Source organism: Pseudophryne corroboree, unplaced genomic scaffold (genome assembly GCF_028390025.1).
Source record: "Pseudophryne corroboree isolate aPseCor3 unplaced genomic scaffold, aPseCor3.hap2 scaffold_150, whole genome shotgun sequence".
Classification (NCBI taxonomy): domain Eukaryota; kingdom Metazoa; phylum Chordata; class Amphibia; order Anura; family Myobatrachidae; genus Pseudophryne; species Pseudophryne corroboree.
In genome coordinates this window covers 591,490-657,986 of record NW_026968131.1, presented here as the reverse complement: position 1 = coordinate 657,986, position 66,497 = coordinate 591,490, and the positions used below count along the sequence as shown (strand labels likewise).

The window sequence follows — 66,497 nt, the reverse complement described above, 5'->3', positions numbered from 1 at the left end:
ATTTAAGGGTGAAGATGTTTCTCACAAAATCGTTGCCCCAATGCATCATTGAAATTCAAGCTGGAAAGATGATTTTAATATATCACTTGTACATTTTGTATTGCTCTTCTGGTGACAATGTAGTTTGCTTTTGTCAATTACCATTTTAATAATCGGGTAAAGAAAATTAATTGGATTTTTGAAAGAAAACAATACTGTCAATATACTATTAAAACAAATTAAAATGGTAAAAGTTATTGTACTTTAAGTAAAAATAAAAGAGCAAAAATATCAATCCCAGTTTTGGATTACTTTAATTAACAAAAAAAAAATGCATATAGCAGAGGATAGTTTCAATCTGCCTACCTCTGGGTTATGAACCCAGCATGCTTCCATTACAGTACTCTGCTGCACATGTAAGTGCAAGAGATCCTGAAGCACTCACTCATCATGGGAAAGTACCAATGTGTTTCTTCATTGGTTGATGGAAGAAACATCATACAAAAACTCTCCACATTATTGACTTTTTAAAATGTTTCTAGGAATCGTTCTAGATGAATGCTTATTAGCCTTTGTCAGTACGTACTTTTGCAAAGTGTCGCTGTGGCGCAATCAGTTAGTGTGTAAGGCTATTAACCAAAAGGTTGGTGGTTCAATCCCACCCAGGGACTTAATTGACCTTGTTGTCAGATTTTGGTGATCTTTAAGTAGACAAGTCAAAATTTCAAACCCCCTGTTATGGTGTAGGGTACCTGGCCTTCTCTGATGTAATCAGAGTTAGATTTGATTCAGTGATTTTATAAAAACAGCTAGGAAGCACAATTTAGCAGTGGGTTGCAGAGAAAAAGAAATATGCTGGCAGAAAAATCCAATTGAGTGATTAAACAGCTCTTCATTTTCTGGCTTTATTTTTATGCTAACTAATTTGTTCTCTGAAAAGTGTCCACAAAGCCAAGTATCTGATTAACATATTTGTAGGGATGGTTTTTCACCTATTACTAAATTAAACTTGCTTCATTGGAAAGGCAGCAAGATGCATCCTCATTTCAATATCTACTGAAATAATACAGGTTGACACCAGGAAACATTAACGCCACTGCATCCTTGCTGCTTTCTCATGTGGAAGTCTGTTTAATGTGAAAACAAGGTGATATCTAATTAGCACACAGGTAAGGAATTAAGAAAATCTTTATTTAAGGGTGAAGATGTTTCTCACAAAATCGTTGCCCCAATGCATCATTGAAATTCAAGCTGGAAAGATGATTTTAATATATCACTTGTACATTTTGTATTGCTCTTCTGGTGACAATGTAGTTTGTTTTTGTCAATTACCATTTTAATAATCGGGTAAAGAAAATTAATTGGATTTTTGAAAGAAAACAATACTGTCAATATACTATTAAAACAAATTAAAATGGTAAAAGTTATTGTACTTTAAGTAAAAATAAAAGAGCAAAAATATCAATCCCAGTTTTGGATTACTTTAATTAACAAAAAAAAATGCATATAGCAGAGGATAGTTTCAATCTGCCTACCTCTGGGTTATGGACCCAGCATGCTTCCATTACAGTACTCTGCTGCACATGTAAGTGCAAGAGATCCTGAAGCACTCACTCATCATGGGAAAGTACCAATGTGTTTCTTCATTGGTTGATGGAAGAAACATCTTACAAAAACTCTCCAGATTATTGACTATTTAAAGTTTTTCTAGGAAACGTTCTAGATGAATGCTTATTAGTCTTTGTCAGTATGTACTTTTTGCAAAGTGTCTCTGTGGCGCAATCGGTTAGTGTGTTCAGCTATTAATCAAAAGGTTGGTGGTTCAATCCCACCCAGGGACGTAATTGACCTTGTAATCAGATGTTGGTGATATTTAAGTAGACAAGTCAAAATTTCGAAAACCCCTGTTATGGTGTAGGGTACCTGGCCTTCTCTGATGTAATCAGAGTTAGATTTGATTCAGTGATTTTATAAAAACAGCTAGGAAGCACAATTTAGCAGTGGGTTGCAGAGAAAAAGAAATATGCTGGCAAAAAAATCCAATTGACTGATTAAACAGCTCTTCATTTTCTGGCTTTATTTTTATGCTAACAAATTTGTTCTCTGAAAAGTGTCCACAAAGCCAAGTATCTGATTAACATCTTTGTAGGGATGGTTTTTCACCTATTACTAAATTAAACTTGCTTCATTGGAAAGGCAGCAAGATGCATCCTCATTTCAATATCTACTGAAATAATACAGGTTGACACCAGGAAACATTAACGCCACTGCATCCTTGCTGCTTTCTCATGTGGAAGTCTGTTTAATGTGAAAACAAGGTGATATCTAATTAGCACACAGGTAAGGAATTAAGAAAATCTTTATTTAAGGGTGAAGATGTTTCTCACAAAATCGTTGCCCCAATGCATCATTGAAATTCAAGCTGGAAAGATGATTTTAATATATCACTTGTACATTTTGTATTGCTCTTCTGGTGACAATGTAGTTTGCTTTTGTCAATTACCATTTTAATAATCGGGTAAAGAAAATTAATTGGATTTTTGAAAGAAAACAATACTGTCAATATACTATTAAAACAAATTAAAATGGTAAAAGTTATTGTACTTTAAGTAAAAATAAAAGAGCAAAAATATCAATCCCAGTTTTGGATTACTTTAATTAACAAAAAAAAAATGCATATAGCAGAGGATAGTTTCAATCTGCCTACCTCTGGGTTATGGACCCAGCATGCTTCCATTACAGTACTCTGCTGCACATGTAAGTGCAAGAGATCCTGAAGCACTCACTCATCATGGGAAAGTACCAATGTGTTTCTTCATTGGTTGATGGAAGAAACATCATACAAAAACTCTCCACATTATTGACTTTTTAAAATGTTTCTAGGAATCGTTCTAGATGAATGCTTATTAGCCTTTGTCAGTATGTACTTTTGCAAAGTGTCACTGTGGCGCAATCAGTTAGTGTGTAAGGCTATTAACCAAAAGGTTGGTGGTTCAATCCCACCCAGGGACTTAATTGACATTGTTATCAGATTTTGGTGATCTTTAAGTAGACAAGTCAAAATTTCAAACCCCCTGTTATGGTGTAGGGTACCTGGCCTTCTCTGATGTAATCAGAGTTAGATTTGATTCAGTGATTTTATAAAAACAGCTAGGAAGCACAATTTAGCAGTGGGTTGCAGAGAAAAAGAAATATGCTGGCAGAAAAATCCAATTGAGTGATTAAACAGCTCTTCATTTTCTGGCTTTATTTTTATGCTAACTAATTTGTTCTCTGAAAAGTGTCCACAAAGCCAAGTATCTGATTAACATATTTGTAGGGATGGTTTTTCACCTATTACTAAATTAAACTTGCTTCATTGGAAAGGCAGCAAGATGCATCCTCATTTCAATATCTACTGAAATAATACAGGTTGACACCAGGAAACATTAACGCCACTGCATCCTTGCTGCTTTCTCATGTGGAAGTCTGTTTAATGTGAAAACAAGGTGATATCTAATTAGCACACAGGTAAGGAATTAAGAAAATCTTTATTTAAGGGTGAAGATGTTTCTCACAAAATCGTTGCCCCAATGCATCATTGAAATTTAAGCTGGAAAGATGATTTTAATATATCACTTGTACATTTTGTATTGCTCTTCTGGTGACAATGTAGTTTGTTTTTGTCAATTACCATTTTAATAATCGGGTAAAGAAAATTAATTGGATTTTTGAAAGAAAACAATACTGTCAATATACTATTAAAACAAATTAAAATGGTAAAAGTTATTGTACTTTAAGTAAAAATAAAAGAGCAAAAATATCAATCCCAGTTTTGGATTACTTTAATTAACAAAAAAAAATGCATATAGCAGAGGATAGTTTCAATCTGCCTACCTCTGGGTTATGGACCCAGCATGCTTCCATTACAGTACTCTGCTGCACATGTAAGTGCAAGAGATCCTGAAGCACTCACTCATCATGGGAAAGTACCAATGTGTTTCTTCATTGGTTGATGGAAGAAACATCTTACAAAAACTCTCCAGATTATTGACTATTTAAAGTTTTTCTAGGAAACGTTCTAGATGAATGCTTATTAGTCTTTGTCAGTATGTACTTTTTGCAAAGTGTCTCTGTGGCGCAATCGGTTAGTGTGTTCAGCTATTAATCAAAAGGTTGGTGGTTCAATCCCACCCAGGGACGTAATTGACCTTGTGATCAGATTTTGGTGATATTTAAGTAGACAAGTCAAAATTTCGAAAACCCCTGTTATGGTGTAGGGTACCTGGCCTTCTCTGATGTAATCAGAGTTAGATTTGATTCAGTGATTTTATAAAAACAGCTAGGAAGCACAATTTAGCAGTGGGTTGCAGAGAAAAAGAAATATGCTGGCAAAAAAATCCAATTGACTGATTAAACAGCTCTTCATTTTCTGGCTTTATTTTTATGCTAACAAATTTGTTCTCTGAAAAGTGTCCACAAAGCCAAGTATCTGATTAACATCTTTGTAGGGATGGTTTTTCACCTATTACTAAATTAAACTTGCTTCATTGGAAAGGCAGCAAGATGCATCCTCATTTCAATATCTACTGAAATAATACAGGTTGACACCAGGAAACATTAACGCCACTGCATCCTTGCTGCTTTCTCATGTGGAAGTCTGTTTAATGTGAAAACAAGGTGATATCTAATTAGCACACAGGTAAGGAATTAAGAAAATCTTTATTTAAGGGTGAAGATGTTTCTCACAAAATCGTTGCCCCAATGCATCATTGAAATTCAAGCTGGAAAGATGATTTTAATATATCACTTGTACATTTTGTATTGCTCTTCTGGTGACAATGTAGTTTGCTTTTGTCAATTACCATTTTAATAATCGGGTAAAGAAAATTAATTGGATTTTTGAAAGAAAACAATACTGTCAATATACTATTAAAACAAATTAAAATGGTAAAAGTTATTGTACTTTAAGTAAAAATAAAAGAGCAAAAATATCAATCCCAGTTTTGGATTACTTTAATTAACAAAAAAAAAATGCATATAGCAGAGGATAGTTTCAATCTGCCTACCTCTGGGTTATGGACCCAGCATGCTTCCATTACAGTACTCTGCTGCACATGTAAGTGCAAGAGATCCTGAAGCACTCACTCATCATGGGAAAGTACCAATGTGTTTCTTCATTGGTTGATGGAAGAAACATCATACAAAAACTCTCCACATTATTGACTTTTTAAAATGTTTCTAGGAATCGTTCTAGATGAATGCTTATTAGCCTTTGTCAGTATGTACTTTTGCAAAGTGTCACTGTGGCGCAATCAGTTAGTGTGTAAGGCTATTAACCAAAAGGTTGGTGGTTCAATCCCACCCAGGGACTTAATTGACATTGTTATCAGATTTTGGTGATCTTTAAGTAGACAAGTCAAAATTTCAAACCCCCTGTTATGGTGTAGGGTACCTGGCCTTCTCTGATGTAATCAGAGTTAGATTTGATTCAGTGATTTTATAAAAACAGCTAGGAAGCACAATTTAGCAGTGGGTTGCAGAGAAAAAGAAATATGCTGGCAGAAAAATCCAATTGAGTGATTAAACAGCTCTTCATTTTCTGGCTTTATTTTTATGCTAACTAATTTGTTCTCTGAAAAGTGTCCACAAAGCCAAGTATCTGATTAACATATTTGTAGGGATGGTTTTTCACCTATTACTAAATTAAACTTGCTTCATTGGAAAGGCAGCAAGATGCATCCTCATTTCAATATCTACTGAAATAATACAGGTTGACACCAGGAAACATTAACGCCACTGCATCCTTGCTGCTTTCTCATGTGGAAGTCTGTTTAATGTAAAAACAAGGTGATATCTAATTAGCACACAGGTAAGGAATTAAGAAAATCTTTATTTAAGGGTGAAGATGTTTCTCACAAAATCGTTGCCCCAATGCATCATTGAAATTCAAGCTGGAAAGATGATTTTAATATATCACTTGTACATTTTGTATTGCTCTTCTGGTGACAATGTAGTTTGTTTTTGTCAATTACCATTTTAATAATAGGGTAAAGAAAATTAAGTGGATTTTTGAAAGAAAACAATACTGTCAATATACTATTAAAACAAATTAAAATGGTAAAAGTTATTGTACTTTAAGTAAAAATAAAAGCTAAAATATCAATCCCAGTTTTGGATTACTTTAATGAACAAAAAAAAAATGCATATAGCAAAGGATAGTTTCAATCTGCCTACCTCTGGGTTATGGACCCAGGATGCTTCCATTGCAGTACTCTGCTGCACATGTAAGTGCAAGAGATCCTGAAGCACTCACTCATCATGCGAAAGTACCAATGTGTTTCTTCATTGGTTGCTGGAAGAAACATCTTACAAACACTCTCCAGATTATTGACTTTTTAAAGATTTTCTAGGAAACGTTCTAGATGAATGCTTATTAGTCTTTGTCAGTATATACTTTTCGCAAAGTGTCTCTGTGGCGCAATCGGTTAGTGTGTTCAGCTATTGATCAAAAGGTTGGTGGTTCAATCCCACCCAGGGACGTAATTGACCTTGTGATCAGATTTTGGTGATATTTAAGTAGACAAGTCAAAATTGCAAACCCCCTCTTATGGTGTAGGGTACCTGGCCTTCTCTGATGTAATCAGAGTTAGATTTGATTCAGTGATTTTATAAAAACAGCTAGGAAGCACAATTTAGCAGTGGGTTGCAGAGAAAAAGAAATATGCTGGCAAAAAAATCCAATTGACTGATTAAACAGCTCTTCATTTTCTGGCTTTATTTTTATGCTAACAAATTTGTTCTCTGAAAAGTGTCCACAAAGCCAAGTATCTGATTAACATCTTTGTAGGGATGGTTTTTCACCTATTACTAAATTAAACTTGCTTCATTGGAAAGGCAGCAAGATGCATCCTCATTTCAATATCTACTGAAATAATACAGGTTGACACCAGGAAACATTAACGCCACTGCATCCTTGCTGCTTTCTCATGTGGAAGTCTGTTTAATGTGAAAACAAGGTGATATCTAATTAGCACACAGGTAAGGAATTAAGAAAATCTTTATTTAAGGGTGAAGATGTTTCTCACAAAATCGTTGCCCCAATGCATCATTGAAATTCAAGCTGGAAAGATGATTTTAATATATCACTTGTACATTTTGTATTGCTCTTCTGGTGACAATGTAGTTTGCTTTTGTCAATTACCATTTTAATAATCGGGTAAAGAAAATTAATTGGATTTTTGAAAGAAAACAATACTGTCAATATACTATTAAAACAAATTAAAATGGTAAAAGTTATTGTACTTTAAGTAAAAATAAAAGAGCAAAAATATCAATCCCAGTTTTGGATTACTTTAATTAACAAAAAAAAAATGCATATAGCAGAGGATAGTTTCAATCTGCCTACCTCTGGGTTATGGACCCAGCATGCTTCCATTACAGTACTCTGCTGCACATGTAAGTGCAAGAGATCCTGAAGCACTCACTCATCATGGGAAAGTACCAATGTGTTTCTTCATTGGTTGATGGAAGAAACATCATACAAAAACTCTCCACATTATTGACTTTTTAAAATGTTTCTAGGAATCGTTCTAGATGAATGCTTATTAGCCTTTGTCAGTATGTACTTTTGCAAAGTGTCACTGTGGCGCAATCAGTTAGTGTGTAAGGCTATTAACCAAAAGGTTGGTGGTTCAATCCCACCCAGGGACTTAATTGACATTGTTATCAGATTTTGGTGATCTTTAAGTAGACAAGTCAAAATTTCAAACCCCCTGTTATGGTGTAGGGTACCTGGCCTTCTCTGATGTAATCAGAGTTAGATTTGATTCAGTGATTTTATAAAAACAGCTAGGAAGCACAATTTAGCAGTGGGTTGCAGAGAAAAAGAAATATGCTGGCAGAAAAATCCAATTGAGTGATTAAACAGCTCTTCATTTTCTGGCTTTATTTTTATGCTAACTAATTTGTTCTCTGAAAAGTGTCCACAAAGCCAAGTATCTGATTAACATATTTGTAGGGATGGTTTTTCACCTATTACTAAATTAAACTTGCTTCATTGGAAAGGCAGCAAGATGCATCCTCATTTCAATATCTACTGAAATAATACAGGTTGACACCAGGAAACATTAACGCCACTGCATCCTTGCTGCTTTCTCATGTGGAAGTCTGTTTAATGTAAAAACAAGGTGATATCTAATTAGCACACAGGTAAGGAATTAAGAAAATCTTTATTTAAGGGTGAAGATGTTTCTCACAAAATCGTTGCCCCAATGCATCATTGAAATTCAAGCTGGAAAGATGATTTTAATATATCACTTGTACATTTTGTATTGCTCTTCTGGTGACAATGTAGTTTGTTTTTGTCAATTACCATTTTAATAATAGGGTAAAGAAAATTAAGTGGATTTTTGAAAGAAAACAATACTGTCAATATACTATTAAAACAAATTAAAATGGTAAAAGTTATTGTACTTTAAGTAAAAATAAAAGCTAAAATATCAATCCCAGTTTTGGATTACTTTAATGAACAAAAAAAAAATGCATATAGCAAAGGATAGTTTCAATCTGCCTACCTCTGGGTTATGGACCCAGGATGCTTCCATTGCAGTACTCTGCTGCACATGTAAGTGCAAGAGATCCTGAAGCACTCACTCATCATGCGAAAGTACCAATGTGTTTCTTCATTGGTTGCTGGAAGAAACATCTTACAAACACTCTCCAGATTATTGACTTTTTAAAGATTTTCTAGGAAACGTTCTAGATGAATGCTTATTAGTCTTTGTCAGTATATACTTTTCGCAAAGTGTCTCTGTGGCGCAATCGGTTAGTGTGTTCAGCTATTGATCAAAAGGTTGGTGGTTCAATCCCACCCAGGGACGTAATTGACCTTGTGATCAGATTTTGGTGATATTTAAGTAGAGAAGTCAAAATTGCAAACCCCCTCTTATGGTGTAGGGTACCTGGCCTTCTCTGATGTAGTTAGATTTGATTAAGTGATTTTATAAAAAAAACAGCTAGGAAGCACAATTTAGCAGTGGGTTGCAGAGAAAAAGAAAAATGCTGGCAGAAAAATCCAATTGAGTGATTAAACAGCTCTTCATTTTCTGGCTTTATTTTTATGATAACAAATTTGTTCTCTGAAAAGTGTCCACAAAGCCAAGTATCTGATTAACATCTTTGTAGGGATGGTTTTTCACCTATTACTAAATTAAACTTGCTTCATTGGAAAGGCAGCAAGATGCATCCTCATTTCAATATCTACGGAAATAATACAGGTTGACACCAGGAAACATTAACGCCACTGCATCTTTGCTGTTTTCTCATGTGGAAGTCTGTTTAATGTGAAAACAAGGTGATATCTAATTAGCACACAGGTAAGGAATTAAGAAAATCTTTATTTAAGGGTGAAGATGTTTCTCACAAAATCGTTGCCCCAATGCATCATTGAAATTTAAGCTGGAAAGATGATTTTAATATATCACTTGTACATTTTGTATTGCTCTTCTGGTGACAATGTAGTTTGTTTTTGTCAATTACCATTTTAATAATCGGGTAAAGAAAATTAATTGGATTTTTGAAAGAAAACAATACTGTCAATATACTATTAAAACAAATTAAAATGGTAAAAGTTATTGTACTTTAAGTAAAAATAAAAGAGCAAAAATATCAATCCCAGTTTTGGATTACTTTAATTAACAAAAAAAAAATGCATATAGCAGAGGATAGTTTCAATCTGCCTACCTCTGGGTTATGGACCCAGCATGCTTCCATTACAGTACTCTGCTGCACATGTAAGTGCAAGAGATCCTGAAGCACTCACTCATCATGGGAAAGTACCAATGTGTTTCTTCATTGGTTGATGGAAGAAACATCTTACAAAAACTCTCCAGATTATTGACTATTTAAAGTTTTTATAGGAAACGTTCTAGATGAATGCTTATTAGCCTTTGTCAGTATGTACTTTTGCAAAGTGTCGCTGTGGCGCAATCACTTAGTGTGTACGGCTATTAACCAAAAGGTTGGTGGTTCAATCCCACCCAGGGACGTAATTGACCTTGTTATCAGATTTTTTTGATCTTTAAGTAGACAAGTCAAAATTTCGAAAACCCCTGTTATGGTGTAGGGTACCTGGCCTTCTCTGATGTAATCAGAGTTAGATTTGATTCAGTGATTTTATAAAAACAGCTAGGAAGCACAATTTAGCAGTGGGTTGCAGAGAAAAAGAAATATGCTGGCAGAAAAATCCAATTGAGTGATTAAACAGCTCTTCATTTTCTGGCTTTATTTTTATGATAACAAATTTGTTCTCTGAAAAGTGTCCACAAAGCCAAGTATCTGATTAACATCTTTGTAGGGATGGTTTTTCACCTATTACTAAATTAAACTTGCTTCATTGGAAAGGCAGCAAGATGCATCCTCATTTCAATGTCTACGGAAATAATACAGGTTGACACCAGGAAACATTAACGCCACTGCATCTTTGCTGTTTTCTCATGTGGAAGTCTGTTTAATGTGAAAACAAGGTGATATCTAATTAGCACACAGGTAAGGAATTAAGAAAATCTTTATTTAAGGGTGAAGATGTTTCTCACAAAATCGTTGCCCCAATGCATCATTGAAATTCAAGCTGGAAAGATGATTTTAATATATCACTTGTACATTTTGTATTGCTCTTCTGGTGACAATGTAGTTTGTTTTTTGTCAATTACCATTTTAATAATCGGGTAAAGAAAATTAAGTGGATTTTTGAAAGAAAACAATACTGTCAATTATAAGGGCACGGTCGTGCCCTTATATTAAGGCTGAATCGAACAAACGGAATTCTCCTATAGGGAACTTCTGAGATGGGGGCATGGTGTTTGAGGGGCTACACCTCAAAACTGATAGGACGTACTGAGCTGAAATTTGGCATGGACGCGTAGAATCGTCACCCGCTGCTGCAGGCCAAATTTCAGGGCAAAATAATAAAAAATGAGGAATTGGGAGTAAGCTAAAGTTCCAACTGTCAGTTTTTTTCTGCCACTCCCTCTGTGGCTTTTTGACAACGTTTTCCTATAGAGTGAATGAAGATTTTTTTGGGAAGGCATAACTCAGGATAGAGGACGAATTAAGACTTGGGGTTTGTTTTACTAGATAGAGTATGCCCCAGTGTAGTGCCTTTTGGGGTTGTGGTTTTTCAGAAAGTTATAGGGTTTTTTTAATTAAGAGAAATATGCCCCATTATAGAGATAGGGCATTTCAATTTATTGCGCCTGCGCAGTGACCGCCAGCAGGGGGTGTACAGAGAGTAGCTCTGGCAGTTGGGCACGAGGAGACAGAGCGGGAAGGAGTCACGTGGAGCTGCAGGAGGACAGCCAGCGGTTCCCGGCGTGTGAGTTCATTGAGGTCCATGAAGCGGGAGGAGATCGCCGGAGCTGCGTAGCACTGGGTGAGTTCTGTCAGGCAGCCCACCGCTGTGTACCCAGCTTCCACTTCTCCCCCGCGTGTCCGGCCACCCTCCCCTCTCGCCCGCCCGGCCACCCTCCCCTCCCGCCCGCCCGCTCGCCCGCTCGCCCGCCCGCTTGCCCGCTGTGTGCCCGGCCGCCCGCCGGACCTTCCCTGGTGGCTGCCTGCGTCTCCTCCCCGCGTCTGTGGTGCGGCTGGCAGTAGGAGGCGTCTCGGGCAGCTGTGTCCGGCCACTCCTCCCTCCTCCTCCTCCCGCTGTGTCCGGCCCTCCCTCCCTGCAGTATGCGGTATTTATCAAGGTCTCTATGGTCACCAGTCACCCCCCCTTCCCCCTCTCGCCCTCCCTGCTGTGTGTCCGTCTCCCCCCCCTGCTGTGTGTCCGTCGCCCCCCCCTTGCCCTCCCTGCTGTGTGTCCCCCCCCTCCTCCCTGCAGTGTGTTCCCCCCCGCGCCCTCCCTGCTGTGTGTCCGGCCACCCTCCCCTCCTCCCGCTGTGTCCGGCCACCCTCCCCTCCTCCCGCTGTGTCCGGCCACCCCCCCTCCCGCTGTGTCCGCCCCCCCCCCCTCTCGCTGTGTCCGTCCACCCCCTACCTCCCGCTGTGTCCGGCCACCCCCCCCTCCCGCTGTGACCGGCCACCCCCCCCCCACTCCCGCTGTGTCTGGCCACCCCCCCCCCCTCCCGCTGTGTCCGGCCACCCTCCCCTCCTCCCGCTGTGTCCGGCCACCCTCCCCTCCTTCCGCTGTGTCTGGCCACCCCCCCCTCCCGCTGTGTCCGGCCACCCCCCCCTCCCGCTGTGTCCGTCCACCCCCCCCTCCCGCTGTGTCCGGCCACCCCCCCCTCCCGCTGTGTCCGGCCACCCCCCCCTCCTCCCGCTGTGTCCGGCCACCCCCCCTCCTCCCGCTGTGTCCGGCCACCCCCCCTCCTCCCGCTGTGTCCGTCCACCCCCCCTCCTCCTCTCTGCTGTGTGTCCGTTCTCCCCCCGCCCTCCCTGCTGTGTGTCCGTCCCCCCCCGCCCTCCCTGCAGCGCCTGACACACGCACACGCAGCGCCTGACACACACGCACACACGCAGCACCTGACACACACACACAGACGCAGCACCTGACACTCACACGGACCTGACACACACGCACACACTCACACGCAGCGCCTGACACACACAGACACGCAGCGCCTGACACACACAGACACGCAGCGCCTGACACACACACACTCACGCACCTGACACACACACTCACGCACCTGACACACACACACACACTCACGCACCTGACACACACACACTCACGCACCTGACACACACACACACAGCACCTGACACACACACACACACGCAGCACCTGACACACAGACATGCAGCGCCTGACACACACACGCAGACACGCAGCACCTGACACACACACGCAGACACGCAGCACCTGACACACACACACACACGCAGCACCTGACACACACACGCAGACATGCAGCACCTGACACACACACGCAGACACGCAGCACCTGACACACACATGCAGACACGCAGCACCTGACACAGACACGCAGCACCTGACACACACACACATACGCAGCACCTGACACACACACACAGCACCTGACACACACACACACGCAGCACCTGACACAGACATGCAGCGCCTGACACACACACGCAGACATGCAGCACCTGACACACACATGCAGCACCTGACAGACACACACACACACACACACACACACACACATGCAGCACCTGACACACCCACACACACAGACATGCAGCACCTGACACACCCACACACACACGCAGCACCTGACACACATACATACATGTGGCATTTAACGCACACACGCACAGCACCTGACACACAATCATATACACTCAGAGCACCTAACACACACATACACTCGCAGCACCTCACACACACTCGTATACACACGCAGCACCTGCCACTCACACATATATACACATGTAGCACCTGCCACTCCCACATACATGAACAGCACCTAACACACACATATATACATGCAGCACCTGACACACACATACACGTGCAGCACCTGACAGTCACACACATACAGATGCGACACAAACACATACACGCTCAACACCTGACACCCACGTGGCAGCTGACACATACAAATGCAGCACCTGAGATACACACATATACACGTGCAGCACCTGAGACACACACATACACGTACAGCACCTGACACACACACATGTATGTACACGCGCGGCTCCAGGCACACACATACGTACGTACACACGCGGAATTTAAAACACACACACACTTACACGTGCGGCACCTGACACACATGTACGAACATGCGTGGCTCCTGACACACACACACGCGTGGCTCCTGACACACACACACACACACACACACATGTACGAACACGCTCGGCTCCTGACACACACACGTATATACGTATACGCACGGCACCTGACACCTACACGTATGTACGTATACACACGGCTCCTGACACCCATACGCATGTACACGCGCGGCTCCTGGCACACACACACACACACACACACGTACGTACACGCGCGGCACCTGACACACGCCTGTACGTACACACATGCACAGCACCTGACATACACACATGTAGGTACGCGCCACCTGACACACACACACACACACACACGTACACGCACGACACTTGACACACACGTACGTACACGCACGGCACTGACACGTATGTACGCGCACGGCACCTGACACTCACGTACATACTAGTGATGAGTGGGTTCGGTTCGTCGGAATCCGAACCCCCCGAACTTCACCCATTTTACACGGGTCCGAGGCAGGTTCGAACCTTCCCGCCTTGCTCGGCTAGCCCGAGCGCGCACGAACGTCATCATCCCGCTGTCGGATTCTCACGAGATTCGGATGTCTGCATTCGTGGAAAGGGATCCCATGTGTAAACATGGGACCCCTTTCAGTCCGTCTGGTCCGGGTGTTCGGTTTGTTGTTTTGCCAAGTACGTGGATTTAATCTGGAACCTGGATCAGGTGAGTATAATTATCTTTTATTTTCAGGTACCCGTGGATTCTACTTGGAGAAGAGGACCGACTGCTTCATGTCAACATAGGTAAGTATGTGTGTGTCGGCAGGTGGGAAATAAAGTTATACTTTCACGGTGTCTGTGTCCTGTTTTTATTTGGGTATTTTTCCCCCAGTAGAACTACAGGTACCAGCGGGCCCGTTTTTCTCCTGCATGCTGGTACTTGTGGTTCTCCAAGTACCAGCTTGCGGGGGAGGCTTGCTGGGACTTGTAGTACTACTAGAAAAAACAATATTCTTTAAATTTTCTCAAGGCTATCAGCCTCCCATCCGCAGCCCTTGGATGGGGGGGACAGCCTCGGGCTTCACCCCTGGCCCTTAGGTGGCTGGGGGGGGGACCCCTTGATTGAAGGGGTCCCCACTCCCCCAGGGTACCCCGGCCAGGGGTGACTAGTTGGATATTTAATGCCACGGCCGCAGGGCACTGTATAAAAGTGACCCCCGGCTGTGGCATTATCTGTCCAGCTAGTGGAGCCCGATGCTGGTGTAAAAAATACGGGGGACCCCTACTCTTTTTGTCCCCCGTATTTTTTGCACCAGCACCAGGCGCAGAGCCCGGTGCTGGTTTTAAAAATACGGGGGATCCCCTGTCCGTTTTCCCCCCGGATTTTTAGAACCAGGACCGGCTCGAAGAGCCCGAGGCTGGTTATGCTTTGGAGGGGGGACCCACGCAATTTTTTTTTCGGGTTTTTCACATTCCATTTAAAAAATAAATAATATTTTAAAAAATATATAAATAATACTTGTGCCTCCAAAAAAGACAAACCAAGTACCTAATCCCTTCTAATATAAATAGATATGCTATTACCAAAAAAAAAAAACTGCAAAAAAAAAACATGTTTTTAAATTTTTTTTATTAGATTCCGCCAGCAAAGTGTGGCGGATTGAAAATGACGAATTTACTGTTTAAAAGCACTGTTGTCGAATTTACAAACTTCAATTGAATATACTTTTGTCGAATTGCCGCATTTGTACCATTGCAGAAAAGTCGAATTTGTCAAATGTCGAATTTTAAAGTCGAATTTTGAAAGCCTGTAAGAATAGGCTCCGTCCCCTTCTACCCCTGTACCTTGCTCTCTCCTGTCTGTGCTCTCTCCCGTCTGTAGGACTAGGCCCCGCCCCCTTCTTACCCTCCTGTGACTGCTCTCTCCTGACAAGTGGACCAGGCCTGCCCCCTACACGCTGCTGGTGTCTTCATTGTTACTTGGTCTGGAGCTCCGTTGGGGAGAGAACGCACGTGAGCTCATTAAGAATGAGGAACTGGGATGTTTTAATTTTATTGTGAGTAGTGTAGTGTGGTGATGTAGTATGTTGTATGGGGGGTATAGTGTAATTATGAAGTGCAGCATATGGGAGGGCTGTAGCATAGTGATGTAGTGTGGCATATGGGGGGTGGTAGCGCATAGGCGTGCGTACAGGGGGTGCCTGGTGCGCACAGGCACTCCCTAATGTCCAGCACCGCTGCACGCCACGCTTGAGTAGCACAGTGATCGCTGAGTGTGTGATCGGTGGAGCCTAGCCTGCAGCTCATTTCCGTACCTCCCACCACCGCTGCACCCGACCCCCCTCTGCCTGCTGCTAATACTATGCTGAGTGCATTCGTCGGCGGCCTCACTGGGGGGACTGGCGTCACCTTGCAATGTGACGTGGTGATGTCCGCCCATGCTCTCCTCCCGCCCACCTGTGCTTTCCTCCTGCTGCGGTCTCTCAGTCCTAGTGTGCCGCGGCCGCCACACCACTGGCAGTGTTCCTCTAGGAGGGACTGGGAGCTGCTGGCAGACACATTCTGCTGAGACTTACTTGTCAGTGCGGGTTCCGGACGGCAGGCGGCGGGTGGGAGGGCAGACGGGGAGCAGGTGTCACAAGGAGTGTGTGGGTAACTAATTAACAATACTTCCGCTCAACGTGGCACTGCTGGTCCTTCATCTCCCATGTCTCTTCACCAGGTGGCGGGCGGCCCGGAAATTAAGTGATGTGTTGTGCAGCAGTCAGTGTGAAGTGACTGTGAGTAACACTGGTGGTGCTGATGATGCTGCTGCAGAATCTGGAAGCAATTAATTCATAAATATAATGTACTCTATCAGTGTTTCTCTGACGTCCTAGTGGATGCTGGGAACTCCGTAAGGACCATGGGGATTAGCGGCTCCGCTGGAGACTGGGCACAAAAGTAAAGCTTTAGGACTACCTGGTGTGCACTGGCTCCTCCCCCTATGACAATCCTCCAAGCCTCAGTTAGATTTTTGTGCCCGGCCGAGAAGGGTGCACACTAGGGGCTCTCCTGAGCTTCTTAGTGAAAGTTTAGTTTTAGGTTTTTTATTTTCAGTGAGACCTGCTGGCAACAGGCTCACTGCATCGAGGGACTAAGGGGAGAAGAAGCGAACTCACCTGCGTGCAGAGTGGATTGGGCTTCTTAGGCTACTGGACACCATTAGCTCCAGAGGGACCGAACACAGGCCCAGCCTCGGAGCTCGGTCCCAGAGCCGCGCCGCCGGCCCCCTTACAGAGCCAGAAGCAAGAAGAGGTCCGGAAAATCGGCGGCAGAAGACATCCTGTCTTCACCAAGGTAGCGCACAGCACTGCAGCTGTGCGCCATTGCTCCTCAGCACACTTCACACTTCGGTCACTGAGGGTGCAGGGCGCTAGGGGGGGGCGCCCTGAGCAGCAATAGAAACACCTTGGCTGGCGAAAATACATCACATATAGCCCCCAGGGCTATATGGATGAATTTTAACCCCTGGCAGATTCCACAGAAAAACGGGAGAAAAGGCCGCAGAGAAGGGGGCGGAGCCTATCTCCTCAGCACACTGGCGCCATTTTCTCTCACAGCGCCGTTGGAGGGAAACTCCCTGGCTCTCCCCTGCAATTACTACACTACAGAAAGGGGTTAAAAAAGAGAGGGGGCACTAATTAGGCGTAGTATAACAATACAGCAGCTATAAGGGGAAAAACACTTATATAAGGTTATCCCTGTATATATATATATATATAGCGCTCTGGTGTGTGCTGGCATACTCTCCCTCTGTCTCCCCAAAGGGATAGTGGGGTCCTGTCCTCTATCAGAGCATTCCCTGTGTGTGTGCTGTGTGTCGGTACGATTGTGTCGACATGTATGAGGAGGAAAATGGTGTGGAGGCGGAGCAATTGCCTGTAATGGAGTTGTCACCCCCTAGGGAGTCGACACCTGAGTGGCTGAGCTTATGGAAGGAATTACGTAACAGTGTCAGCTCTTTACAAAAGATTGATGACATGAGACAGCCGGCTACTCAGCCTGTGCCTGTCCAGGTGTCTCAAAAGCCATCAGGGGCTCTAAAACGCCCGTTACCGCAGATGGCAGATACAGACGCCGACACGGATACTGATTCCAGTGTCGACGATTAAGAGACGAATGTGACTTCCAGTAGGGCCACACGTTACATGATTGAGGCTATGGAAAATGTTTTTACACATTTCTGATAATACCAGTACCACTAAAAAGGGTATTATGTTGGGTGAGAAAAAACTGCCTGTAGTTTTTCCTGCATCTGAGGAATTAAATGAAGTGTGTGATGATGCGTGGGTTTCCCCCGATAAAAACTGTTAATTCCTAAAAAGTTATTAGCATCATACCCCTTCCCGCCAGAGGATAGGGCACATTGGGAAACACCCCCTAGGGTGAATAAAGCGCTCACACGCTTGTCTAAACAGGTGGCACTACCGTCCCCGGATACGGCCGCCCTTAAGGAACCTGCTGACAGAAAGCAGTAAAATATCCTAAAATGTATATACACTCACACGGGTGTGATACTGCGACCAGCAATCGCCTCAGCCTGGATGTGCAGTGCTGGGGTGGCTTGGTCGGATTCCCTGACTGACAATATTGATACCCTAGATAGGGACAGTATATTACTGACTATAGAGCATTTAAAAGATGCTTTCTATATATGCGTGATGCACAGAGGGATATTTGCCGACTGGCATCAAGAGTAAGTGCGCTGTCCATTTCTGCCAGAAGAGGGTTATGGACAAGACAGTGGTCAGGTGATGCTGATTCCAAAAGGCATACGGAAGTATCGCCTTATAAAAGGGAGGAGTTATTTGGGGTAGGTCTAACAGACCTGGTGGCCACGGCAACGGCTGGGAAATCCACATTTTTACCCCAGGTAGCCTCTCAACATAAGAAGACGCCGTATTATCAGGCGCAGTCCTTTGGGCCCCATAAGGGCAAGCGGGCAAAAGGCTCCTCATTTCTGCCCCGTGGCAGAGGGAGAGGAAAAAGGCTGCAGCAAACAGCCAGTTCCCAGGAACAGAAACGGTGGGGGCCCATCTCATAAATTTCAGCGTGCAGTGGGCTCACTCACAGGTGGACCCCTGGATCCTTCAGGTGGTATCTCAGGGGTACAAATTGGAATTTGAGACGTCTCCCCTTCGCCGTTTTCCTAAAGTCTGCTTTACCGACGTCTCCCTCCGACAGGGAGGCGGTATGGGAAGCCATTCACAAGCTGTATTCCCAGCAGGTGATAATCAAGGTACCCCTCCTACAACAGGGAAAGGGGTATTATTCCACGCTGTTTGTGGTACCGAAGCCGGACGGCTCGGTGAGACCTAATTTAAATCTGAAATCCTTGAACACTTACATACAAAGGTTCAAATTCAAGATGGAGTCACTCAGAGCGGTGATGGCAAACCGGGAAGAAGGGGATTATATGGTGTCTCTGGACATCAAGGATGCTTATCTCCATGTCCCAAATTACCCTTCTCACCAAGGGTACCTCAGGTTTGTGGTACAGAACTGTCACTATCAGTTTCAGACGCTGCCGTTTGGTTTGTCCACGGCACCCCGGGTCTTTACCAAAGTAATGGCCGAAATGATGATACTCCTTCGAAGGAAGGGAGTTTTAATTATCCCTTACTTGGACGATCTCCGGATAAGGGCAAGATCCAGGGAACAGTTGGTAGTCGGGGTAGCACTATCTCAGGTAGTGTTGCGGCAGCACGGTTGGATTCTTAATATTCCAAAATCGCAGCTGATTCCGACGACACGTCTTCTATTCCTAAGGATGATCCTGGACACAGTCCAGAAAATAAGAATTTACTTACCGATAATTCTATTTCTCATAGTCCGTAGTGGATGCTGGGGACTCCGAAAGGACCATGGGGAATAGCGGCTCCGCAGGAGACTGGGCACAAAGTAAAAGCTTTAGGACTAGCTGGTGTGCACTGGCTCCTCCCCCTATGACCCTCCTCCAAGCCTCAGTTAGGATACTGTGCCCGGACGAGCGTACACAATAAGGAAGGATTTTGAATCCCGGGTAAGACTCATACCAGCCACACCAATCACACCGTACAACTTGTGATCTGAACCCAGTTAACAGCATGATAACAGAAGGAGCCTCTGAAAAGATGGCTCACAACAACAATAACCCGATTTTTGTAACAATAACTATGTACAAGTAATGCAGACAATCCGCACTTGGGATGGGCGCCCAGCATCCACTACAGACTATGAGAAATAGAATTATCGGTAAGTAAATTCTTATTTTCTCTAACGTCCTAGTGGATGCTGGGGACTCCGAAAGGACCATGGGGATTATACCAAAGCTCCCAACCGGGTGGGAGAGTGCGGATGACTCTGCAGCACCGAATGAGAGAACTCCAGGTCCTCCTCAGCCAGGGTATCAAATTTGTAGAATTTAGCAAACATGTTTTCCCCTGACCAAGTAGCTGCTCGGCAAAGTTGTAAAGCCGAGACCCCTCGGGCAGCCGCCCAAGATGAGCCCACTTTCCGTGTGGAATGGGCTTTTACAGATTTTGGCTGTGGCAGGCCTGCCACAGAATGTGCAAGCTGAATTGTACTACAAATCCAACGAGCAATCGTCTGCTTAGAAGCAGGAGCACCCAGCTTGCTGGGTGCATACAGGATAAACAGCGAATCAGATTTTCTGACTCCAGCCGTCCTGGAAACATATATTTTCAGGGCCCTGACTACGTCCAGCAACTTGGAATCCTCCAAGTCCCTAGTAGCCGCAGGCACCACATATGAAAAATTAGGTAAGGGCTTTTATAGGATAAAGCCGCCAATTCTGAGACACGATGTACAGAGAGCCAACGTAAAAAATAACAATGTTTATTAATAAAACATATAAAAAGATTAATTGTCAAATAACCGGTGAAAAATATATATAAATATATATAAGAACATTCTACCTTTGAGAAAGTCACGTGAACGTGACGAAACGCGTCAGGACCCGCCCCTATCCACACTCAGCTCAGGTGAAATCTTCCAGGTGTTCCTTGGTCCCCGCTGCACCCTCCTTCTACAGCATCCGACATCAGCGGCTTCAGCGCACACGCCGCCACGACCGGGTTGTGAGAGAGACGATCCATTCCTTTCCGCTGCACAGCGTATATGGGCATTGCAGGACATTGAAGCCGAGGACGCTCGGCTCTTACCAGCCCATTTTGGAAAGGTATTGAATATCAATTTCAACTGAGGGACTTTTTTATTCATTAGGATCCTACCAACACACCTGGTATTTATCAACTATCTAACAAGTGAATCACGGAACTTTTCACCCCAATAAGCTGAGTCATTACAATATACCACTAGTTCACGTCTAGTGACTGTTCTTATATATATTTGTATATATTTTTCACCGGTTATTTGACAATTAATCTTTTTATATGTTTTATTAATAAACATTGTTATTTTTTACGTTGGCTCTCTGTACATCATGTTTCGTTCCTGATATTCAGCGCAGCCGTTTGTTCTTTTTCTATGCTATCACCACAATACTACACATAGTATTCCGGCAAGCGCAGACTATCAGGAACATAAAATTGTGATTATTTAATTCTATGAAACACGTATTGGTTTTCACTTTTTATTTTGATGATTAGGCACTCGTTTGTTGCAGTTTTTTGTTTTGGTCAATTCTGAGACACGCCTGGCTGAAGCCAGGGCTAACAGCATTACCACTTTCCATGTGAGATATTTTAAGTCCACAGTGGTGAGTGGTTCAAACCAATGTGATTTTAGGAATCCCAAAACTACATTGAGATCCCAAGGTGCCACTGGAGGCACAAAAGGAGGCTGTATATGCAGTACTCCCTTGACAAACGTCTGAACTTCAGGAACAGAAGCCAGTTCTTTTTGGAAGAATATTGACAGGGCCGAAATTTGAACCTTAATGGACCCTAATTTGAGGCCCATAGACAGTCCTGTTTGCAGGAAATGCAGGAAACGACCCAGTTGAAATTCCTCTGTAGTGGCCTTCCTGGCCTCGCACCACGCAACATATTTACGCCAAATACGGTGATAATGTTGTATGGTTACATCCTTCCTGGCTTTGATCAGGGTAGGGATGACTTCATCCGGAATGCCTTTTTCCTTCAGGATCCGGCGTTCAACCGCCATGCCGTCAAACGCAGCCGCGGTAAGTCTTGGAACAGACATGGTCCCTGCTGGAGCAGGTCCTTTCTTAGAGGTAGAGGCCACGGGTCTTCCGTGAGCATCTCTTGAATTTCCGGGTACCAAGTCCTTCTTGGCCAATCCGGAGCCACGAGTATAGTCTTTACTCCTCTCCTTCTTATGATTCTCAGTACTTTTGGTATGAGAGGAAGAGGAGGGAACACATACACTGACTGGTACACCCACGGTGTTACCAGAGAGTCCACAGCTATTGCCTGAGGGTCCCTTGACCTGGCGCAATATCTGTCCAGTTTTTTGTTGAGGCGGGACGCCATCATGTCCACCCTTTGGTTTTTCCCAACGGTTCACAATCATGTGGAAGACTTCTGGGTGAAGTCCCCACTCCCCCGGGTGAAGATCGTGTCTGCTGAGGAAGTCTGCTTCCCAGTTGTCCACTCCCGGAATGAACACTGCTGACAGTGCTATCACATGATTCTCCGCCCAGCGAAGAATCCTTGCCACTTCCATCATTGCCCTCCTGCTTCTTGTGCCGCCCTGTCTGTTTACGTGGGCGACTGCCGTGATGTTGTCCGACTGGATCAACACCGGCTGACCCTGAAGCAGAGGTCTTGCCTGACTTAGGGCATTGTAAATGGCCCTTAGTTCCTGGATATTTATGTGAAGTGACGTTTCCATGCTTGACCACAAGCCCTGGAAATTTCTTCCCTGTGTGACTGCTCCCCAGCCTCTCAGGCTGGCATCCGTGGTCACCAGGACCCAATCCTGAATGCCGAATCTGCGGCCCTCTAGGAGATGAGCACTCTGTAACCACCACAGGAGAGACACCCTTGTCCTTGGAGACAGGGTTATCCGCTGATGCATTTGAAGATGCGATCCGGACCATTTGTCCAGCAGATCCCCCTGAAAAGTTCTTGCGTGGAATCTGCCGAATGGAATCGCTTCGTAAGAAGCCACCATCTTTCCCAGGACCATTGTGCATTGATGTACTGACACTTGGCCTGGTCTTAGGAGGTTCCTGACTATGTCGGATAACTCCTTGGCTTTCTCCTCCGGGAGAAACACCTTTTTCTGTACTGTGTCCAGAATCATCCCTAGGAACAGCAGACGTGTCGTCGGAATCAGCTGCGATTTTGGAATATTTAGAATCCATCCGTGCTGTCGTAGTACTACTTGAGATAGTGCTACTCCGACCTCTAACTGTTCTCTGGACCTTGCCTGCTTACTTTGTGCCTTCCAATGCACAATGCAAACTACAGGTAGTGCTGCAGGGCCCACACCCTTTTACTTGCCGTACAGAGCAGCTCTGGAGCTGTTACAGTGCCCAGCTGCTGCAAGAAATCAGCTTGAATGCTTCAGGGGCTGGGGCATAGCCAACATGAGCCCCACACCGAAGGAGGGTGGAGGTGTTTAATGCGAACTAGGGGTCATCCAAGCGCCGCAAAAGGCCGCCATGCCCTGCACGCCCCTTTTCTCTTTTCATATGCAGACGAGGGTTGAAGCCAACTTTGACCCACTGCTTGGATGACATCACCGTATGCAAATCCATCTGCTGCAGGCCTTCCCCCAGGAATGCTTGCACTAGTTGTTGCATTTGGTTTGTTGTTTGGGGGTGCTTCATTATTAGGCAGCCTTCTGCCCTCCCATGTTCATCTGAAAATTTGTGTTCTCCCTGCAGTTGTTGTCCCCAGATGAGAGTTCCCTTGTGCTGCCTCAGTTGAATCTCCTTTACTTGACAGAGATGTGCCTGAGCAGCGGCCCTCCCCAGCCCTATCCCAAATCATACTTATTTTGCATAGGAGATACCATGGTCATGAAGATTGTTCTCCCTGGGTGAGGTTCATTCATTGCATTCTGGGTATGCTGACCCCTGTGATTTCCCCAAATGTGGGAAACTCGACTGCATTATTTGTGGTAGTGGGGGACTGTGTTTGTGCTTTCCTCTGGTCAGCTCTGGTAAAAGTCAGATTTATTTGTCTCAGATCTTCCTCTAGCCTTGTTCTTCTTTCGAGAGTTCCCTTGTGCTGCCTCAGTTGGATCTCCTTCACTTGACAGGGGGGTACCCGAGCAGCGACCCTCCCCAGCTCTAGCCCAACTTCTACTTACCTGGCAGGTGAGATACTATGATCATGTAGGTGCTTCTCCCAGGGCAAGGCTCACCCATTGCACTCTGGGTGTGCTGCTCCTGCGATTTCCCCAAATGTGGGAAACTTGACTGCATAATTTGTGTTTCCCCTGGTCGGCTCTCATATAATTCAGATCTCTTTGTCTCAGGTCTCTCTCCAGCCTAGTTTGCTGTCTGTTTCAACTTCTCTTTTCTTGAGCCGCTCCCTTCTATGCCCTTGCACACTATCCTGACTTCTCCCGTCTGCTTACTTTGTGCCTTCCAATGCACAATGCAAACTACAGGTAGTGCTGCAGGGCCCACACCCTTTTACTTGCCGTTCAGAGCAGCTCTGGAGCTGTTACAGTGCCCAGCTGCTGCAAGAAATCAGCTTGAATGCTTCAGGGGCTGGGGCATAGCCAACATGAGCCCCACACCGAAGGAGGGTGGAGGTGTTTAATGCGAACTAGGGGTCATCCAAGCGCCGCAAAAGTCCGCCATGCCCTGCACGCCCCTTTTCTCTTTTCATATGCAGACGAGGGTTGAAGCCAACTTTGACCCACTGCTTGGATGACATCACCATATGCAAATCCATCTGCTGCTGGCCTTCCCCCAGGAATGCTTGTACTAGTTGTTGCATTTGGTTTGTTGTTTGGGGGTGCTTCAGTATTAGGCAGCCTTCTGCCCTCCCATGTTTATCTGGAAATATGTGTTCTCCCTGCAGTTGTTGTCCCCAGATGAGAGTTCCCTTGTGCTGCCTCAGTTGAATCTCCTTTACTTGACAGAGATGTGCCTGAGCAGCGGCCCTCCCCAGCCCTATCCCAAATCATACTTATTTTGCATAGGCGATACCATGGTCATGAAGATTGTTCTCCCAGGGTGAGGTTCATTCATTGCATTCTGGGTATGCTGACCCCTGTGATTTCCCCAAATGTGGGAAACACGACTGCATTATTTGTGGTAGTGGGGGACTGTGTTTGTGCTTTCCTCTGGACAGCTCTGGTAAAAGTCAGATTTATTTGTCTCAGATCTTCCTCTAGCCTTGTTCTTCTTTCGAGAGTTCCCTTGTGCTGCCTCAGTTGGATCTCTTTCACTTGACAGGGGGGTGCCAGAGCAGCGACCCTCCCCAGCTCTAGCCCAACTCCTACTTACCTGCCAGGTGAGATACTTTGATCATGAAGGTGCTTCTCCCAGGGCAAGGCTCACCCATTGCACTCTGGGTGTGGTGCCCCTGCGATTTCCCCAAATGTGGGAAGCTTGACTGCATAATTTGTGTTTCCCCTGGTCGGCTCTCGTATAATTCAGATCTCTTTGTCTCAGGTCTCTCTCCAGCCTAGTTTGCTGTCTGTTTCCACTTCTTTTTTCATGAGCCCCTCCCTTTTATACCCTTGTGCACTATCCTGACTTCTCCTCCTGTCTGCTTACTTTGTGCCTTCCAATGCACAATGCAAACTACAGGTAGTGCTGCAGGGCCCACACCCTTTTACTTGCCGTACAGAGCAGCTCTGGAGCTGTTACAGTGCCCAGCTGCTGCAAGAAATCAGCTTGAATGCTTCAGGGGCTGGGGCATAGCCAACATGAGCCCCACACCGAAGGAGGGTGGAGGTGTTTAATGCGAACTAGGGGTCATCCAAGCGCCGCAAAAGGCCGCCATGCCCTGCACGCCCCTTTTCTCTTTTCATATGCAGACGAGGGTTGAAGCCAACTTTGACCCACTGCTTGGATGACATCACCGTATGCAAATCCATCTGCTGCAGGCCTTCCCCCAGGAATGCTTGCACTAGTTGTTGCATTTGGTTTGTTGTTTGGGGGTGCTTCAGTATTAGGCTGCCTTCTGCCCTCCCATGTTCATCTGAAAATATGTGTTCTCCCTGCAGTTGTTGTCCCCAGATGAGAGTTCCCTTGTGCTGCCTCGGTTGAATCTCCTTTACTTGACAGAGATGTGCCTGAGCAGCGGCCCTCCCCAGCCCTATCCCAAATCATACTTATTTTGCATAGGAGATACCATGATCATGAAGATTGTTCTCCCAGGGTGAGGTTCATTCATTGCATTCTGGGTATGCTGACCCCTGTGATTTTCCCAAATTTGGGAAACTCGACTGCATTACTTGTGGTAGTGGGGGACTGTGTTTGTGCTTTCCTCTGGTCAGCTCTGGTAAAAGTCAGATTTCTTTGTCTCAGATCTTCCTCTAGCCTTGTTCTTCTTTCGAGAGTTTCCTTGTGCTGCCTCAGTTGGATCTCCTTCACTTGACAGGGGGGTGCCCGAGCAGCGACCCTCCCAAGCTCTAGCCCAACTCCTACTTACCTGCCAGGTGAGATACTATAATCAGGAAGGTGCTTCTCCCAGGGCAAGGCTCACCCATTGCACTCTGGGTGTGCTGCTCCTGCGATTTCCCCAAATGTGGGAAACTTGACTGCATAATTTGTGTTTCCCCTGGTCGGCTCTCGTATAATTCAGATCTCTTTGTCTCAGGTCTCTCTCCAGCCTAGTTTGCTGTCTGTTTCAACTTCTCTTTTCTTGAGCCGCTCCCTTCTATGCCCTTGCGCACTATCCTGACTTCTCCCGTCTGCTAACTTTGTGCCTTCCAATGCACAATGCAAACTACAGGTAGTGCTGCAGGGCCCACACCCTTTTACTTGCCGTTCAGAGCAGCTCTGGAGCTGTTACAGTGCCCAGCTGCTGCAATAAATCAGCTTGAATGCTTCAGGGGATGGGGCATGGCCAACATGAGCCCCACACCAAAGGAGGGTGGGGGTGTTTAATGCGAACAAGGGGTCATCCAAGCACCGCAAAAGGCCGCCATGCCCTGCACGCCCCTTTTCTCTTTTCATATGCAGATGAGGGTTGAAGCCAACTTTGACCCACTGCTTGGATGACATCACCATATGCAAATCCGTCTTCTGCAGAACTTCCCCCAGGAATGCTTGCACTAGTTGTTGCATTTGGTTTGTTGTTTGGGGGTGCTTCAGTATTAGGCAGCCTTCTGCCCTCCCATGTTCATCTGAAAATATGTGTTCTCCCTGCAGTTGTTGTCCCCAGATGAGAGTTCCCTTGTGCTGCCTCAGTTGAATCTCCTTTACTTGACAGAGATGTGCATGAGCAGCGGCCCTCCCCAGCCCTATCCCAAATCATACTTCTTTTGCATAGGAGATACCATGGTCATGAAGATTACTCTCCCAGGGTGAGGTTCATTCATTGCATTCTGGGTATGCTGACCCCTGTGATTTCCCCAAATGTGGGAAACGCGACTGCTTTATTTGTTGGTAGTGGGGGACTGTGTTTGTGTTTTCCTCTGGTCAGCTCTGGTAAAAGTCAAATTTCTTTGTTTCAGATCTTCCTCTAGCCTTGTTCTTCTTTCGAGAGTTTCCTTGTGCTGCCTCAGTTGGATCTCCTTCACTTGACAGGGGGGTGCCCGAGCAGCGACCCTCCCCAGCTCTAGTCCAACTCCTACTTACCTGCCAGGTGAGATACTATGATCATGAAGGTGCTTCTCCCAGGGCAAGGCTCACCCATTGCACTCTGGGTGTGCTGCCCCTGCGATTTCCCCAAATGTGGGAAACTTGACTGCATAATTTGTGTTTCCCCTGGTCAGGTCTCGTATAATTCAGATCTCTTTGTCTCAGGTCTCTCTCCAGCCTAGTTTGCTGTCTGTTTCAACTTCTCTTTTCTTGAGCCGCTCCCTTTTATACCCTTGTGCACTATCCTGACTTCTCCTCCTGTCTGCTTACTTTGTGCCTTCCAATGCGCAATGCAAACTACAGGTAGTGCTGCAGGGCCCACACCCTTTTACTTGCCTTACTGAACAGCTCTGGAGCTGTTACAGTGCCAAGCTGCTGCAAGAAATCAGCTTGAATGCTTCAGGGGATGGGGCATGGCCAACATGAGCCCCACACCGAAGGAGGGTGGAGGTGTTTAATGCGAACTAAGGGTCATCCAAGCGCCGCAAAAGGCCGCCATGCCCTGCATACCCCTTTTCTCTTTTCATATGCAGATGAGGGTTCCAGCCAACTTTGGCCCACTGCTTGGATGACATCACCGTATGCAATTCCGTCTTCTGCAGAACTTCCCCCAGGAATGCTTGTACTAGTTGTTGCATTTGGTTTGTTGTTTGGGGGTGCTTCAGTATTAGGCAGCCTTCTGCCCTCCCATGTTCATCTGAAAATATGTGTTCTCCCTGCAGTTGTTGTCCCCAGATGAGAGTTTCCTTGTGCTGCCTCAGTTGGATCTCATTCACTTGACAGGGGGGTGCCCGAACAGAGACTTTCCCCAGCTCTAGCCCAACTCCTACTTACCTGCCAGGTGAGATACTATGATCATGAAGGTGCTTCTCCCAGGGCAAGGCTCACCCATTGCACTCTGGGTGTGCTGCCCCTGCGATTTCCCCAAATGTGGGAAACTTGACTGCATAATTTGTGTTTCCCCTGGTCGGCTCTCGTATAATTCAGATCTCTTTGTCTCAGGTCTCTCTCCAGCCTAGTTTGCTGTCTGTTTCCACTTCTCTTTTCTTCAGCCGCTCCCTTCTATACCCTTGTGCACTATCCTGACTTCTCCTCCCGTCTGCTTACTTTGTGCCTTCCAATGCACAATGCAAACTACAGGTAGTGCTGCAGGGCCCACACCCTTTTACTTGCCTTACAGAGCAGCTCTGGAGCTGTTACAGTGCCCAGCTGCTGCAAGAAATCAGCTTGAATGCTTCAGGGGATGGGGCATGGCCAACATGAGCCCCACACCAAAGGAGGGTGGAGGTGTTTAATGCGAACTAGGGGTCATCCAAGCACCGCAAAAGGCCGCCATGCCCTGCACGCCCCTTTTCTCTTTTCATATGCAGATGAGGGTTGAAGCCAACTTTGACCCACTGCTTGGATGACATCACCGTATGCAAATCCGTCTTCTGCAGAACTTCCCCCAGGAATGCTTGCACTAGTTGTTGCATTTGGTTTGTTGTTTGGGGGTGCTTCAGTATTAGGCAGCCTTTTGCCCTCCCATGTTCATCTGAAAATATGTGTTCTCCCTGCAGTTGTTGTCCCAAGATGAGAGTTCCCTTGTGCTGCCTCAGTTGAATCTCCTTTACTTGACAGAGATGTGCATGAGCAGCGGCCCTCCCCAGCCCTATTCCAAATCATACTTATTTTGCATAGGAGATACCATGGTCATGAAGATTTTTCTCCCAGGGTGAGGTTCATTCATTGCATTTTGGGTATGCTGACCCCTGTGATTTCCCCAAATGTGGGAAACTTGACTGCATTATTTGTGGTAGTGGGAGACTGTGTTTGTGCTTTCCTCTGGTCAGCTCTGGTAAAAGTCAGATTTCTTTGTCTCAGATTTTCCTTTAGCCTTGTTCTTCTTTCGAGAGTTCCCTTGTGCTGCCTCAGTTGGATCTCCTTCACTTTACAGGGGGGTACCCGAGCAGCGACCCTCCCCAGCTCTAGCCCAACTCCTACTTACCTGCCAGGTGAGATACTATGATCATGAAGGTGCTTCTCCCAGGGCAAGGCTAACCCATTGTACTCTGGGTGTGCTGCTCCTGCGATTTCCCCAAATGTGGGAAACTTGACTGCATAATTTGTGTTTCCCCTGGTCGGCTCTCGTATAATTCAGATCTCTTTGTCTCAGGTCTCTCTCCAGCCTAGTTTGCTGTCTGTTTCCACTTCTCTTTTCTTCAGCCGCTCCCTTCTATACCCTTGTGCACTATCCTGACTTCTCCTCCCGTCTGCTTACTTTGTGCCTTCCAATGCACAATGCAAACTACAGGTAGTGCTGCAGGGCCCACACCCTTTTACTTGCCTTACAGAGCAGCTCTGGAGCTGTTACAGTGCCCAGCTGCTGCAAGAAATCAGCTTGAATGCTTCAGGGGCTGGGGCATAGCCAACATGAGCCCCACACCGAAGGAGGGTGGAGGTGTTTAATGCAAACTAGGGGTCAGACAAGCGCCGCAAAAGGCCACCATGCCCTGCACGCCCCTTTTCTGTTTTCATATGCAGACGAGGGTTGAAGCCAACTTTGACCCACTGCTTGGATGACATCACCATATGCAAATCCATCTGCGGCAGGCCTTCCCCCAGGAATGCTTGCACTAGTTGTTGCATTTGGTTTGTTGTTTGGAGGTGCTTCAGTATTAGGCAGCCTTCTGCCCTCCCATGTTCATCTGAAAATATGTGTTCTCCCTGCAGTTGTTGTCCCAAGATGAGAGTTCCCTTGTGCTGCCTCAGTTGAATCTCCTTTACTTGACAGAGATGTGCATGAGCAGCGGCCCTCCCCAGCCCTATTCCAAATCATACTTATTTTGCATAGGAGATACCATGGTCATGAAGATTTTTCTCCCAGGGTGAGGTTCATTCATTGCATTTTGGGTATGCTGACCCCTGTGATTTCCCCAAATGTGGGAAACTTGACTGCATTATTTGTGGTAGTGGGAGACTGTGTTTGTGCTTTCCTCTGGTCAGCTCTGGTAAAAGTCAGATTTCTTTGTCTCAGATTTTCCTTTAGCCTTGTTCTTCTTTCGAGAGTTCCCTTGTGCTGCCTTAGTTGGATCTCCTTCACTTTACAGGGGGGTACCCGAGCAGCGACCCTCCCCAGCTCTAGCCCAACTCCTACTTACCTGCCAGGTGAGATACTATGATCATGAAGGTGCTTCTCCCAGGGCAAGGCTCACCCATTGTACTCTGGGTGTGCTGCTCCTGCGATTTCCCCAAATGTGGGAAACTTGACTGCATAATTTGTGTTTCCCCTGGTCGGCTCTCGTATAATTCAGATCTCTTTGTCTCAGGTCTCTCTCCAGCCTAGTTTGCTGTCTGTTTCCACTTCTCTTTTCTTCAGCCGCTCCCTTCTATACCCTTGTGCACTATCCTGACTTCTCCTCCCGTCTGCTTACTTTGTGCCTTCCAATGCACAATGCAAACTACAGGTAGTGCTGCAGGGCCCACACCCTTTTACTTGCCTTACAGAGCAGCTCTGGAGCTGTTACAGTGCCCAGCTGCTGCAAGAAATCAGCTTGAATGCTTCAGGGGATGGGGCATGGCCAACATGAGCCCCACACCAAAGGAGGGTGGAGGTGTTTAATGCGAACTAGGGGTCATCCAAGCACCGCAAAAGGCCGCCATGCCCTGCACGCCCCTTTTCTCTTTTCATATGCAGATGAGGGTTGAAGCCAACTTTGACCCACTGCTTGGATGACATCACCGTATGCAAATCCGTCTTCTGCAGAACTTCCCCCAGGAATGCTTGCACTAGTTGTTGCATTTGGTTTGTTGTTTGGGGGTGCTTCAGTATTAGGCAGCCTTCTGCCCTCCCATGTTCATCTGAAAATATGTGTTCTCCCTGCAGTTGTTGTCCCAAGATGAGAGTTCCCTTGTGCTGCCTCAGTTGAATCTCCTTTACTTGACAGAGATGTGCATGAGCAGCGGCCCTCCCCAGCCCTATTCCAAATCATACTTATTTTGCATAGGAGATACCATGGTCATGAAGATTTTTCTCCCAGGGTGAGGTTCATTCATTGCATTTTGGGTATGCTGACCCCTGTGATTTCCCCAAATGTGGGAAACTTGACTGCATTATTTGTGGTAGTGGGAGACTGTGTTTGTGCTTTCCTCTGGTCAGCTCTGGTAAAAGTCAGATTTCTTTGTCTCAGATTTTCCTTTAGCCTTGTTCTTCTTTCGAGAGTTCCCTTGTGCTGCCTCAGTTGGATCTCCTTCACTTTACAGGGGGGTACCCGAGCAGCGACCCTCCCCAGCTCTAGCCCAACTCCTACTTACCTGCCAGGTGAGATACTATGATCATGAAGGTGCTTCTCCCAGGGCAAGGCTCACCCATTGTACTCTGGGTGTGCTGCTCCTGCGATTTCCCCAAATGTGGGAAACTTGACTGCATAATTTGTGTTTCCCCTGGTCGGCTCTCGTATAATTCAGATCTCTTTGTCTCAGGTCTCTCTCCAGCCTAGTTTGCTGTCTGTTTCCACTTCTCTTTTCTTCAGCCGCTCCCTTCTATACCCTTGTGCACTATCCTGACTTCTCCTCCCGTCTGCTTACTTTGTGCCTTCCAATGCACAATGCAAACTACAGGTAGTGCTGCAGGGCCCACACCCTTTTACTTGCCTTACAGAGCAGCTCTGGAGCTGTTACAGTGCCCAGCTGCTGCAAGAAATCAGCTTGAATGCTTCAGGGGATGGGGCATGGCCAACATGAGCCCCACACCAAAGGAAGGTGGAGGTGTTTAATGCGAACTAGGGGTCATCCAAGCACCGCAAAAAGCCGCCATGCCCTGCACGCCCCTTTTCTCTTTTCATATGCAGATGAGGGTTGAAGCCAACTTTGACCCACTGCTTGGATGACATCACCGTATGCAAATCCGTCTTCTGCAGAACTTCCCCCAGGAATGCTTGCACTAGTTGTTGCATTTGGTTTGTTGTTTGGGGGTGCTTCAGTATTAGGCAGCCTTCTGCCCTCCCATGTTCATCTGAAAATATGTGTTCTCCCTGCAGTTGTTGTCCCCAGATGAGAGTTCCCTTGTGCTGCCTCAGTTGAATCTCCTTAACTTGACAGAGATGTGCCTGAGCAGCGGCCCACCCCAGCTCTATCCCAAATCATACTTATTTTGCATAGGACATACCATGGTCATGAAGATTATTCTCCCAGGGTGAGGTTCATTCATTGCATTCTGGGTATGCTGACCCCTGTGATTTCCCCAAATGTGGGAAACTCGACTGCTTTATTTGTGGTAGTGGGGGACTGTGTTTGTGTTTTCCTCTGGTCAGCTCTGGTAAAAGTCAGATTTCTTTGTTTCAGATCTTCCTCTAGCCTTGTTCTTCTTTTGAGAGTTCCCTTGTGCTGCCTCAGTTGGATCTCCTTCACTTGACAGGGGGGTGCCCGAGCAGAGACCCTCCCCAGCTCTAGCCCAACTCCTACTTACCTGCCAGGTGAGATACTATGATCATGATGGTGCTTCTCCCAGGGCAAGGCTCACCCATTGCACTCTGGGTGTGCTGCCCCTGCGATTTCCCCAAATGTGGGAAACTTGACTGCATAATTTGTGTTTCCCCTGGTCGGCTCTCGTATAATTCAGATCTCTTTGTCTCAGGTCTCTCTCCAGCCTAGTTTGCTGTCTGTTTCCACTTCTCTTTTCTTCAGCCGCTCCCTTCTATAACCTTGTGCACTATCCTGACTTCTCCTCCCGTCTGCTTACTTTGTGCCTTCCAATGCACAATGCAAACTACAGGTAGTGCTGCAGGGCCCACACCCTTTTACTTGCCTTACAGAGCAGCTCTGGAGCTGTTACAGTGCCCAGCTGCTGCAAGAAATCTGCTTTAATGCTTCAGGGGATGGGGCATGGCCAACATGAGCCCCACACCAAAAGAGGGTGGAGGTGTTTAATGCGAACTAGGGGTCATCCAAGCACCGCAAAAGGCCGCCATGCCCTGCACGCCCCTTTTCTCTTTTCATATGCAGACGAGGGTTGAAGCCAACTTTGACCCACTGCTTGGATGACATCACCATATGCAAATCCATCTGCGGCAGGCCTTCCCCCAGGAATGCTTGCACTAGTTGTTGCATTTGGTTTGTTGTTTGGGGGTGCTTCAGTATTAGGCAGCCTTCTGCCCTCCCATGTTCATCTGAAAATATATGTTCTCCCTGCAGTTGTTGTCCCCAGATGAGAGTTCCCTTGTGTTGCCTCAGTTAAATCTCCTTTACTTGACAGAGATGTTCATGAGCAGCGGCCCTCCCCAGCCCTATTCCAAATCATACTTATTTTGCATAGGAGATACCATGGTCATGAAGATTTTTCTCCCAGGGTGAGGTTTATTCATTGCATTTTGGGTATGCTGACCCCTGTGATTTCCCCAAATGTGGGAAACTTGACTGCATTATTTGTGGTAGTGGGAGGCTGTGTTTGTGATTTCTTCTGGTCAGCTCTGGTAAAAGTCAGATTTCTTTGTCTCAGATTTTCCTTTAGCCTTGTTCTTCTTTCGAGAGTTCCCTTGTGCTGCCTCAGTTGGATCTCCTTCACTTTACAGGGGGGTACCCGAGCAGCGACCCTCCCCAGCTCTAGCCCAACTCCTACTTACCTGCCAGGTGAGATACTATGATCATGAAGGTGCTTCTCCCAGGGCAAGGCTCACCCATTGTACTCTGGGTGTGCTGCTCCTGCGATTTCCCCAAATGTGGGAAACTTGACTGCATAATTTGTGTTTCCCCTGGTCGGCTCTCGTATAATTCAGATCTCTTTGTCTCAGGTCTCTCTTCAGCCTAGTTTGCTGTCTGTTTCCACTTCTCTTTTTTTCAGCCGCTCCCTTCTATACCCTTGTGCACTATCCTGACTTCTCCTCCCGTCTGCTTACTTTGTGCCTTCCAATGCACAATGCAAACTACAGGTAGTGCTGCAGGGCCCACACCCTTTTACTTGCCTTACAGAGCAGCTCTGGAGCTGTTACAGTGGCCAGCTGCTGCAAGAAATCAGCTTGAATGCTTCAGGGGCTGGGGCATAGCCAACATGAGCCCCACACCGAAGGAGGGTGGAGGTGTTTAATGCAAACTAGGGGTCAGTCAAGCGCCGCAAAAGGCCACCATGCCCTGCACGCCCCTTTTCTGTTTTTATATGCAGACGAGGGTTGAAGCCACCTTTGACCCACTGCTTGGATGACATCACCATATGCAAATCCATCTGCGGCAGGCCTTCCCCCAGGAATGCTTGCACTAGTTGTTGCATTTGGTTTGTTGTTTGGGGGTGCTTCAGTATTAGGCAGCCTTCTGCTCCACCCTCCTTTGGTGTGGGGCTCATGTTGGCCATGTCCCATCCCCTGAAGCATTCAAGCAGATTTCTTGCAGCAGCTGGGCACTGTAACAGCTCCAGAGACGCTCTGTAAGGCAAGTAAAAGGGTGTGGGCCCTGCAGCACTACCTGTAGTTTGCATTGTGCATTGGAAGGCACAAAGTAAGCAAACGGGAGGAGAAGTCAGGATAGTGCACAAGGGTATAGAAGGGAGCGGCTGAAGAAAAGAGAAGTGGAAACAGACAGCAAACTAGGCTGGAGAGAGATCTGAGACAAAGAGATCTGAATTATACGAGAGCCGACCAGGGGAAACACAAATTATGCAGTCAAGTTTCCCACATTTGGGGAAATCGCAGGGGCAGCACACCCAGAGTGCAATGGGTGAGCCTTGCCCTGGGAGAAGCACCTTCATGATCATAGTATCTCACCTGGCAGGTAAGTAGGAGTTGGGCTAGAGCTAGGGAGGGTCGCTGCTCGGGCACCCCCCTGTTAAGTGAAGGAGATCCAACTGAGGCAGCACAAGGGAACTCTCGAAAGAAGAACAAGGCTAAAGGAAAATCTGAAACAAAGAAATCTGACTTTTACCAGAGCTGACCAGAAGAAATCACAAACACAGCCTCCCACTACCACAAATAATGCAGTCGAGTTTCCCACATTTGGGGAAATCACAGGGGTCAGCATACCCAAAATGCAATGAATGAACCTCACCCTGGGAGAAAAATCTTCATGACCATGGTATCTCCTATGCAAAATAAGTATGATTTGGAAGAGGGCTGGGGAGGGCCGCTGCTCATGCACATCTCTGTCAAGTAAAGGAGATTCAACTGAGGCAGCACAAGGGAACTCTCATCTTGGGACAACAACTGCAGGGAGAACATATATTTTCAGATGAACATGGGAGGGCAGAAGGCTGCCTAATACTGAAGCACCCCCAAACAACAAACCAAATGCAACAACTAGTGCAAGCATTCCTGGGGGAAGGCCTGCCGCAGATGGATTTGCATATGGTGATGTCATCCAAGCAGTTGGTCAAAGTTGGCTTCAACCCTCGTCTGCATATGAAAAGAGAAAAGGGGCGTGCAGGGCATGGTGGCCTTTTGCGGCGCTTGGCTGACCCCTAGTTTGCATTAAACACCTCCACCCTCCTTTGGTGTGGGGCTCATGTTGGCTATGCCCCAGCCCCTGAAGCATTCAAGCTGAATTCTTGCAGCAGCTGGGCACTGTAACAGCTCCAGAGCTGCTCTGTAAGGCAAGTAAAAGGGTGTGGGCCCTGCAGCACTACCTGTAGTTCGCATTGTGCGTTGGAAGGCACAAAGTAAGCAGACAGGAGGAGAAGTCAGGATAGTGCGCAAGGGCATAGAAGGGAGCGGCTCAAGAAAAGAGAAGTGGAAACAGACAGCAAACTAGGCTGGAGAGAGACCTGAGACAAAGAGATCTGAATTATACGAGAGCCGACCAGGGGAAACACAAATTATGCAGTCAAGTTTCCCACATTTGGGGAAATCGCAGGAGCAGCACACCCAGAGTGCAATGGGTGAGCCTTGCCCTGGGAGAAGCACCTTCATGATCATAGTATCTCACCTGGCAGGTAAGTAGGAGTTGGGCTAGAGCTGGGGAGGGTCGCTGCTCGGGTACCCCCCTGTAAAGTGAAGGAGATCCAACTGAGGCAGCACAAGGGAACTCTCGAAAGAAGAACAAGGCTAGAGGAAAATCTGAGACAAAGAAATCTGACTTTTACCAGAGCTGACCAGAGGAAAGCACAAACACAGTCCCCCACTACCACAAATAATGCAGTCAAGTTTCCCACATTTGGGGAAATCACAGAGGTCAGCATACCCAAAATGCAATGAATGAACCTCACCCTGGGAGAACAATCTTCATGACCATGGTATCTCCTATGCAAAATAAGTATGATTTGGAATAGGGCTGGGAAGGGCCGCTGCTCATGCACATCTCTGTCAAGTAAAGGAGATTCAACTGAGGCAGCACAAGGGAACTCTCATCTGGGGACAACAACTGCAGGGAGAACACATATTTTCAGATGAACATGGGAGGGCAGAAGGCTGCCTAATACTGAAGCACCCCCAAACAACAAACCAAATGCAACAACTAGTGCAAGCATTCCTGGGGGAAGTTCTGCAGAAGATGGATTTGCATACGGTGATGTCATCCAAGCAGTGGGTCAAAGTTGGCTTCAACCCTCATCTGCATATGAAAAGAGAAAAGGGGCGTGCAGGGCATGGCGGCCTTTTGCGGTGCTTGGATGACCCCTAGTTCGCATTAAACACCTCCACCCTCCTTCGGTGTGGGGCTCATGTTGGCTATGCCCCAGCCCCTGAAGCATTCAAGCTGATTTCTTGCAGCAGCTGGGCACTGTAACAGCTCCAGAGCTGCTCTGTAAGGCAAGTAAAAGGGTGTGGGCCCTGCAGCACTACCTGTAGTTTGCATTGTGCATTGGAAGGCACAAAGTAAGCAGATGGGAGGAGAAGTCAGGATAGTGCACAAGGGTATAGAAGGGAGCGGCTGAAGAAAAGAGAAGTGGAAACAGACAGCAAACTAGGCTGGAGAGAGACCTGAGACAAAGAGATCTGAATTATACGTGAGCCGACCAGGGGAAACACAAATTATGCAGTCAAGATTCCCACATTTGGGGAAATCGCAGGAGCATCACACCCAGAGTACAATGGGTGAGCCTTGCCCTGGGAGAAGCACCTTCATGATCATAGTATCTCACCTGGCAGGTAAGTAGGAGTTGGGCTAGAGCTGGGGAGGGTCGCTGCTCGGGTACCCCCCTGTAAAGTGAAGGAGATCCAACTGAGGCAGCACAAGGGAACTCTCGAAAGAAGAACAAGGCTAAAGGAAAATCTGAGACAAAGAAATCTGACTTTTACCAGAGCTGACCAGAGGAAAGCACAAACACAGTCTCCCACTACCACAAATAATGCAGTCAAGTTTCCGACATTTGGGGAAATCACAGGGGTCAGCATACCCAAAATGCAATGAATGAACCTCACCCTGGGAGAAAAATCTTCATGACCATGGTATCTCCTATGCAAAATAAGTATGATTTGGAATAGGGCTGGGGAGGGCCGCTGCTCATGCACATCTCTGTCAAGTAAAGGAGATTCAACTGAGGCAGCACAAGGGAACTCTCATCTTGGGACAACAACTGCAGGGAGAACATATATTTTCAGATGAACATGGGAGGGCAGAAGGCTGCCTAATACTGAAGCACCCCCAAACAACAAACCAAATGCAACAACTAGTGCAAGCATTCCTGGGGGAAGGCCTGCCGCAGATGGATTTGCATATGGTGATGTCATCCAAGCAGTGGGTCAAAGTTGGCTTCAATCCTCGTCTGCATATGAAAAGAGAAAAGGGGCGTGCAGGGCATGGTGGCCTTTTGCGGCGCTTGGCTGACCCCTAGTTTGCATTAAACACCTCCACCCTCCTTTGGTGTGGGGCTCATGTTGGCTATGCCCCAGCCCCTGAAGCATTCAAGCTGATTTCTTGCAGCAGCTGGGCACTGTAACAGCTCCAGAGCTGCTCTGTAAGGCAAGTAAAAGGGTGTGGGCCCTGCAGCACTACCTGTAGTTTGCATTGTGCATTGGAAGGCACAAAGTAAGCAGACGGGAGGAGAAGTCAGGATAGTGCACAAGGGTATAGAAGGGAGCGGCTGAAGAAAAGAGAAGTGGAAACAGACAGCAAACTAGGCTGGAGAGAGACCTGAGACAAAGAGATCTGAATTATACGAGAGCCGACCAGGGGAAACACAAATTATGCAGTCAAGTTTCCCACATTTGGGGAAATCGCAGGGGCAGCACACCCAGAGTGCAATGGGTGAGCCTTGCCCTGGGAGAAGCACCTTCATGATCATAGTATCTCACCTGGCAGGTAAGTAGGAGTTGGGCTAGAGCTGGGGAGGGTCGCTGCTCGGGTTCCCCCCTGTGAAGTGAAGGAGATCCAACTGAGGCAGCACCAGGGAACTCTCGAAAGAAGAACAAGGCTAGAGGAAGATCTGAGACAAAGAAATCTGACTTTTACCAGAGCTGACCAGAGGAAAGCACAAACACAGTCCCCCACTACCACAAATAATGCAGTCGAGTTTCCCACATTTGGGAAAATCACAGGGGTCAGCATACCCAGAATGCAATGAATGAACCTCACCCTGGGAGAACAATCTTCATGACCATGGTATCTCCTATGCAAAATAAGTATGATTTGGGATAGGGCTGGTGAGGGCCGCTGCTCAGGCACATCTCTGTCAAGCAAAGGAGATTCAACTGAGGCAGCACAAGGGAACTCTCATCTGGGGACAACAACTGCAGGGAGACCACATCTTTTCAGATGAACATGGGAGGGCGGAAGGCTGCCTAATACTGAAGCACCATCAAATATCAAACCATATGCAACAACTAGTACAAGCACTCCTGGGGGAAGGTCTGCAGCAGACGGATTTGCATATGGTGATGTTATCCAAGCAGTGGGCCAAAGTTGACTGGAACCCTCATCTGCATATGAAAAGAGAAAAGGGGCATGCAGGGCATGGCGGCCTTTTGCAGTGCTTGGATGACCCCTAGTTCGCATTAAACACCCCCACCCTCCTTTGGTGTGGGGCTCATGTTGGCCATGCCCCATCCCCTGAAGCATTCAAGCTGATTTCTTGCAGCAGCTGGGCACTGTAACAGCTCCAGAGCTGCTCTGTAAGGCAAGTAAAAGGGTGTGGGCCCTGAAGCACTACCTGTAGTTTGCATTGTGCATTGGAAGGCACAAAGTAAGCAGACGGGAGGAGAAGTCAGGATAGTGCACAAGGGTATAGAAGGGAGCGGCTGAAGAAAAGAGAAGTGGAACAGACAGCAAACTAGGCTGGAGAGAGACCTGAGACAAAGAGATCTGAATTATACGAGAGCCGACCAAGGGAAACACAAATTATGCAGTCAAGTTTCCCACATTTGGGGAAATCGCAGGGGCAGCACACCCAGAGTGCAATGGGTGAGCCTTGCCCTGGGAGAAGCACCTTCATGATCATAGTATCTCACCTGGCAGGTAAGTAGGAGTTGGGCTAGAGCTGGGGAGGGTCGCTGCTCGGGTACCCCCCTGTAAAGTGAAGGAGATCCAACTGAGGCAGCACAAGGGAACTCTCGAAAGAAGAACAAGGCTAGAGGAAAATCTGAGACAAAGAAATCTGACTTTTACCAGAGCTGACCAGAGGAAAGCACAAACACAGTCCCCCACTACCACAAATAATGCAGTCAAGTTTCCCACATTTGGGGAAATCACAGGGGTCAGCATACCCAAAATGCAATGAATGAACCTCACCCTGGGAGAACAATCTTCATGACCATGGTATCTCCTATGCAAAATAAGTATGATTTGGAATAGGGCTGGGGAGGGCCGCTGCTCATGCACATCTCTGTCAAGTAAAGGAGATTCAACTGAGGCAGCACAAGGGAACTTTCATCTGGGGACAACAACTGCAGGGAGAACACATATTTTCAGATGAACATGGGAGGGCAGAAGGCTGCCTAATACTGAAGCACCCCCAAACAACAAACCAAATGCAACAACTAGTGCAAGCATTCCTGGGGGAAGTTCTGCAGAAGACGGATTTGCATACGGTGATGTCATCCAAGCAGTGGGTCAAAGTTGGCTTCAACCCTCATCTGCATATGAAAAGAGAAAATGGGCGTGCAGGGCATGGCGGCCTTTTGCGGTGCTTGGATGACCCCTAGTTCGCATTAAACACCTCCACCCTCCTTTGGTGTGGGGCTCATGTTGGCCATGCCCCATCCCCTGAAGCATTCAAGCTGATTTCTTGCAGCAGCTGGGCACTGTAACAGCTCCAGAGCTGCTCTGTAAGGCAAGTAAAAGGGTGTGGGCCCTGCAGCACTTCCTGTAGTTTGCATTGTGCATTGGAAGGCACAAAGTAATCAGACTGGAGGAGAAGTCAGGATAGTGCACAAGGGTATAGAAGGGAGCGGCTGAAGAAAAGAGAAGTGGAAACAGACAGCAAACTAGGCTGGAGAGAGACCTGAGACAAAGAGATCTGAATTATACGAGAGCCGACCAGGGGAAACACAAATTATGCAGTCAAGTTTCCCACATTTGGGGAAATCGCAGGGGCAGCACACCCAGAGTGCAATGGGTGAGCCTTGCCCTGGGAGAAGCACCTTCATGATCATAGTATCTCACCTGGCAGGTAAGTAGGAGTTGGGCTAGAGCTGGGGAGGGTCGCTGCTCGGGTTCCCCCCTGTGAAGTGAAGGAGATCCAACTGAGGCAGCACCAGGGAACTCTCGAAAGAAGAACAAGGCTAGAGGAAGATCTGAGACAAAGAAATCTGACTTTTACCAGAGCTGACCAGAGGAAAGCACAAACACAGTCCCCCACTACCACAAATAATGCAGTCGAGTTTCCCACATTTGGGAAAATCACAGGGGTCAGCATACCCAGAATGCAATGAATGAACCTCACCCTGGGAGAACAATCTTCATGACCATGGTATCTCCTATGCAAAATAAGTATGATTTGGGATAGGGCTGGTGAGGGCCGCTGCTCAGGCACATCTCTGTCAAGTAAAGGAGATTCAACTGAGGCAGCACAAGGGAACTCTCATCTGGGGACAACAACTGCAGGGAGACCACATCTTTTCAGATGAACATGGGAGGGCGGAAGGCTGCCTAATACTGAAGCACCATCAAATATCAAACCATATGCAACAACTAGTACAAGCACTCTTGGGGGAAGGTCTGCAGCAGACGGATTTGCATATGGTGATGTTATCCAAGCAGTGGGCCAAAGTTGACTGGAACCCTCATCTGCATATGAAAAGAGAAAAGGGGCATGCAGGGCATGGCGGCCTTTTGCAGTGCTTGGATGACCCCTAGTTCGCATTAAACACCCCCACCCTCCTTTGGTGTGGGGCTCATGTTGGCCATGCCCCATCCCCTGAAGCATTCAAGCTGATTTCTTGCAGCAGCTGGGCACTGTAACAGCTCCAGAGCTGTTCTGTAAGGCAAGTAAAAGAGTGTGGGCCCTGCAGCACCACCTGTTGTTCGCATTGTGCGTTGGAAGGCACAAATTAAGCAGACGGGAGGAGAAGTCAGGATAGTGCTCAAGGGCATTCTTTTCTCTTAGTCCGGGGGCAAGGCTTCAAAATGGGGTCTGCAACGGAGGAGACACAGGGGGCGTGGTCACAGCAGCTTTTCTCTACAGTCTGCACCAGCAGGAGCCTACACCATTTTTTATGATCACGCTGAACTGCAGTGCGACTGCAATTACAGCATGGTCAAGAAGGGAGGCGTCATGCTGGGTGGCCATGCCCTGTCACTGTGCAGGAGCCAGCACCGCTCACACACTAGTCCCCGGGTGCAGCCCCCAACCCCCGGGACTCCCGGAGCAACAAAATGTAGATTCAGGCCACCAGGCCACGCCCCTACCTATGAAACCATGCCTCCTTTTTACCATTGCGCTGTTTATCTGCGCGCACTGCATTACAATCTCCCTCGCCACCTCTCTGGGTCTCACCAGTGACACCTCTGCCATGCTTGTAGCAGCTGGTCCTAAGATCTACGCCTCAAGCCCTGAGTGTTTGCCCTTGTGACTTGTTGATCATCATAGCGAAGCAGATGCTTACAGAAAACTGCAGGGGCTTAGACTGAAAATAAAAAAATTGATGGGTATAAGGTAGAGAGGAGCGGGTTCGGTTCTCCGAGAACCGAATTCCCCACGAACTCCACGTAGTTAACACTGGTCCGAGGCAGGCTCGGTTGTTCCCGCCTGACTCGGAAAACCTGAACAAGGGAAAATGTCATCATCCCGCTGTCGGATTCTCGCGAGATTCGGATTCCATATAAAGAGCTGCGCGTTGCTGCCATTTTTACTCGTGCATTGAAGAGAGAGCGGAGAGGACGTGGCTATGTTCTCTCAGTGGAAATCTCAATATCAGTGCTCAGTATCAGTGGTTACTTATTGCTGCTCAGTAATACTAGTAGTGTGTCTCTCCTGCTCAGTGTCAGTTCTCAGTAGTATCCTCATCAGTGCTCAGTATCACTGCTCATTGTCTTGTGCTGCATTGTGGTGCTCAGCATACTACAGTACATTACTAATAGTCCAGTGCTGCATCTTGCTGCTCAGTGTCAGTTCTAGTATCCTCATCAGTGCTCACTATCACTGCTCATTGCATTGTGGTGTTCTGTATACTACAGTAACATAGTAATATAGTATATATAGAGGAGCGGGTTCGGTTCTCAGAGAACCGAATTCCCGACGAACTCCACGTGGTTTACACTGGTCCGAGGCAGGCTCGGTTGTTCCCGCCTGACTCGGAAAAACTGAACAAGGGAAAATGTCATCATCCCGCTGTCGGATTCTCGCGAGATTCGGATTCCATATAAAGAGCTGCGCGTTGCCGCCATTTTTACTCGTGCATTGAAGAGAGAGCGGAGAGGACGTGGCTATGTTCTCTCAGTGGAAATCTCCATATCAGTGCTCAGTATCAGTGGTTACTTATTGCTGCTCAGTAATACTAGTAGTGTGTCTCTCCTGCTCAGTGTCAGTTCTCAGTAGTATCCTCATCAGTGCTCAGTATCACTGCTCATTGTCTTGTGCTGCATTGTGGTGCTCAGCATACTACAGTACATTACTAATAGTCCAGTGCTGCATCTTGCTGCTCAGTGTCAGTTTTAGTATCCTCATCAGTGCTCACTATCACTGCTCATTACATTGTGGTGTTCTGTATACTACAGTAACATAGTAATATAGTAACATATAGTAACATAGTTTTTGAGGTTGAATAGAGGCAAATTGCCCATCGTGTTCAACCTGTTTTAAGTTGTGATGATTCTACATACTTGCTGAATAATGTTTTATGACTAGTTAGCTACTATAACTCATGTTACCCCCGGATTAACCATGTTGATATTTTAAGTATTATAACCTTGGATAGCTTTTTCATTCAGAAATGTATCCATTCCTTTTTTAAATCCAATTACAGAGTCCGCCATTACCACCTTCCCTGGCAGGGAATTCCACATCCTGATTGCCCTAACAGTGAAGATCATAGTATCTCACCTGGCAGGTAAGTAGGAGTTGGGCTAGAGCTGTGGAGGATTGCTGCTCGTGCACCCCCTGTCAAGTGAAGGAGATCCAACTGAGGCAGCACAAGGGAACTCTCGAAAGAAGAACAAGGCTAGAGGAAGATCTGAGACAAAGAAATCTGACTTTTACCAGAGCTGACCAGAGGAAAGCACAAACACAGTCCCCCACTACCACAAATAATGCAGTCGAGTTTCCCACATTTGGGGAAATCACAGGGGTCAGCATACCCAGAATGCAATGAATGAACCTCACCCTGGGAGAACAATCTTCATGACCATGGTATCTCCTATGCAAAATAAGTATGATTTGGGATAGGGCTGGGGAGGGCCGCTGCTCAGGCACATCTCTGTCAAGTAAAGGAGATTCAACTGAGGCAGCACAAGGGAACTCTCATCTGGGGACAACAACTGCAGGGAGAACACATATTTTCAGATAAACATGGGAGGGCAGAAGGCTGCCTAATACTGAAGCACCCCCAAAAAACAAACCAAATGCAACTACTAGTGCAAGCATTCCTGGGGGAAGGCCTGCAGCAGATGGATTTGCATATGGTGATGTCATCCAAGCAGTGGGTCAAAGTTGGCTTCAACCCTCGTCTGCATATGAAAATAAAAAAGGGGTGTGCAGGGCATGGCGGCCTTTTGCGGCGCTTGGATGACCCCTAGTTCGCATTAAACACCTCCACCCTCCTTCGGTGTGGGGCTCATGTTGGCTATGCCCAAGCCCCTGAAGCATTCAAGCTGATTTCTTGCAGCAGCTGGGCACTGTAACAGCTCCAGAGCTGCTCTGTAAAGCAAGTAAAAGGGTGTGGGCCCTGCAGCACTACCTGTATTTTGCATTGTGCGTTGGAAGGCACAAAGTAAGCAGACGGGGAAGTCAGGATAGTGCACAAGGGCATAGAAGGGAGCGGCTCAAGAAAAGAGAAGTGGAAACAGGCAGCAAACTAGGCTGGAGAGGGACCTGAGACAAAGAGATCTAAATTATATGAGAGCCGACCAGGGGAAACACAAATTATGCAGTCAAGTGTCCCACATTTGGGGAAATCGCAGGAGCAGCACACCCAGAGTGCAATGGGTGAGCCTTGCCCTGGGAGAAGCACCTTCATGATCATAGTATCTCACCTGGCAGGTAAGTAGGAGTTGGGCTAGAGCTGGGGAGGGTTGCTGCTCGGGTACCCCCCTGTCAAGTGAAGGAGATCCAACTGAGGCAGCACAAGGGAACTCTCGAAAGAAGAACAAGGCTAGAGGAAAATCTGAGACAAAGAAATCTGACTTTTACCAGAGCTGACCAGAGGAAAGCACAAACACAGTCCCCCACTACCACAAATAATGCAGTCGAGTTTCCCACATTTGGGGAAATCACAGGGGTCAGCATACCCAAAATGCAATGAATGAACCTCACCCTCGGAGAACAATCTTCATGACCATGGTATCTCCTATGCAAAATAAGTATGATTTGGGATAGGGCTGGGGAGGGCCGCTGCTCAGGCACATCTCTGTCAATTAAAGGAGATTCAACTGAGGCAGCATAAGGGAACTCTCACTGGGGACAACAACTGCAGGGAGAACACATATTTTCAGATGAACATGGGAGGGCAGAAGGCTGCCTAATACTGAGGCACCCCCAAACAACAAACCAAATGCAACAACTAGTGCAAGCATTCCTGGGGGAAGGCCTGCAGCAGATGGATTTGCATATGGTGATGTCATCCAAGCAGTGGGTCAAAGTTGGCTTCAACCCTCGTCTGCATATGAAAAGAGAAAAGGGGCGTGCAGGGCATGGCGGCCTTTTGCGGCGCTTGGATGACCCCTAGTTCGCATTAAACACCTCCACCCTCCTTCGGTGTGGGGCTCATGTTGGCTATGCCCCAGCCCCTGAAGCATTCAAGCTGATTTCTTGCAGTAGCTGGGCACTGTAACAGCTCCAGAGCTGCTCTGTACGGCAAGTAAAAGGGTGTGGGCCCTGCAGCACTACCTGTAGTTTGCATTGTGCATTGGAAGGCACAAAGTAAGCAGACGGGAGAAGTAAGGATAGTGCGCAAGGCCATAGAATGGAGCGGCTTAAGAAAAGAGAAGTGGAAACAGACAGCAAACTAGGCTGGAGAGAGACCTGAGACAAAGAGATCTGAATTATACGAGAGCCGACCAGGGGAAACACAAATTATGCAGTCAAGTTTCCCACATTTGGGGAAATCGCAGGAGCAGCACACCCAGAGTGCAATGGGTGAGCCTTGCCCTGGGAGAAGCACCTACGTGATCATAGTATCTCACCTGGCAGGTAAGTAGGAGTTGGGCTAGAGCTGGGGAGGGTCGCTGCTCGGGTACCCCCCTGTCAAGTGAAGGAGATCCAACTGAGGCAGCACAAGGGAATTCTCGAAAGAAGAACAAGGCTAGAGGAAGATCTGAGACAAAGAAATCTGACTTTTACCAGAGCTGACCAGAGGAAAACACAAACACAGTCCCCCACTACCACAAATAATGCTGTCGAGTTTCCCACATTTGGGGAAATCACAGGGGTCAGCATACCCAGAATGCAATGAATGAACCTCACACTGGGAGAATAATCTTCATGACCATGGTATCTCCTATGCAAAATAAGTATGATTTGGGATAGGGCTGGGGAGGGCCGCTGCTCAGGCACATCTCTGTCAAGTAAAGGAGATTCAACTGAGGCAGCATAAGGGAACTCTCATCTGGGGACAACAACTGCAGGGAGAACACATATTTTCAGATGAACATGGGAGGGCAGAAGGCTGCCTAATACTGAAGCACCCCCAAACAACAAACCAAATGCAACAACTAGTGCAAGCATTCCTGGGGGAAGGCCTGCAGCAGATGGATTTGCATATGGTGATGTCATCCAAGCAGTGGGTCAAAGTTGGCTTCAACCCTCGTCTGCATATGAAAAGAGAAAAGGGGCGTGCAGGGCATGGCGGCCTTTTGCGGCGCTTGGATGACCCCTAGTTCGCATTAAACACCTCCATTCTCCTTCGGTGTGGGGCTCATGTTGGCTATGCCCCAGCCCCTGAAGCATTCAAGCTGATTTCTTGCAGTAGCTGGGCACTGTAACAGCTCCAGAGCTGCTCTGTACGGCAAGTAAAAGGGTGTGGGCCCTGCAGCACTACCTGTAGTTTGCATGGTGTATTGGAAGGCACAAAGTAAGCAGACGGGAGAAGTAAGGATAGTGCGCAAGGCCATAGAATGGAGCGGCTTAAGAAAAGAGAAGTGGAAACAGACAGCAAACTAGGCTGGAGAGAGACCTGAGACAAAGAGATCTGAATTATACGAGAGCCGACCAGGGGAAACACAAATTATGCAGTCAAGTTTCCCACATTTGGGGAAATCGCAGGGGCAGCACATCCAGAGTGCAATGGGTGAGCCTTGCCCTGGGAGAAGCACCTTCATGATTATACTATCTCACCTGGCAGGTAAGTAGAAGTTGGGCTAGAGCTGGGGAGGGTCGCTGCTCGGGCACACCCCTGTCAAGTGAAGGAGATCCAACTGAGGCAGCACAAGGGAACTCTCGAAAGAAGAACAAGGCTAGAGGAAGATCTGAAACAAATAAATCTGACTTTTACCAGAGCTGACCAGAGGAAAGCACAAATACAGTCCCCCACTACCACAAATAATGCAGTTGAGTTTCCCACATTTGGGGAAATCACAGGGGTCAGCATACCCAGAATGCAATGAATGAACCTCACCCTGGGAGAACAATCTTCAAGACCATGGTCTCTCCTATGCAAAATAAGTATGATTTGGGATAGGGCTGGGGAGGGCCGCTGCTCAGGCGCATCTCTGTCAAGTAAAGGAGATTCAACTGAGGCAGCACAAGGGAACTCTCATCTGGGGACAACAACTGCAGGGAGAACACATATTTTCAGATGAACATGGGAGGGCAGAAGGCTGCCTAATACTGAAGCACCCCCAAACAACAAACCAAATGCAACAACTAGTGCAAACATTCCTGGGGGAAGGCCTGCAGCAGATGGATTTGCATATGGTGATGCCATCCAAGCAGTGGGTCAAAGTTGGCTTCAACCCTCGTCTGCATATGAAAAGAGAAAAGGGGCGTGCAGGGCATGGCGGCCTTTTGCGGCGCTTGGCTGACCCCTAGTTCGCATTACACACCTCCACCCTCCTTCGGTGTGGGGCTCATGTTGGCTATGCCCCAGCCCCTGAAGCATTCAAGCTGATTTCTTGCAGCAGCTGGGCACTGTAACTGCTCCAGAGCTGCTCTGTACGGCAAGTAAAAGGGTGTGGGCCCTGCAGCACTACCTGTAGTTTGCATTGTGCGTTGGAAGGCACGAAGTAAGCAGACGGGAGAAGTCAGGATAGTGCGCAAGGGCATAGAAGGGAGCGGCTCAAGAAAAGAGAAGTGGAAACAGACAGCAAACTAGGCTGGAGAGAGACCTGAGACAAAGAGATCTGAATTATACGAGAGCCGACCAAGGGAAACACAAATTATGCAGTCAAGTTTCCCACATTTGGGGAAATCGCAGGGGCAGCACAACCAGAGTGCAATGGGTGAGCCTTGCCCTGGGAGAAGCACCTACATGATCATAGTATCTCACCTGGCAGGTAAGTAGGAGTTGGGCTAGAGCTGGGGAGGGTCGCTGCTCGGGTACCCCCCTGTCAAGTGAAAGAGATCCAACTGAGGCAGCACAAGGGAACTCTCGAAAGAAGAACAAGGCTAGAGGAAGATCTGAGATAAAGAAATCTGATTTTTACCCGAGCTGACCAGAGGAAAGCACAAACACAGTCCCCCACTACCACAAATAATGCAGTCGAGTTTCCCACATTTGGGAAAATCACAGGGGTCAGCATACCCAGAATGCAATGAATGAACCTCACACTGGGAGAACAATCTTCATGACCATGGTATCGCCTATGCAAAATAAGTATGATTTGGGATAGGGCTGGGGAGGGCCGCTGCTCAGGCACATCTCTGTCAAGTAAAGGAGATTCAACTGAGGCAGCACAAGGGAACTCTCATCTGGGGACAACAACTGCAGGGAGAACACATATTTTCAGATGAACATGGGAGGGCAGAAGGCTGCCTAATACTGAAGCACCCCCAAACAACAAACCAAATGCAACAACTAGTGCAAGCATTCCTGGGGGAAGGCCTGCAGCAGATGGATTTGCATATGGTGATGTCATCCAAACAGTGGGTCAAAGTTGGCTTCAACCCTCGTCTGCATATGAAAAGAGACAAGGGGCGTGCAGGGCATGGCGGCCTTTTGCGGCGCTTGGATGACCCCTAGTTCGCATTACACACCTCCACCCTCCTTCGGTGTGGGGCTCATGTTGGCTATGCCCCAGCCCCTGAAGCATTCAAGCTGATTTCTTGCAGCAGCTGGGCACTGTAACTGCTCCAGAGACGCTCTGTAAGGCAAGTAAAAGGGTGTGGGCCCTGCAGCACTACCTGTAGTTTGCATTGTGCGTTGGAAGGCACGAAGTAAGCAGACGGGAGAAGTCAGGATAGTGCGCAAGGGCATAGAAGGGAGCGGCTCAAGAAAAGAGAAGTGGAAACAGACAGCAAACTAGGCTGGAGAGAGACCTGAGACAAAGAGATCTGAATTATACGAGAGCCGACCAGGGGAAACACAAATTATGCAGTCAAGTTTCCCACATTTGGGGAAATCGCAGAAGCAGCACACCCAGAGTGCAATGGGTGAGTCTTGCCCTGGGAGAAGCACCTTCATGATCATAGTATCTCACCTGGCAGGTAAGTAGGAGTTGGGCTAGAGCTGGGGAGGGTCGCTGCTCGAGCATCCCCCTGTCAAGTAAAGGAGATTCAACTGAGTCAGCACAAAGGAACTCTCATCTGGGGACAACAACTGCAGGGAGAACACATATTTTCAGATAAAAATCTTGGTCATGCTCTGGTTTCTCTTCAGAACGAACAAATCTTTCGCCTTTTACTAAAGATTTCCGTGGAGAGGAGCAAAACCGAGTTTTATCTCAATTTTTGCATGCCCCATCTTTTTGGGGTTTCTTTTATCGGTTTAAAGATAGAATGAGTGTGCTTTAATGTAAGCTCATTTGCATAGAAATGACAGTAAATGTTTGTTTCTTTTCAAACAGAACTTTCTTGACCATGCTACTTGATTGAAAGATCTGGGAGCACATGGAATACAGTACAAACCATGCTTATAGCAAGGAGAAGACAGGTGAGAAATCTGCTTTCTTTCAAATTGGGCGCTCACTTTGATCTGAATGAGGACTGCTGGCACGGCACTCAGGCGACAGGTGGAATCTTGGTCATGCTCTGGTTTCTCTTCAGAACGAACAAATCTTTCGCCTTTTACTAAAGATTTCTGTGGAGAGGAGCAAAACTGAGCTTTATCTCAATTTTTGCATGCCCCATATTATTGGGGTTTCTTTTATCAGATTAAAGACAGAACGAGTGTGCTTTCTTGTTAGCTTTAATGTAAGTTTATTTGCATAACAATGACAATAAATGTCTGTTTCTTTTCAAGCAGAACTTTCTTGACCATACTAATTGCTTGAAAGATCTGGGAGCACATGGAAAAGAGTACAAACCATGCTTATAGCAAGGGGAAGTCTGGTGAGAAATCTGCTTTCTTTCTTTCAAATTGGGTGCTCACTTTGAGCTGAATGAGGACTGCTGGCATGGCACTCAGGCGACAGGTGGAATCTTAGTCATGCTCTGGTTTCTCTTCAGAACGAACAAATCTTTCGCCTTTTATTAAAGATTTCCTTGGAGAGGAGCAAAACTGAGTTTTATCTCAATTTTTGCATGCCCCGTCTTATTGGGGTTTTATTTTATCGGTTTAAAGATAGAACGAGTGTGCTTTAATGTAAGCTCATTTGCATAGAAATGACAGTAAATGTTTGTTTCTTTTCAAACAGAACTTTCTTGACCACACTAATTGTTTGAAAGATCTAGGAGCACATGGAAAAGAGTACAAACCATGTTTATAGCAAGGGGAAGCCTGGTGAGAAATCTGCTTTCTTTCATTCAAATTGGGTGCTCACTTTGAGCTGAATGAGAACTGCTGGCATGGCACTCAGGCGACAGGTGGAATCTTGGTCATGCTCTGGTTTCTCTTCAGAACTAACAAATATTTCGCCTTTTATTAAAGATTTCCGTGGAGAGGAGCAAAACTGAGTTTTATCTCAATTTTTGCATGCCCCATATTATTGGGGTTTCTTTTATCAGTTTAAAGACAGAACGAGTGTGCTTTCTTGTTAGCTTTAATGTAAGTTTATTTGCATAACAATGACAGTAAATGTTTGTTTCTTTTCAAACAGAACTTTCTTGACCATGCTACTTGCTTGAAAGATCTGGGAGCACATGGAAAACAGTACAAACCATGCAGTATCACAAGAGCCTTTATTTGATCTTTCATGAAGATAGAGCAGAATTGAGGACACGTCAACAATTTCTGCCAAAGGTGGTTCATCTTTCCACATGGTGTCTTTGGCCACTGACACCTTCGTTGAGTCAAAGTCTCTGGCTGTGGTCAGAACTTTGAAAATTTATGTCACCAGAACGGTTCAGATTAGGAAAACAGAGGCTCTGTTTGTCCTGTATGCTCCCAACAGGATTGGGTGTCCTGCTTCCATGCAGACCATTATGCGCTGGATCTGTGGTAAGATTCAGCATGCTCATTCCACGGCAGGATTGCCGTTACTGAATTAGGTGAAGACCCATTCTACTAGAAAGGTGGGTTCATCCTGGGCAGCTGGTCGGGGAGTCTCGGCATTGCAACTTTGCAGAGCAGCTATTTAGTAAACACTTTTGCTGAGTTTTACAAGTTTGATACCTTGGCTGATGATAACCTCAAGTTGGGTCATTCGGTGCTGCAGAGTCGTACGCACTCTCCCACCCGTTCAAGAGCTTTGGTATAACCCCATGGTTCTTAATGTGACCCCAGCATCCTCTAGGTCGTATGAGAAAATAGGATTTTAATACCTACCGGTAAATCCTTTTCTCTTAGTACGTAGAGGATGCTGGGCACCCGTCCCAGTCCATACTGTGTCTGCAGTTATTACTTGTGGTTATACACATGTTGTGTTACGGTTCTGGTCAGCTTTTTGCTGCAATTGTTCATGCCGTTGGCTTGTGTTCTGTTGAATGCCACGTTCTGCGGCATGCTTAAGGTGTGAGCTGGTAAGATGCTCACCTTAGTTTAACAATAAATCCTTTCCTCGAAATGTCCGTCTCCCTGGGCACAGTTCCTATAACTGGATTCTGGAGGAGGGGCAAAGAGGGAGGAGCCAGTTCACACCCTTTGAAAGTCTTAAAGTGCCCATGTCTCTTGCGGATCCCGTCTATACCCCATGGTTCTTAATGTGACCCCAGCATCCTCTATGGACTAAGAAAAAAGGATGCCCTTGTGTACTATCCTGACTTCTCCTCCCGTCTGCTTACTTTGTGCCTTCCAACGCACAATGCGAACTACAGGTGGTGCTGCAGGGCCCACACCCTTTTACTTGCCTTACAGAGCAGCTCTGGAGCTGTTACAGTGCCCAGCTGTTGCAAGAAATCAGCATGAATGCTTCAGGGGATGGGGCATGGCCAACATGAGCCCCACACCAAAGGAGGGTGGGGGTGTTTAATGCGAACTAGGGGTCATCCAAGCACTGCAAAAGGCCGCCATGCCCTGCATGCCCCTTTTCTCTATTTATATGCAGATGAGGGTTCCAGCCAACTTTGGCCCACTGCTTGGATGACATCACCGTATGCAAATCCGTCTGCTGCAGACCTTCCCCCAGGAATGCTTGTACTAGTTGTTGGATATGGTTTGATATTTGATGGTGCTTAAGTATTAGGCAGCCTTCCGCCCTCCCATGTTCATCTGAAAAGATGTGGTCTCCCTGCAGTTGTTGTCCCCAGACGAGAGTTCCCTTGTGCTTCCTCAGTTGAATCTCCTTAACTTGACGGGGGAGGGGCTGCCCGAGCTGCCACCCTCCCCAGCCCTATCCCAACTCATACTTATTTTACATATTAGATCTCTTGATCATGAAGATTGTTCTCACAGGGTGAGGTTCATCCATTATATTTTAAAATAGGAAGGTACAAATTACATATTTGAATTGCATCTATGTGCTGGATTCAAATGCCCCCCCCCCTTCCTTTCTCAATTGTGCCCGTCAGCAGCTATTCTTAGGTTGCTGCCAATGGGTGTGACACATTAATTTCTTCTGTGGGGTACACTGGACTACACAAGGATTCACATTGGGGTGTAGAGTAGGATCTTGATCTGAGGCACCAACCGGCTCAAAGCTTTTGACTGTTCCCAAGATGCTCAGCGCATCCTCCTCTATAACCCCGCTTCCATGAACAGGGAGCTCAGTTTGTAGTTGGTGCCTTCAGTAGCAGGCCACTTAACAGGGGCCTGCCTCAGGCAGCCTATTCTTAGCTATTAATTTTGACAAGAAAAGAAGAACTTGTTTTATGATAATCTACAAGGGCTGCAGCAGGCTAGGTCTAATAGACATCTTTACTGCAGCTTCATCACTCCCAGCGGCGCTGTATACTCCCGTGCCCTGGTTGCTGGGTCACTGCAGCGGAGGCTCCGGTTTCTTCCTAAGGTCAGTCACACACACACACCGCCCTTCCGGATCACGAGGCCGCTGATAAAGGGGAGCGTGGCCGTAGGGGGTGGGCCGTGTGCGCACTGGGGTGGACACTGATTACTGGGCAGCCGCTCCACTAGCCACCAGGTACAGTTAAGGAGCACAGGTCTGGGGGTTTTTCTCCTATATTAACCCAATTTTGTACTGCCCGCAGCGCATTGTGATTGGTAATAGGGCCTGATTCAGGTTGGATTGCAATCACAATAAGCGATCCAACTGCAAAAATTGCTAAGAGCATATGCATGTGCCTGCATGCGATCGCCTCTGCCTGTCAATCGGGGCAGGGGGGGAGAGTGGGGTCAGCAACACTCCATTTCCAAGTCAGGGATGGAGCAGTGCGGGGGCAAGGCTTCAAAATGGGGTCTGCAATGGAGGAGACACAGGGGGCGTGGTCACAGCGGCTGTATGACATCACATTCAGCCGCTGTGATCACAAAAATGGTGGCGGCTTCCTGCGCGCACATACAGTCTGCACCAGCAGGAGGCTACACCATTGTTTATGATCACGCTGAACTGCAGTGCGACTGCAATTACAGCATGGTCAAGAAGGGAGGTGTCATACTGGGTGGCCATGCCCTGTCACTGTGCAGGAGCCAGCACCGCTTACACACTAGTCCCCGGGTGCAGCCCCCAACCCCCGGGACACCCGGAGCAACAAAATGTAGATTCAGGCCACCAGGCCACGCCCCTACCTATGAAATCATGCCTCCTTTTTACCATTGCGCTGCTTATTTGCACGCACTGCATTACAATCTCCCTCGCCACCTCTCTGGGTGTCACCAGTGATAGTGACACCTCTGCCATGCTTGTAGCAGCTGGTCCAAAGATCTATGCCTCAAGCCCTGAGTGTTTGCCCTTGTGACTTGTTGATCATGATAGCGAAGCAGATGCTTACAGAAAACTGCAGGGGCTTAGATTGAAAATAAAAAAAATTGATGGGTATAAGGTAGAGAGGAGCGGGTTCGGTTCTCCGAGAACCGAATTCCCCACGAACTCCACGTTGTTTACACTGGTCTGAGGCAGGCTCGGTTGTTCCCGCCAGACTCGGAAAACCTGAACAAGGGAAAATGTCATCATCCCGCTGTCGGATTCTCGCGAGATTTGGATATTATATATAGAGCTGCACGTTGCCGCCATTTTTACTCGTGCATTGAAGAGAGAGCGGAGAGGACGTGGCTATGTTCTCTCAGTGGAAATCTCAATATCAGTGCTCAGTATCAGTGGTTACTTATTGCTGCTCAGTAATACTAGTAGTGTGTCTCTCCTGCTCAGTGTCAGTTCTCAGTAGTATCCTCATCAGTGCTCAGTATCACTGCTCATTGTCTTGTGCTGCATTGTGGTGCTCAGCATACTACAGTACATTACTAATAGTCCAGTGCTGCATCTTGCTGCTCAGTGTCAGTTCTAGTATCCTCATCAGTGCTCACTATCACTGCTCATTGCATTGTGGTGTTCTGTATACTACAGTAATATAGTAACATATAGTAACATAGTTTTTGAGGTTGAATAGAGGCAAATTGCCCATCGTGTTCAACCTGTTTTAAGTTGTGATGATTCTACATACTTGCTGAATAATGTTTTATGACTAGTTAGCTACTATAACTCATGTTACCCCCGGATTAACCTTGTTGATATTTTAAGTATTATAACCTTGGATAGCTTTTTCATTCAGAAATGTATCCATTCCTTTTTTAAATCCAATTACAGAGTCCTCCATTACCACCTTCCCTGGCAGGGAATTCCACATCCTGATTGCCCTAACAGTTAAGAACCCTTTCCTCAATTGCGTTCTGAACTTTCCTCCAGTCGCAGCGAGTGACCACGTGTTCTTTTAATAAATAATTCCTCTGATAACTCTTTGTTATGTATCTTTACATATTTGAAGATATTAATAATATCTCCTCTTAGGCACCTCTTTTCTAGTGTATACATATTCAGCCTAGTAAGTATTTCCTTATAGTCCAGTACTTTTAGGCCTTTAATCAATTTAGTCTTCAGGATCTCTCGGACTTCCATGAGCGGCAGAGTAGTGCAATGGAAGGATGCTAGGCCCATAACCCAGAGGTCGATTGATCGAAACTATCCTCTGCTATGTGCATTTTTTTTTTATAATTAAAGTAATCAAAAACTGGGATTGATATTTTGGCTCTTTTATTTTTACTTAAAGTACAATAACTTTTATCATTTTAATTTGTTTTAATAGTATATTGACAGCATTGTTTTCTTTAAAAAATGCACTTAATTTTCTTTACCCTATTACTGAAATGGTAATTGACAAAAACAAACTACATTGTCACCAGAAGAGCAATGCAAAATGTACAAGTGATATATTAAAATCATCTTCCATCTTGAATTTCAATGATGCATTGGGACAACAATTTTGTGAGAAACATCTTCACCCATAAAGAAAGATTTTCTTAATTCCTTACCTGTGTGCTGATTAGATATTACCTTGTTTTCACATTAAACAGACTTCCACATGAGAAAGCAGCAAGGATGCAGTAACGTTTATGTTTCCTGGTGTCAACCTGTATTATTTCAGTAGACATTGAAATGAGGATGCATCTTGCTGCCTTTCCAATGTAGCAAGTTTAATTCAGTAATAGGTGAAAAAACATTCCTACAAAGGTGTTAATCAGAGACTTGGCTTTGTGGACACTTTTCAGAGAGCAAATTTGTTAGCATAAAAATAAAGTCAGAAAATGAAGAGCTGTTTAATCACTCAATTGGACTTTTCTGCCAGCATAATTTTTTTTTCTCTGCAACCCACTGCTAAATTGTGCTTCCTAGCTGTTTTTTATAAAATCACTTAATCAAATCTAACTCTGATTACATCAGAGAAGGCCAGGTACCCTACATCATAAGAGGGGGTTTGAAATTTTGACTTGTCTACTTAAAGATCACCAAAATCTGATCACAAGGTCAATTACATCCCTGGGTGGGATTGAACCACCAACCTTTTGGTTAATAGCCAAACATGCTAACGGATTGCACCACAGAGACACCTCGTAAAAGTTTATTCTGACAAAGGCTAATAAGCATCAATCTAGAACGTTTCCTAGAAAAACTTTAAAAAGTCAATAATCTGGAGAGTTTTTGTAAGAAACACATTGCTACTTTCCCATGATGAGTGAGTGCTTCAGGATCTCTTGCACTTACATAAGCAGCAGAGTACTGCAACGGAAGCATGCTGGGCCCATAACCCAGAGGTAGGCAGATTGAAACTATCTTCTGCTATATGCATTGTTTTTTGTTAATTAAAGTAATCCAAAACTGGGATTGATATTTTGGCTCTTTTATTTTTACTTAAAGTACAATAACTTTTACCATTTTAATTTGTTTTAATAGTATATTGACAGTATTGTTTTCTTTCAAAAATCCACTTAATTTTCTTTACCCTATTATTAAAATGGTAATTGACAAAAACAAACTACATTGTCACCAGAAGAGCAGTACAAAATGTACAAGTGATATATTAAAATCATCTTTCCAGCTTGAATTTCAATGATGCTTTGGTGCAACAATTTTTTGAGAAACATCTTCACCCATAAAGAAAGATTTTCTTAATTCCTTACCTGTGTGCTGATTAGATATCACCTTGTTTTCACATTAAACAGACTTCCCCATGAGGAAGCAGCAAGGATGCAGTGACGTTTATGTTTCCTGGTGTCAACCTGTATTATTTCAGTAGACATTGAAATGAGGATGCATCTTGCTGCCTTTCCAATGAAGCAAGTTTAATTCAGTAATAGGTGAAAAACCATTCCTACAAAGGTGTTAATCAGAGACTTGGCTTTGTGGACACTTTTCAGAGAGCAAATTTGTTAGCATAAACATAAAATCAGAAAATGAAGAGCTGTTTAATCACTCAATTGGACTTTTCTGCCAGCATATTTTTTTTTCTCTGCAACCCACTGCTAAATTGTGCTTCCTAGCTGTTTTTTATAAAATCACTTAATCAAATCTAACTCTGATTACATCAGAGAAGGCCAGGTACCCTACACCATAAGAGGGAGTTTGACATTTTGACTTGTCTACTTAAAGATTACCAAAATCTAATAACAAGGTCAATTACATCCATGGGTGGGATTGAACCACCAACCTTTTGGTTAATAGCCAAACATGCTAACCGATTGCACCACAGAGACACCTCGTAAAAGTATATACTGACAAAGGCTAATAAGCATTCATCTAGAACGTTTCCCAGAAAAACTTTAAAAAGTCAATAATCTGGAGAGTTTTTGTAAGAAACACATTGGTACTTTCCCATGATGAGTGAGTGCTTCAGGATCTCTTGCACTTACATGAGCAGCAAAGTACTGCAACGGAAGCATGCTGGGCCCATAACCCAGAGGTAGGCAGATTGAAACTATCCTCTGCTATATGCATTGTTTTTTGTTAATTAAAGTAATCCAAAACTGGGATTGATATTTTGGCTCTTTTATTTTTACTTAAAGTACAATAACTTTTACCATTTTAATTTGTTTTAATAGTATATTGACAGTATTGTTTTCTTTCAAAAATCCACTTAATTTTCTTTACCCTATTATTAAAATGGTAATTGACAAAAACAAACTACATTGTCACCAGAAGAGCAGTACAAAATGTACAAGTGATATATTAAAATCATCTTTCCAGCTTGAAATTCAATGATGCTTTGGTGCAACAATTTTGTGAGAAACATCTTCACCCATAAAGAAAGATTTTCTTAATTCCTTACCTGTGTGCTGATTAGATATCACCTTGTTTTCACATTAAACAGACTTCCCCATGAGGAAGCAGCAAGGATGCAGTGACGTTTATGTTTCCTGGTGTCAACCTGTATTATTTCAGTAGACATTGAAATGAGGATGCATCTTGCTGCCTTTCCAATGAAGCAAGTTTAATTCAGTAATAGGTGAAAAACCATTCCTACAAAGGTGTTAATCAGAGACTTGGCTTTGTGGACACTTTTCATAGAGCAAATTTGTTAGCATAAACATAAAATCAGAAAATGAAGAGCTGTTTCGTCACTCAATTGGACTTTTCTGCCAGCATAATTTTTTTTCTCTGCAACCCACTGCTAAATTGTGCTTCCTAGCTGTTTTTTTATAAAATCACTTAATCAAATCTAACTCTGATTACATCAGAGAAGGCCAGGTACCCTACACCATAAGAGGGGGTTTGAAATTTTGACTTGTCTACTTAAAGATCACCAAAATCTGATTACAAGGTCAAATACATCCCTGGGTGGGATTGAACCACCAACCTTTTGGTTAAAAGCCAAACATGCTAACCGATTGCGCCACATAGACACCTTGCAAAAGTAGATACTGACAAAGGCTAATAAGCATTCATCTAGAACGTTTCCTAGAAAAACTTTAAAAAGTCAATAATCTGGAGAATTTTTGTAAGAAACACATTGGTACTTTCCCATGATGAGTGAGTGCTTCAGGATCTCTTTCACTTACATGGGCTATTAACCAAAAGGTTGGTGGTTCAATCCCACCCAGGGATGTAATTGACCTTGTGATCAGATTTTGGTGATCTTTAAGTAGACAAGTCAAAATTTCAAACCCCTTCTTATGGTGTAGGGTACCTGGCCTTCTCTGACATAATCAGAGTTAGATTTAATTAAGTGATTTTATAAAAAACAGCTAGGAAGCACAATTTAGCAGTGGGTTGCAGAGAAAAAAATAACATTTTAAACCTACCGGTAAAAATTTTTTCTCGTAGTCCGTAGAGGATGATGGGGACTCCGTAAGGACCATGGGGGATAGACGGGCTCCGCAGCAGACATGGGCACTTTAAGAAAGACTTTAGATCTGGGTGTGCACTGGCTCCTCCCTCTATGCCCCTCCTCCATACCTCAGTTAGAGAAACTGTGCCCAGAGGAGACGGACAGTACGAGGAAAGGATTTTTGTTAATCCAAGGTCAAGATTCATACCAGCCACACCAATCACACCGTATAACTTGTGATATACTACCCAGTTAACAGTATGAAAACAACATAGCATCAGTCCAAGACCGATGAAAACTAACATATAACCCTTATGTAAGCAATAACTATATACAAGTCTTGCAGAAGTAGTCCGCACTTGGGACGGGCACCCAGCATCCTCTACGGACTACGAGAAAAAGATTTACCGGTAGGTTTAAAATCTTATTTTCTCTTACGTCCTAGAGGATGCTGGGGACTCCGTAAGGACCATGGGGATTATACCAAAGCTCCCAAACGGGCTCCTGCGGATGACTCTGCAGCACCGATTGAGCAAACAGGAGGTCCTCCTCAGCCAGGGTATCAAACTTATAGAACTTTGCAAAGGTGTTTGAACCCGACCAAGTAGCAGCTCGGCACAGCTGTAGTGCCGAGACCCCTCGGGCAGCTGCCCAAGAAGAGCCCACCTTCCTAGTGGAATGGGCCTTGACTGAATTAGGCAACGGCAATCCCGCCATAGAATGCGCCTGCTGAATCGTGTTACAGATCCAGAGAGCAATAGTCTGCTTTGAAGCAGGGGTGCCAATCTTGTTGGCTGCATACAGGACAAACAGTGCTTCTGTTTTTCTGACTCTAGCCGTTCTGGCCACGTAAATTTTCAAAGCCCTGACCACATCAAGGGACTCGGAATCCTCCAAGTCACGCGTAGCCACAGGCATCACGATAGGTTGGTTCATATGAAAGGATGAGTCCACTTTTAGCAGGAATTGAGGACGGGTCTGCAATTCCGCTCTATCCATATGGAAAACCAGATAGGGGATTTTATGTGATAAAGCTGCTAATTCCGACACTCGCCTAGCGGAAGCCAAGGCTAATAACATGACCACCTTCCAAGTGAGATATTTAAACTCCACCATTTTAAGTGGTTCAAACCATAACCTTAACACCACGTTAAGGTCCCAAGGGACCACCGGAGGTACAAAAGGAGGCTGAATATGCAGTACTCCCTTCACAAAAGTTTGTACTTACTTCAGGAAGAGAGGCCAATTCCTTTTGAAAGAAAATGGATAAGGCCAAAATCTGAACCTTAATAGAGCCTAATTTTAGGCCCAAATTCACTCCAGTTTGTAGGAAGTGAAGGAAGTGGCCCAGGTGGAATTCTTCCGTATGAGCATTCCTGGCCTCACACCAAGAAACATATTTTCGCCATATACAGTGATAATGTTTAGATGTCACGTCCTTCCTAGCCTTTATTAGCGTAGGAATGACCTCATCTGGAATACCCTTTTCCGCTAGGATCCGGCGTTCAACCGCCATGCCGTCAAACGCAGCCGCGGTAAGTCTTGGAACAGACAGGGCCCCTGTTGCAACAGGTCCTGTCTTAGAGGAAGTGGCCACGGATCTTCTGTGAGCATTTCCTGCAGATCTGGATACCAGGTCCTTCGCGGCCAATCTGAAACAATGAGAATTGTTCTTACTCCTCTTTTTCTTACTATTATCAACACCTTGGGCATGAGAGGTAGAGGAGGAAATACATAGACCGACCGGAACACCCACGGTGTCACTAGGGCGTCTACAGCTACTGCCTGAGGGTCTCTTGACCTGGTGCAATACCTCTGTAGCTTTTTGTTGAGGCGGGACGCCATCATATCTATCTGGAACAGTCCCCACCGACTTGCAATCTGTGCGAAGACTTCCTGATGGAGTCCCCACTCTCCTGGATGTAGGTTGTGTCTGCTGAGGAAGTCTGCTTCCCAGTTGTCCACTCCCGGAATGAACACTGCTGACAGTGCGCTTACATGATTCTCCGCCCAGCGAAGAATTCTGGTGGCTTCCGCCATCGCCACTCTGCTCCTTGTGCCGCCTTGGCGGTTTACATGAACTACTGCGGTGACGTTGTCTGACTGGATCAGAACTGGTTGGTCGCGAAGTAAGGTCTCTGCTTGACATAGGGCGTTGTATATGGCCCTTAGCTCCAGGATGTTGATGTGAAGACAAGTCTCCTGACTTGACCAAAGACCTTGGAAATTTCTTCCCTGTGTGGCTGCTCCCCAACCTCGGAGGCTCGCGTTCGTGGTCACCAGGATCCAGTCCTGAATGCCGAACCTGCGGCCCTCTAGAAGGTGAGCACTCTGCAGCCACCACAGGAGAGATACCCTGGCCCTGGGGGACAGGGTGATCAACTGATGAATCTGTAGATGTGACCCGGACCACTTGTCCAGTAGGTCCCATTGCAAGATCCTCGCATAGAACCTGCCGAAGGGAATGGCCTCGTATGATGCCACCATCATTCCCAGGACTCGAGTGCAGTGATGCACTGACACCTGTTTTGGTTTCAATAGGTTCCTGACCAGAGTCATGAGTTCCTGGGCCTTTTCTATCGGAAGATAAACCCTTTTCTGGTCCGTATCCAGAATAATGCCCAAGCAAAGTCAGACGAGTCGTAGGAACCAACTGCGACTTCGGGATATTGAGAATCCAGCCGTGTTGCTGTAACACCTTCAGTGAAAGTTATACGCTGTTCAGCAACTGCTCTCTTGATCTCGCTTTTATGAGGAGATCGTTCAAGTACGGGATAATTGTGACACCTTGCTTTCGCAGGAGCACCATAATTTCCGTCATTACCTTGGTGAAAATTCTTGGAGAAAATTCTGGAGAGACCAAACGGCAACGTCTGAAATTGGTAATGACAATACTGTACCGCAAATCTTAGGTACGCCTGATGAGGTGGATAAATGAGTACATGAAGGTATGCATCCTTTATGTCCAGAGATATCATAAAATCCCCCCCTTCTAGGCTGGCGATGACCGCTCTTAGCGATTCCATCTTGAACTTGAACCTTTTCAAGTATAGGTTCAGGGATTTTAAATTTAATATGGGTCTGACCAAACCGTCCGGTTTTGGGACTACAAACAGGGTCGAATAATTTCCCTTTCCTTGTTGAAGCAGGGGAACCTTGACCACCACCTGTTGAAGATACAATTTGTGAATTGCATTTAACACTATCTCCCTTTCCTGGGGAGAAGATGGTAGGGCCGATTTGAAAAACCGGCGAGGAGGCACCTCTTCGAATTTCAGCTTGTAACCCTGAGAAACAATTTCTATTGCCTAGGGATCCACCTGCGAATGAACCCAGATGTGGCTGAAAACTCGAAGACGTGCCCCCAACTGGGCGGACTCCTTTAGCGGAGCCCCAGCGTCATGCAGTGGATTTTGTAGAGGCCGGGGAGGACTTCTGTTCCTGGGAACTAGCTGTGTTGTGCAGCTTCTTCCCTCTGCCCTTACCTCTGGCAAGAAACGACGCACCTCGTACTTTCTTGTTTCTCTGTGATCGAAAGGACTGCATTTGATAATGTGGTGCTTTCTTAGGCTGTGAGGGAATATAAGGCAAAAAATTTGATTTACCAGCTGTAGCTGTGGAGACTAGGTCCGAGAGACCTTCCCCAAACAATTCCTCACCCCTGTAAGGTAAAACCTCCATATGCCTTTTTGAGTCGGCATCACCTGTCCATTGCCGGGTCCATAGGACTCATCTAGCAGAAATCGACATAGCGTTTATTCTAGAACCCAGTAGACTAATGTCACTTTGAGCATCTCTCATATATAGGACAGCATCTTTTATATGCCCTATGGTCAATAACATAGCATCCTTATCTAGGGTCTCAATCTCTGCTGATAAGGTATCTGTCCATGCTGCCACCGCGCTACAACCCCGGCCGACGCAATTGCCGGTCTGAGTAAGGTACCAGAATGTGTGTAAATGGACTTTAGGGTAACCTCCTGCTTGCGGTCAGCAGGGTCCCTGATGGTAGCCGTATCCTGGGATGGCAGCGCTACCTTTTTGGATAAGCGTGTCAATGCTTTATCCACCCTAGGGGAGGATTCCCACCGTATCCTGTCCATTGGCGGGAAAGGATACGCCATAAGAATCCTTTTGGGAATCTGCAGCTTTTTGTCTGGAGATTCCCAAGCTTTTTCACATAATTCGTTCAACTCATGTGAGGGGGGAAAGGTTATCTCAGGTTTCTTTCCCTTATACATGTGTACCCTCGTGTCAGGGACAGGGGACTCTGTGATGTGCAAAACATCTTTTAGTGCAATAATCATATATCGAATACATTTAGCCAATTTTGGCTGTAACTTTGCATCATAGTAGTCGACACTGGAGTCAGAATCCGTGTCGGTATCTGTGTCAACTATTTGGGATAGTGGGCGCTTTTGAGACCCGAAGGTCCCTGCGACATAGGGACAGGCATGGGTTGACTCCCTGACTGTTCCCTAGCTTCAGCTTTGTCTAATCTCTTGTGTAATAAGTTTACATTAGCACTTAAAACATTCCACATATCCATCCAGTCAGGTGTCGGCGTTGTCGATGGAGACACCACATTAATTTGCTCCTGCTCCTCTCTAGGAGAGCCTTCTACCTCAGACATGTCGACACACGTGTACCGACACACCATACACTCAGGGAATCCTCTTATCTGAGGACAGTTCCCCAACAAGGCCCTTTGGAGAGACAGAGAGAGAGAGTATGCCAGCACACACCCCAGCGCTATATGACCCAGGAAAAAAACACAATAATTTTATGTTTACCCAGTAGCGCTGTATTTCCATATATATATGCGCCTAATTATGTGCCCCCCTCTTCTTTAAGACCCTCTTTCTACCGTGGTATAAGCAGGGGAGAGTCCGTGGAGCTTCCCCTCAGCGGTGCCGTGGAGAAAATGGCGCTGGTGAGTGCTGAGGGAGAAGCCCCACCCCCTCAGCGACGGGCTTCTGTCCCGCTCAAATATAGTAAAAAAATGGCGGGGGCTCTTATATATATATATATACAGTGCCTAGCTGCATATATATTTAATTTGCCAAAGAGAGGTCTATATTGCTGCCCAGGGCGTCCCCCCTGCGCCCTTCACCCTTACACTGACTGCCGTGTGAGAGGTGTATGGGAGCAATGGAGCACAGCTTTACTGCTGTGCGTTACCTCAGTGAAGCTCATGAAGTCTTCCGCCGCCTCTGAAGTCTTCTTTTCTTCTCATACTCACCCGGCTTCTATCTTCCGGCTCTGCGAGGGGGACGGCGGCGCGGCGCTGGGACGGACGGCGAGGGTGAGACCTGCGTACCGATCCCTCTGGAGCTAATGCTGTACAGTAGCCTAAGAAGCAGAGCCTATCAACTCACAGAAGTAGGTGTGCATCTCTCCCCTCCGCCCCTCGATGCAGAGAGTCTGTTGCCAGCAGGCTCCCTGAAAATAAAAAAATCTAACAAATATACTTTCTGTCAGGAAACTCAGGAGAGCTCCCTGAAAAGCACCCAGTCTCCTCTGGGCACAGTAGTAAACTGAGGTCTGGAGGAGGGGCATAGAGGGAGGAGCCAGTGCACACCCAGATCTAAAGTCTTTCTTAAAGTGCCCATGTCTCCTGCGGAGCCCGTCTATCCCCCATGGTCCTTACGGAGTCCCCAGCATCCTCTAGGACGTAAGAGAAAAATTATGCTGGCAGAAAAATCCAATTGAGTGATTAAACAGCTTCAGAGCTGCTCTGTAAGGCAAGTAAAAGGGTGTGGGCCCTGCAGCACTACCTGTAGTTTGCATTGTGCATTGGAAGCCTAGTTTGCTGTCTGTTTCCACTTCTTTTTTCTTGAGCCCCTCCCGTCTATACCCTTGTGCACTATCCTGACTTCTCCTCCCCTCTGCTTACTTTGTGCCTTCCAAAGCACAATGCAAACTACAGGTAGTGCTGCAGGGCCCACACCCTTTTACTTGCCTTACAGAGCAGCTCTTGAGCTGTTACAGTGCCCAGCTGCTGCAAGAAATCAGCGTGAATGCTTCAGGGGCTGGGGCATGGCCAACATGAGCCCCACACCGAAGGAGGGTGGGGGTGTTTAATGCGAACTAGGGGTCTCGCACAATGCGAACTACAGGTAGTGCTGCAGGGCCCACACCCTTTTACTTGCCTTACAGAGCAGCTCTGGAGCTGTTACAGTGCCCAGCTGCTGCAAGAAATGTGAACTAGGGGTCATCCAAGTGCCGCAAAAGGCCGCCATGCCCTGCACGCCCCTTTTCTCTTTTCATATGCAGACGAGGGTTGAAGCCAACTTTGACCCACTGCTTGGATGACATCGCCATATGCAAATCCATCTGCTGCAGGCCTTCCCCAAGGAATGCTTGCACTAGTTGTTGCATTTGGTTTGTTGTTTGGGGGTGCTTCAGTATTAGGCAGCCTTCTGCCCTCCCATGTTCATCTGAAAATATGTGTTCTCCCTGCAGTTGTTGTCCCCAGATGAGAGTTCCCTTGTGCTGCCTCAGTTGAATCTCCTTTACTTGACAGAGATGTGCCTGAGCAGAGGCCCTCCCCAGCCCTATCCCAAATCATACTTATTTTGCATAGGAGATACCATGGTCATGAAGACTGTTCTCCCAGGGAGCGGTTCATTCATTGCATTCTTGGTATGCTGACCCCTGTGATTTCCCCAAATGTGGGAAACTCGACTGCATTATTTAATGCGAACTAGGGGTCATCCAAGCACCGCAAAAGGCCGCCATGCCCTGCATACCCCTTTTCTCTTTTCATAAGCAGACGAGGTTTGAAGCCAACTTTGACCCACTGCTTGGATGACATCACTTGCTGCCTTTCCAATGAAGCAAGTTTAATTTAATAATAGGTGAAAAACCATCCCTACAAAGGTGTTAATCAGATACTTGGCTTTGTGGACACTTTTCAGAGCACAAATTTGTTAGCATAAAATAAAGCCAGAAAATGAAGAGCTGTTTAATCACTCAATTGGATTTTTCTGCCAGCATATTTCTTTTTCTCTGCAACCCACTGCTAAATTGTGCTTCCTAGCTGTTTTTATAAATTCACTGAATCAAATCTAACTCTGATTACATCAGAGAAGGCCAGGTACCCTACACCATAACAGGGGGTTTGAAATTTTGACTTGTCTACTTAAAGATCACCAAAATCTGATAACAAGGTCAATTAAGTCCCTGGGTGGGATAGAACCACCAACCTTTTGGTTAATAGCCTTACACACTAACTGATTGCGCCACAGCAACACTTTGCAAAAGTCCATACTGACAAAGGCTAATAAGCATTCATCTAGAACGATTCCTAGAAACATTTTAAAAAGTCAATAATGTGGAGAGTTT

The 66,497-nt window shown here is 46.4% G+C and overlaps 42 non-coding genes and 4 pseudogenes across 42 annotated transcripts; 24 read left to right on the top strand and 22 right to left on the bottom strand.

Moving 5' to 3' along the window:
- The first annotated feature begins 23,643 nt into the window (after positions 1-23,643).
- On the top strand, positions 23,644-23,807 carry LOC134999657 (U1 spliceosomal RNA). Its single transcript, XR_010201735.1, has one exon. It is a non-coding gene; the product is annotated as a U1 spliceosomal RNA (small nuclear RNA).
- A 152-nt stretch (positions 23,808-23,959) lies between these two features.
- On the top strand, positions 23,960-24,101 carry LOC134999893 (U1 spliceosomal RNA; annotated as a pseudogene).
- A 692-nt stretch (positions 24,102-24,793) lies between these two features.
- On the top strand, positions 24,794-24,957 carry LOC134999782 (U1 spliceosomal RNA). Its single transcript, XR_010201854.1, has one exon. It is a non-coding gene; the product is annotated as a U1 spliceosomal RNA (small nuclear RNA).
- A 152-nt stretch (positions 24,958-25,109) lies between these two features.
- Positions 25,110-25,272, top strand: LOC134999425 (U1 spliceosomal RNA). The gene has a single exon (XR_010201524.1). It is a non-coding gene; the product is annotated as a U1 spliceosomal RNA (small nuclear RNA).
- A 674-nt stretch (positions 25,273-25,946) lies between these two features.
- On the top strand, positions 25,947-26,110 carry LOC134999659 (U1 spliceosomal RNA). The gene has a single exon (XR_010201737.1). It is a non-coding gene; the product is annotated as a U1 spliceosomal RNA (small nuclear RNA).
- Positions 26,111-26,262: 152 nt separating this feature from the next.
- LOC135000076 (U1 spliceosomal RNA) lies at positions 26,263-26,425 on the top strand. Its single transcript, XR_010202113.1, has one exon. It is a non-coding gene; the product is annotated as a U1 spliceosomal RNA (small nuclear RNA).
- A 671-nt stretch (positions 26,426-27,096) lies between these two features.
- LOC134999356 (U1 spliceosomal RNA) lies at positions 27,097-27,261 on the top strand. The gene has a single exon (XR_010201464.1). It is a non-coding gene; the product is annotated as a U1 spliceosomal RNA (small nuclear RNA).
- A 152-nt stretch (positions 27,262-27,413) lies between these two features.
- On the top strand, positions 27,414-27,576 carry LOC134999940 (U1 spliceosomal RNA). Its single transcript, XR_010202005.1, has one exon. It is a non-coding gene; the product is annotated as a U1 spliceosomal RNA (small nuclear RNA).
- Positions 27,577-28,250: 674 nt separating this feature from the next.
- On the top strand, positions 28,251-28,413 carry LOC134999924 (U1 spliceosomal RNA). The gene has a single exon (XR_010201989.1). It is a non-coding gene; the product is annotated as a U1 spliceosomal RNA (small nuclear RNA).
- A 674-nt stretch (positions 28,414-29,087) lies between these two features.
- Positions 29,088-29,251, top strand: LOC134999811 (U1 spliceosomal RNA). The gene has a single exon (XR_010201882.1). It is a non-coding gene; the product is annotated as a U1 spliceosomal RNA (small nuclear RNA).
- Positions 29,252-29,403: 152 nt separating this feature from the next.
- On the top strand, positions 29,404-29,566 carry LOC134999389 (U1 spliceosomal RNA). Its single transcript, XR_010201492.1, has one exon. It is a non-coding gene; the product is annotated as a U1 spliceosomal RNA (small nuclear RNA).
- Positions 29,567-30,240: 674 nt separating this feature from the next.
- On the top strand, positions 30,241-30,404 carry LOC134999810 (U1 spliceosomal RNA). Its single transcript, XR_010201881.1, has one exon. It is a non-coding gene; the product is annotated as a U1 spliceosomal RNA (small nuclear RNA).
- Positions 30,405-30,556: 152 nt separating this feature from the next.
- On the top strand, positions 30,557-30,719 carry LOC135000025 (U1 spliceosomal RNA). Its single transcript, XR_010202065.1, has one exon. It is a non-coding gene; the product is annotated as a U1 spliceosomal RNA (small nuclear RNA).
- A 674-nt stretch (positions 30,720-31,393) lies between these two features.
- On the top strand, positions 31,394-31,557 carry LOC134999809 (U1 spliceosomal RNA). The gene has a single exon (XR_010201880.1). It is a non-coding gene; the product is annotated as a U1 spliceosomal RNA (small nuclear RNA).
- Positions 31,558-31,709: 152 nt separating this feature from the next.
- Positions 31,710-31,872, top strand: LOC135000024 (U1 spliceosomal RNA). Its single transcript, XR_010202064.1, has one exon. It is a non-coding gene; the product is annotated as a U1 spliceosomal RNA (small nuclear RNA).
- Positions 31,873-32,546: 674 nt separating this feature from the next.
- Positions 32,547-32,710, top strand: LOC134999838 (U1 spliceosomal RNA). The gene has a single exon (XR_010201908.1). It is a non-coding gene; the product is annotated as a U1 spliceosomal RNA (small nuclear RNA).
- Positions 32,711-32,862: 152 nt separating this feature from the next.
- On the top strand, positions 32,863-33,025 carry LOC134999997 (U1 spliceosomal RNA). Its single transcript, XR_010202054.1, has one exon. It is a non-coding gene; the product is annotated as a U1 spliceosomal RNA (small nuclear RNA).
- Positions 33,026-33,699: 674 nt separating this feature from the next.
- On the top strand, positions 33,700-33,863 carry LOC134999826 (U1 spliceosomal RNA). Its single transcript, XR_010201897.1, has one exon. It is a non-coding gene; the product is annotated as a U1 spliceosomal RNA (small nuclear RNA).
- A 152-nt stretch (positions 33,864-34,015) lies between these two features.
- On the top strand, positions 34,016-34,178 carry LOC135000022 (U1 spliceosomal RNA). Its single transcript, XR_010202062.1, has one exon. It is a non-coding gene; the product is annotated as a U1 spliceosomal RNA (small nuclear RNA).
- Positions 34,179-35,006: 828 nt separating this feature from the next.
- LOC134999923 (U1 spliceosomal RNA) lies at positions 35,007-35,169 on the bottom strand. Its single transcript, XR_010201988.1, has one exon. It is a non-coding gene; the product is annotated as a U1 spliceosomal RNA (small nuclear RNA).
- A 152-nt stretch (positions 35,170-35,321) lies between these two features.
- On the bottom strand, positions 35,322-35,485 carry LOC134999827 (U1 spliceosomal RNA). The gene has a single exon (XR_010201898.1). It is a non-coding gene; the product is annotated as a U1 spliceosomal RNA (small nuclear RNA).
- A 674-nt stretch (positions 35,486-36,159) lies between these two features.
- Positions 36,160-36,322, bottom strand: LOC134999953 (U1 spliceosomal RNA). The gene has a single exon (XR_010202017.1). It is a non-coding gene; the product is annotated as a U1 spliceosomal RNA (small nuclear RNA).
- Positions 36,323-36,474: 152 nt separating this feature from the next.
- Positions 36,475-36,638, bottom strand: LOC134999706 (U1 spliceosomal RNA). Its single transcript, XR_010201782.1, has one exon. It is a non-coding gene; the product is annotated as a U1 spliceosomal RNA (small nuclear RNA).
- Positions 36,639-37,323: 685 nt separating this feature from the next.
- LOC134999439 (U1 spliceosomal RNA) lies at positions 37,324-37,475 on the bottom strand (annotated as a pseudogene).
- A 152-nt stretch (positions 37,476-37,627) lies between these two features.
- LOC134999871 (U1 spliceosomal RNA) lies at positions 37,628-37,791 on the bottom strand. The gene has a single exon (XR_010201938.1). It is a non-coding gene; the product is annotated as a U1 spliceosomal RNA (small nuclear RNA).
- Positions 37,792-38,465: 674 nt separating this feature from the next.
- On the bottom strand, positions 38,466-38,628 carry LOC134999922 (U1 spliceosomal RNA). Its single transcript, XR_010201987.1, has one exon. It is a non-coding gene; the product is annotated as a U1 spliceosomal RNA (small nuclear RNA).
- A 152-nt stretch (positions 38,629-38,780) lies between these two features.
- On the bottom strand, positions 38,781-38,944 carry LOC135000081 (U1 spliceosomal RNA). Its single transcript, XR_010202117.1, has one exon. It is a non-coding gene; the product is annotated as a U1 spliceosomal RNA (small nuclear RNA).
- Positions 38,945-39,617: 673 nt separating this feature from the next.
- On the bottom strand, positions 39,618-39,780 carry LOC134999981 (U1 spliceosomal RNA). The gene has a single exon (XR_010202042.1). It is a non-coding gene; the product is annotated as a U1 spliceosomal RNA (small nuclear RNA).
- Positions 39,781-39,932: 152 nt separating this feature from the next.
- On the bottom strand, positions 39,933-40,096 carry LOC134999625 (U1 spliceosomal RNA). Its single transcript, XR_010201704.1, has one exon. It is a non-coding gene; the product is annotated as a U1 spliceosomal RNA (small nuclear RNA).
- Positions 40,097-40,770: 674 nt separating this feature from the next.
- LOC134999921 (U1 spliceosomal RNA) lies at positions 40,771-40,933 on the bottom strand. Its single transcript, XR_010201986.1, has one exon. It is a non-coding gene; the product is annotated as a U1 spliceosomal RNA (small nuclear RNA).
- Positions 40,934-41,085: 152 nt separating this feature from the next.
- LOC135000070 (U1 spliceosomal RNA) lies at positions 41,086-41,249 on the bottom strand. The gene has a single exon (XR_010202107.1). It is a non-coding gene; the product is annotated as a U1 spliceosomal RNA (small nuclear RNA).
- Positions 41,250-43,962: 2,713 nt separating this feature from the next.
- Positions 43,963-44,126, bottom strand: LOC134999942 (U1 spliceosomal RNA). Its single transcript, XR_010202007.1, has one exon. It is a non-coding gene; the product is annotated as a U1 spliceosomal RNA (small nuclear RNA).
- A 691-nt stretch (positions 44,127-44,817) lies between these two features.
- On the bottom strand, positions 44,818-44,959 carry LOC135000086 (U1 spliceosomal RNA; annotated as a pseudogene).
- A 152-nt stretch (positions 44,960-45,111) lies between these two features.
- LOC134999606 (U1 spliceosomal RNA) lies at positions 45,112-45,275 on the bottom strand. Its single transcript, XR_010201685.1, has one exon. It is a non-coding gene; the product is annotated as a U1 spliceosomal RNA (small nuclear RNA).
- A 670-nt stretch (positions 45,276-45,945) lies between these two features.
- On the bottom strand, positions 45,946-46,108 carry LOC135000068 (U1 spliceosomal RNA). The gene has a single exon (XR_010202105.1). It is a non-coding gene; the product is annotated as a U1 spliceosomal RNA (small nuclear RNA).
- A 152-nt stretch (positions 46,109-46,260) lies between these two features.
- LOC134999867 (U1 spliceosomal RNA) lies at positions 46,261-46,424 on the bottom strand. The gene has a single exon (XR_010201934.1). It is a non-coding gene; the product is annotated as a U1 spliceosomal RNA (small nuclear RNA).
- A 671-nt stretch (positions 46,425-47,095) lies between these two features.
- LOC134999994 (U1 spliceosomal RNA) lies at positions 47,096-47,258 on the bottom strand. The gene has a single exon (XR_010202052.1). It is a non-coding gene; the product is annotated as a U1 spliceosomal RNA (small nuclear RNA).
- Positions 47,259-47,410: 152 nt separating this feature from the next.
- On the bottom strand, positions 47,411-47,574 carry LOC134999338 (U1 spliceosomal RNA). Its single transcript, XR_010201451.1, has one exon. It is a non-coding gene; the product is annotated as a U1 spliceosomal RNA (small nuclear RNA).
- A 671-nt stretch (positions 47,575-48,245) lies between these two features.
- LOC134999396 (U1 spliceosomal RNA) lies at positions 48,246-48,408 on the bottom strand. The gene has a single exon (XR_010201499.1). It is a non-coding gene; the product is annotated as a U1 spliceosomal RNA (small nuclear RNA).
- A 152-nt stretch (positions 48,409-48,560) lies between these two features.
- LOC134999800 (U1 spliceosomal RNA) lies at positions 48,561-48,724 on the bottom strand. Its single transcript, XR_010201871.1, has one exon. It is a non-coding gene; the product is annotated as a U1 spliceosomal RNA (small nuclear RNA).
- Positions 48,725-49,395: 671 nt separating this feature from the next.
- LOC134999404 (U1 spliceosomal RNA) lies at positions 49,396-49,558 on the bottom strand. The gene has a single exon (XR_010201507.1). It is a non-coding gene; the product is annotated as a U1 spliceosomal RNA (small nuclear RNA).
- Positions 49,559-49,702: 144 nt separating this feature from the next.
- LOC134999490 (U5 spliceosomal RNA) lies at positions 49,703-49,818 on the top strand. The gene has a single exon (XR_010201570.1). It is a non-coding gene; the product is annotated as a U5 spliceosomal RNA (small nuclear RNA).
- A 270-nt stretch (positions 49,819-50,088) lies between these two features.
- Positions 50,089-50,204, top strand: LOC134999502 (U5 spliceosomal RNA). The gene has a single exon (XR_010201581.1). It is a non-coding gene; the product is annotated as a U5 spliceosomal RNA (small nuclear RNA).
- A 286-nt stretch (positions 50,205-50,490) lies between these two features.
- On the top strand, positions 50,491-50,606 carry LOC134999557 (U5 spliceosomal RNA). The gene has a single exon (XR_010201635.1). It is a non-coding gene; the product is annotated as a U5 spliceosomal RNA (small nuclear RNA).
- A 275-nt stretch (positions 50,607-50,881) lies between these two features.
- LOC134999572 (U5 spliceosomal RNA) lies at positions 50,882-50,997 on the top strand. Its single transcript, XR_010201650.1, has one exon. It is a non-coding gene; the product is annotated as a U5 spliceosomal RNA (small nuclear RNA).
- A 14,722-nt stretch (positions 50,998-65,719) lies between these two features.
- Positions 65,720-65,898, top strand: LOC134999460 (U1 spliceosomal RNA; annotated as a pseudogene).
- Positions 65,899-66,497: the final 599 nt, after the last annotated feature.